The 72,089-nt window shown below is 34.2% G+C and overlaps 1 pseudogene; it reads right to left on the bottom strand.

Moving 5' to 3' along the window:
- Window positions 1-13,781: 13,781 nt before the first annotated feature.
- LOC100408713 (protein RUFY3 pseudogene) lies at window positions 13,782-44,948 on the bottom strand (annotated as a pseudogene).
- Window positions 44,949-72,089: the final 27,141 nt, after the last annotated feature.

The following is a 72,089-nucleotide window of genomic DNA, read 5'->3' as shown; positions in this document are numbered from 1 at the left end:
CAAGTTCACACCATCTTCTCTATCCGGTATTTTGTGACTTCTCAATCCTCCCATATGCCCAACCAACATCCTAAAATTCACTGATTTCTTTCTTCTATACTTCAGTAATAATGCCTGCATGCTCTTAAGCTTGTTGACTTAATTTTGGGGGGCCCTCAAAGATATTTGCTTAAATATCTCTCAATCTTTTGATAACTTTCTAAAAATTACTAGTCCCAGTTTCTTCATATATTATATAGAACTAATCTCATATAGTGATTGTGAGAGAAAATTAGACATGTACATTAGGTTCTCCATAAATTAGCTATCACTATTTTTTTTAACTTTTCTGTTACTACCACCCCACTGCATGAGGCTTCTTAGGGAGTTCACTTTATCTACCTTATTTCAAGATGGAAAAGTCTATAGCAGGAGCTTAAAATAATATTGATGAGGAAAAAGAAAGGAATTAAATGAAGGAGGAAGAAAAACCAAAGGAGAGCTAGGAAATGAATTGTAGTTCGAGGCAGAGTAGAGTAGAAATTTGCAGAGTAACTCAAACTTTCAGGTAAGCAGTACAATTTCTAGGCTTCATAATTTGTTTGTGTTTCTTGTCAAGAGGCCTGTTGTCAGTGATATAAAAGAGAAAAAACGTCCTTTCATGTTCCTGAGCATTCTAGTAGCAATAGTGTATTTTCTTCTTTTTAACGGTGTTTTCTCAAAGAGTCTGAGATTATGGAAGGTCATCTACCTTCCTGTGGGTCAGGTATTTTATACATCGTAAAACCAAAATTGAGATATGACCTTTGTAATTATTCGTTACTTCATCTATTGTCTTGATTTAGGTTCCTATTCTTTTATTTTATTACAAAGGTGTTTTTCTATCTATCTTCCCAACGTAAGACTGCTGTACAACGTTGTTTTATTTTAATGAATTTCTACTTTCATTTCCTTCAAGTCTCTTAAAAATGTTCATTTTATCAATTTTGTAATTCTTTTCTTCGGGAGGAAATAAGTAGAGGTTAAATCCCTTTTTTTTTTTTTTTTTTTTTTTTTTTTTTTTTTTTTTTTTTTTTGAGACGGAGTTTTGCTCTTGTTACCCAGGCTGGAGTGCAATGGCGCAATCTCGGCTCACGGCAACCTCCGCCTCCTGGATTCAGGCAATTCTCCTGCCTCAGCCTCCCGCATAGCTGGGACTACAGGCACACGCCACCGTGCTCAGCTAATTCTTTGTATTTTTAGTAGAGGCGGGGTTTCACCATATTGACCAGGATGATCTCTATCTCTTGACATCGTGATCCACCTACCTTGGCCTCCCAAAGTGCTGGGATTACAGGCGTAAGCCACCGTGCCCGGCCCCCATTTTCACTTTTTAATATGCCAATGCTAGGACAAAATATAGATCAATTGTTTGCTCACTTTTTGCCCCAATTCAATGCGTTCTTCTAAAACCACAACAGAAGATATCCAGCATAAATAAGTAATAATAATAATAATTTCCTGAGAAATCTTTTTTCTGTAGTCCAGGATTTTGTTTTATTTTGTTTGTAGTATGTGCTTTGTTCTTGAGTTCTTGGTGAGATCTGTCTTTAAAGGGTGCATTTGGTCCATGGCATCTTTAAGTAGCACAGAGAAAACAAAGTTATCCTACAAACCTGAGCATAGGGCACATACTGGTTTAAGTGGTTGAGTTGATAAACTCAGGTCACTTTTCCCCAAAGTCCTTATTATGTTTCAGCATGGTTATTGCTCACACCTTTCGTCTTTATTCACTATCTCAACCAAGAGAAAGTACTAATGCACAGCCTACTCGTTAACCTAAATTACTAGAGATTGAGGTTTGTCAGACAGCAGAAACCAGAAAATTTCTACGGAAAGCTTGAATACCTTTAATTAAATATATTTTATATATTTGCCGTCTTAACACATGTCCCCTATCCAAATCATTCTAGCATGATGATTGAGCCCATGGACTCAAGATAGACGTAAATGTAAGACTTGCCTGTGAGACTTTGAACAAGTCACTAACTTATTCTTTGCCTTGGTATCTTTGTTAATAATCTAGAGAGAACCCTAGTTTCTGCCTCATAAAATTATTGTATGGATTAAAATATGATAGTATATAACAAGTATTTTTTGGAGTCTGGGCATGCATGCACAACACTCAGTTCTTCCATGCCATTTTATTACCAGTTTAATGCTGACTTGTGTATATTAGAGTGAACACATGAGTTTCACATGTATGTTATATTATAAATACAAAACCAAAGTAGTTTCTGAATAAAAGTGTTTAATGATTAGCTTAATTTGAATGAAGACGAGGCTCCATTTGACTGGTGTGGTAGGCAGGTGTGCTGTCACAATGCGTGCCGTGTTCACATGCAGTACGTCAAGTCAGCAGTAGCAGGAGATGCAGGGAGGGGAGATTGTGCTGCACATCATTTCTTTCTCCTTTAATATCTGGTAATGGAAGATCTCATAGGCTCAAAAAAATCACTGAGTTGTTGCCATGCATATTGCCACATTACATTTTTAACAGTAACAGGCATAGCCACTGGAAGATCCCTTACTCATCATCTATAGATTTTTCATTAACACATATACTATTCCATTACATTCATCATTATATGTACAATATAATTAAGGAAAAGAAAAATCTTGTCACAGTTTAATTTTTATAAGGAAAGTTTTTTTCTTCCCCCATAAGAATCCAAGCCTTATGGAATTAGGGCCCCACCCTAAAACTTTATTTAACTTTAATTACCTCCTTAAACACGCTATCTCCAAGTATAGTCACATTGAGGTTAGGGCTTCCAACATGTGAATTTGGGGGAATACAATTTGGCCCATAATATCTTCACAAAAACGCCCTTGCTTATAATACCCAAATATTGTATTTCTTGCTCAGAACAATAATAACAATGTGCTTATTAGTGTGCTACTAATTCTACCAAGAGATTCTACTACAGTTATACATCATTGCTTCCTTGTTTGTATGTGTACTAGGTATACTTTAGGAATCATGAAGAAAGTAGTAGTATTTGCATCTCAGTATTTTCCAGAGTGTAGCCATGGTCAGATATTAAGTATGGACTATTATTTTCTCTGTCAAATTCTACTTTTAAGAAAGAGAAGATATGATCCTAAAGGAAAAAAAATGTATTTAGAATATGAAGACTATCCATCACTTGAAATGTTAAACACAGAAATCACTGTGAAGTTATTGATCTGTCTTCTGTGCCTTGTCCTCCTGCCTATTCATTTAGACTTTTAATTGACATTATTGTTTCTCCCATATAGTAAAATTGGTCTCTTAATCTTTTCATTTCCAAGACTGTATGTGTATTATTAATCTCAAACAGACTTAATAGAATGGACAAGAGAAATAGTTACACCTAAATATATATCCAGAATACTTATTGTATAAACCCAGAGGAGTATTTCCAAATTAACAAAACATGGTAAGCAGCACCAGTATAAACTATGTATTTATTAACTGGTTAAATGAAATAGTGATTAGTGTTTATGAACTTCTCCAAGGCTGCAGAGTTAGCAATGATGAAATAACTAGTGGGTTATTATGGAAGCATTTGTGGAAAAACAAGCCTTCAAATGGGATATGTGATGAATTCTTATTTATTGAAATTTTATTTCATGGAAGCCATAGAAGCAGTGAAACCTGCTACTGTGGATTTACTTCAAGTCCACAGAAAAGAAGAAATTAGGAGTTTCACAAGAAGTAGACAACTTAGAATTAGATAAAAATGGTTGAAAATATAACTTGAATACCAGTATTTGTACCTGAAAAGTTAGAAATATGATTCTCAATGTCATCAAAAAAGAGATTCTTTTATGAGACATAGTAAGATAATTATATCTCAAGACAGAAGAATGAATCTAGAAAACATGTTACTTAAGAGAGTCATTTATTCACTTGTTTTAACTTCCCTATTTCTAAAGATGTATACATTTTCACTTTGGAGAGACATCTAGAATGAAAACAATATGTCTCTGAAAAGATAATACTTGAAAACACTACACACAAAAGATTAAAAAGTATCCATCATGAAGGAAGAATAAAAAATAATATTGCCAACCAAAAGTAATAGTTGCAGAAAGCCTAGAGTTGAGAATGAGTGCATGCTTATCCAAAATGCTAGGGGGTAATGCAGCAGATTGCCTCTAAATGGTAAGAGTAGCTAGCACAATGCTGATGTTTAACAGGATATAAATGCCCTTCAAACTAAAGTGGGCGAAACGAATATATTAAAGTAATTGAAGTTTTAGTAATAACATCATAATGAGGAAATACCCATACAGTTTAATGATATTATGTGTTGTTTTAGGAAATTTTTATCTCGAGTATCCAAAGGAGTTTCATATCATTTCAAAGAAATGTTGTAGTAAGAATGATAATTAAGAGAAGGAAGCTTTTTATAATATTCCACAAAGACCTGTCTTCGGCCTCATTCTTGCCAAATTTTATTATTTCTTTAAATGGATGACTTGAATCAACCCCTAGAAGCCAAGCTTTAAAAGTTTAGGTTCACACTATACTATGCTTACCACTGCATTGCATAAGACAATTATAAAGTACAATTATATATCTCAGCAATAATCAACAAGGAAAATGTCAAGTGTTGCATTTGTGTTTAAAAAAACATTTGAACATAATATGTGTGTGTGTTAGGGTTTGGGAGTAGGAGGAGGCAATTCTGGTTGAATAACATTTTAGAATAAAATGAAATAAACTTTCATTTTGAGGTCTATTTTGAGGTCTGATCAAGCAAGACTATTTATATAATAATTAAAAATCATGGTTTTCAATGAAATAATAGTGTTCAAAAAGATTGAAAGCAAATAACTTGCCCTGAAGTCTACATTGGAAAAACCCAGTTAAGCTCTCAGGTTAAGTTTTAAGAGTGTTTAAACAATTAGCATGCATACAAAACATGGTGAGCAATCTACCTGAGGGTTGCTTGAGAATATGTTGAAAGTGCAAATATAGGATTAAAGGTAACAGAATGCTGAGATAAAGAGCACAGAAAAATAGTAGCAGCTATGATAGTCTTAGAGCTACAGAGGCTAGATACAGAACCAATATGAAGATATTAAAGAAATGAAGATTCTTAACCATAACAGAGAATAGAAAATTGATCTGTTCAACAGAGAAATGACCTGACTCAAAAAGCACTGAGTTTCTAGGCACTTGTAGTATTTGAAACATATGATTGATGACCACTTATCAGAGATACTGACATTGATAATTTCTACTTTAGGTGAGTGGTTAGGCAACTTTATGTCTTAGGTCATATCCAATTCAAAATTTCTATGATTATATCAAGTGGAGGTGAAAAATCTTTTAGATTTGATGAACTCACACTGACATGTGTAAGTGTAACTGATAATAAATGCCTGCTGGCCAGCCGGGGCCAAGAATGAACTGTTCATCCTTTTTATTACGTATGGTGACTGTTTGCAAACTTATTTGAGGATAAGAAAACACTTTATCCCTTCAAAGCAATAATTCCTGTGCCAATGTGATATTGCTAGAATGGCATATTATATATACATGTTATCTATATTATATATAGATAAATATGTGTGATATATATATATATATCCATTCTTCTAGGAGTAATGTAATAAACTATAGTATTTTTCTGTCATAAGAATTGGTGGTGCCAATAATAAGAACTTGCCCTTCCCAACTTGCCCTTCTCATGCTAATATAACAGCAGATATTCCTGTTTTATTTCAAATTCATATGGAACAAAATAATAGAAATTCACATGTACAGGCAGTTCTGAAATACGTCAAGCAATTCCATAAATCTAAGTCAGATTTTCTACATGACAAATAATCATTATCAATCTCCTGCTAAGTGGGTATTTAAATTTTCAGAAATCAAAACAATTGAAAAATAAAATCAATCATCATAAAAACCAGAGCTATAGTTCATCAGTCAGAAGATGTCAGAAGGTCCCATATTTCCCTAACTCCATTCAATCTGAAATAATCACAGACATTGAAAATAAGTTATAAAATACATAAATGTCACTTTTGCTTCCCTGGTGTTTTGAACCTGGAAAAATTTGGATTCACAGAGACTCTACTCAGACATTTTATCAAAAACAGTCAGACTACCCTGCATGACTAGTTTGATTGCAAAAGAGGAGAGAAAAAATTAGCTAAGGCAGACTACACAATCTGATCTATTTTGTAAGGATCCAATCAATCCAATGACTATGTCATGCTATGGCTTCTAGTAGCAAAATTAATACTTTTGTTTGAAATGATTCCTACATTGCATATGAATATGCCTAATCTTTTTCTTCTTTTTATTATTTGTATGTATATATATATATATGTATACCTTGAGAACAAATATATAATTTTCTTCTTTAAAATAATAGTTTTACAATTATTTACACCCACCTTAAAATTTCATTCTATGTACTATAACTCTTTCATCTACTTCTTGCCAACTCATGAATGAACAATTTTTACAGAGTTCAGGATCTCCCTGTGAAATTCCTCTTTCTGTGGCTTACATTTCTGCTGTTGGCAAATGAGTACCAGAGACAGCTCAATTTGATGCCAACTTTAGCAGCACTGAGCTTAAGCAGTTTTCCAACATATTTGACTCAGATCATCTCTTTTCCTCTGTTGATCTGTGTCCTGAGAGAACACAATTATAGGTAACAGCAGAAGGGGAATTTAAATTTCTCCTTTACTTGAGTCCTCATTTACCTTTGCAACAGCAAGGACTAATTACATCTCAAGCCATATTTCATAGCTCAATCTTTTTCCTTGGATTCCTTATTAAAATACTACAAAGTTATTGCTAGCGCACAGTGACCTTCTGCTTCAAGAGCTAGATCTGCAGGAAATGGGAATAGAACTGCTTTGGGTTGGCACCAAATGTACTATTTGAACCATTGCCCAATAACCAGAGACAGAGGTACTAAAGCAGATGATGTGTAAGCAGGTGCTTTTCAGGCCTCAGTGACAGCATTAGGAGCTCTGGTTGGAACCAATCTTTGTTCTGCCGGTTCCCCTACAGTGCACAGTAAAGTGTATTCTTTTGCTTTCCAACACCAATGTGCTGGTGGTTGCATATTTTATATTTTATGAATTGGAATAAGTTTGAGATTCCTTTCCCAGCTTTGTACAAAACTGCTGAACATTTGTTCTGGTGCCCAGTCTATGCCCATGTAGTTTGAGGAGTTAACTATAACAGCATACCTATTTTGCTTCTTGGAAAAATATAGCTCATAGTGGTCCTATTAGTTTTCTATTGCTGATGTAACAAATTGCTACAATTCAAGGTGCTTAAAACAAAACGAAGCTATTATTTTATAATAGTTCTGTTAGCAATCCAGCACATATTTGACTCGGCTAAAATCAAGGTGTCGGCAGGTCTGTGTTCCCTTCTGAATGCTCTAGAGAATCCCTTTTTTTTTTTTACTTTTCTAGCTTCAGCAGGCCACCCGCCTTTCTTGGCTCCTGGCCCCCTTTCTTTATCTTCAAAGCCAACAACTGCTGGGCTAGTCCTTCTCACATCACATCACATCATTCCAACATTCCTTTTGTTCTCAAATCTCTTTCCTCTCTGATCTCCTTCAACCTCCTATTTGCACTTTTTTTTTTTTTGAAACGGAGTCTCACACTGTCGCCCAAAGTTGTAGTGCAGTGGCCTGATCTCGGCTCACTGCAATCTCTGCCTCCTGGGTTCAAGCAATTCTCCTGCCTCAGCCTTCCGAGCAGCTGGGACTACAGGCCCCTGCCACCACACCCAGATAATTTTTTTTGTAATTTTAGTAGAGACAGGGTTTCACCATGTTGGCCAGGAAGGTCTCGATCTCATGACCTCGTGATCCTCCCACCTCGGCCTCCCAAAGTACTGGGATTACAGGCCTGAGCCACTGTACCCTGCCTTTTCTTTCTTTCTTTTTTTCTTTTCTTTTTAAGACAGAGTCTTGCTCTGTTGTCTGGGCTGGAGACATCAGAGACATGTAATGGTGCCATCTTGCTCACTGCAACCTTTGCCTCCCAGGTTCAAGTGATTCTACTGCCTCAGCCTCCCAAGTAGCTGGGATTACAGGGGCCTGCCACCATGCCTGGCTAATTTTTGTATTTTTTAGTAGAGACGGGATTTCACCATGTTGGTCAGGCTGGTCTCTGAACTCCTGACCACAGGTGATCCACCTGCCTCAGCCTCCCAAGATTCTGGGATTACAGGCGTGAGCCACCGCACCTGGCCCCTATTTGCACCTTTAAGGATGCCTGTGATTGTATGTTACACTACATGGCAAAGGAAAATTAAATTTTTGGATGAAACTAAAGTTGTCAATCACCAGTAAAATTGATTATTCTGGATTATCTAGGCTGATCCAATCACAGCATCCTTATCCTATTAAGGATTTTTTATCTACAGAAACTTATCCTTTCAAGAATGCTTTGATTGGATCAGCCTGGATAATCCAGAATAATCACTTTTTCTGGTGATTGACAACATTAGTTTCATCCAAAAACTTAATTTCCCTTTGCGATGTAGTGTAACATACTCATAAGTTTTTGTGGGCAGGACACAAACAGCTTTGAGGGCTATATATCTACCTACCACAGCCTTGGTTATTTATATGTTTCCCCTATCCTTGGAAGAATTGCTTCACTTCTGACTGTGATCCCAATTACTAAAAAGTCATAATAATGATAATAATGAAATATTAATATATCATCTATTTATTTCACATTTCTAGATAGAAATGCTATCAAGAAAATGTCCTATATTCTTCATTTGGCTAGCACAGCTTATAGGGATCAGGAAAAGAAAAAAAAAATGAGAGTTTATAAGACCATGGTACAGTCGCTTTCTGTAACCTGTATATTGTTGTATCTTTTAATTCTCAGCAATAGAATGGGGCTTTTCAAATTCATACATTTTAATTCCCAAAAACTGTCAGAGAATTGTTGGTGACAGTGAAGAGCCTTGGAAAACAAGAGTCCTATTGATTTTTAAAATAGTATTAAATTAAGAAACACAAAATACATGTAAATTATTTGGAAATTATGCTTGATTCATGGAAGCTCTCTTATGTCGTATTTATTTTGCTTTTTATCTACAAAAACTTATTTCTATGTAGCAAATGATATAGAAATGTTTTTGTAGATAAACTCCTCTTTCTCTCTCTCTACATATATATGATATGTACACCACGCACAAACATATATGTGTATATATATATATAGCAACTATTTTATTATGTTTAACATTAATACTTAAGGACCAAATTTTAAAATTGTAAATTAAATTGCATTTTTCCAAGAGAAAGAAATCTGAAGTTTTATTCTAAAAATAAAGTATGCAAATGTTATTAGAGAAAAATGGCTTTTTAAATGAGACTCATTGCCATGAAGATGAGATTGAAAAATACTTTAATTTTAGCGCTAGCAATTGAAGGGACAGTGTGCTATTTGCTTTGAACATTTCAGGCCAAAATTGTGGGGATTTTTGCTCACAACCAGTTAGATGAATATGAATTCTTAAATGAAGCATCAAAAAAATACAGCTCCATAATTTCAAAAAGTTTTAGCATCAATAGCAATCCTATAATATGAGGTTCATTTTTCTTTTCAATCTATAATCATAATGCTAATATACCTGTTCTTAAATCATATAGTATAAAGGGCTGAGGGACTGTGAATATACAAGTCTATCTATATCTATCTATATATGTATGTAGATATATAAATATATAGATACACACACAATCTGTATCTCTCTATATATAGATAGTTATAGCTGGTACAGTTAATTGACTATCTCCTATTGACAGTAGTACTAAAATATACAATATCCTAAGTCTGTTATGTTTTGCCACAGTTGAGGAAAATGTTCCACTGTATGTTTTATCTATGTAATTCAATTATATGGAAATATTTAATTAAATAAAACACTTAAAAATCATATACATATGTTAACAGTTTAAAAGCACACAGCTTAATGACTTCCAAGAATTGAACAGAGTTGTGTAAACAGCACACAGATCAAGAAACAAAGTCTTAACAGTATTCTGAACTCTTCTGAGTTGCCATAGGCCACTCTACATCCTTCAATTACAGCTTTAACATACATTCCTGATATTCTCAGATTACACATTTGTCTTTTTCACTTAACTAAAGAGAAATATGGAAGCAAAATGATTCTTACTCTGATTTCAAATTGCTAAGTTCAACCCTAGACCTGCCATTTATAATTTGCTGACTTGGGACATGTTATTAGCCTCACTTTTCTTATCTGTAAAAATGGAAAACTGTTATCTCTTATCTCATAGGCCTATTGTGACTATTAAGTAAATTAATGCAACTAAAGCCCTTATAATCATGTCTTAAGTAAGCTCAATAAATATTAGTTGTTTATTATCTTTGTTGTGTGTTAGAGCTCTGTCCAGGTTAGAATATGTTACCTTTACATCATATCATTATATGTGAGCAATAATTTTTATTTTATTCTACTATGAAACTGCTGGGGATTTTTTCTTTTGGTTTTTCTTTTCATAATAATCAAGGGCTTTATTACCTGTTTATATCCTATTACATTCCAGCTCAAATTCCAGAATCCTAAAAGTATTTTGTCCTTTTCTCTCTGTTTACATTTCCAAGTACACAGATAACGTTAGCTCATTTTTGTCGACTTCTTTTTGTTTCTTTAAATGTGATCTTTGGGAATCTCCTATGCCATTGAGAATGATGCACTTCAAAGAGTTGTCCTCTAGGCTTTCTGTTGTCAAAGTAATTGTTTTTGTTCATCAATCTGCTTCTCTAGTCAGGGGCTGATAACCTTGTTTGAATACTGAATGCACAGTTTATCAGTTATAAAGCAGAAATTTGCCTTAAAAGAGTATAAATCTTGATAGGGTAGGAGACAATGTTTAACTGAAATTTTAAGCAATACTCATCAGCTAGATTGCTGAGAGTCTTACCCGTGTCAGGAAGTCAAGAAAAGATGAACGTCAGGATAATCAGTATGAAATATGTCTAAAACCTGAAGTGAGAAACATAGATTTGATTTAGAAACTTGGATATGGAAATGATTTTCTTTAACAAATGTTATGTGTGCCAGCCTCATTTATATACATATTTCATTCAGAAAATACTGAAGACTTTTGGTTTTTAAAGATTTGAGGGTCTTATATCTGTTTTCTAGAAAAGTCTCACTGTTTAGTAGAATAGATAGATCTAGTTTAACCCCTTCAAACCAATAAGAAAATATGAATTTAATAACAAACAATTGTTTATGATTGTACCATGAAGACTTAGAGTAGACAGTGACCAGGCAGACTTTTAAAATGATCTTATAAGAGAGCTTTTTCAATTTCCATTTCTATTTCTTTATAACTTACATGTATATAGATTCCTTTTCAATGACAATTTTACAGATAATTCATTTATTCGCCTGAAAGCTACTCACTTGTTTCCTTTGAGAAGACTAATAATAAACCTCATTTTTTTAAGTCAAAGAATTGATTAAACATAATACAGCTGTTGATTTAAAAAATCCATTTGTGCAGAATCATTTAGCTGAAAATAAAAAAATCATATATCCTGTCATATTTCAGTGATCATAAGGACATATAACTAGACTAAGTAGCTCTCTCATTTAAAAAGAAAATGATTAGATATTCTTTCCCATAAGGAATTCTGTAATATTAAATGTGTTACTATAAAGAGCTGGTATAAAGCTGACAGGAAACTATTCCCGGTATCCTAACAATAGCAAAAAAGGAAACTATTACCTGTACCTTTTTGTATCAAATGTGGCTATATGTTAGTGAAGCTAACTTTCCAATTGGCACAACAAAAATGGTTATTTTATATTGCCCCCTTCAGAGCTGTCAACAATAGATGTATACTGACTTAATCAAGTTGACTAGGTTCAATATATTGGAAACTCCTCCTTTGAAAGTTAATAAGCAGTTTTATTTTTTTAGAATTATTTAGGTTTTAATTTTCTCTAGAACTCTTAAACTTCAGCTTCACCAAGTATCAGGCCAACTTTTGGAATCACCACTCTTTTCCAGGCTGTAACCCTGTCCAGGAGAGAGAATGTATGAAATAACATGGTTCTGGGATGTTTCCACCCCAGAATTCTAAACCAGTCACAAAATCATATCTCTTAGGTCTTGATTAGAATCAAAGAATCTTCAGACACATTAACAGAATCAAAATGACGTAACAGAATCAAACTGATGTTTCTTTCCTTTTCTTGCTCAATACACTTCCCTCTTTTCTTCTAGTGCTTGTTACTCAAAGATGTATGCATACAGTCAGCCCTCCATATCCATAGGTTCTGCATGCATGGATTCAACCAGTTGCTAGTCAAAAGTATTCATAAAAAGATTCCACAATATTCCAAAAAAGCAAAACTTATATTTGCTGACCAAGCAGTATGTTGAATGCATGCAAATGAAGTGATGTGAAGGTATTTTATTAGGTATAAGTAATCTTCAGATGATTTAAAGTACACAGGAGGATGTATGTAGGTTGTATGCAAATACCACATAACCCATCTCATATAATGGGACTTGAGCATTCGTGGATTTTGATATACAGTGGGGTTTCTGGAACTAATGCACCATGGATACCCAGTGATGACCGTATTGCCCTTTGCAAGAAAGCATCTATCAGCTCTGATTCATGACTCAGAATAAGGAATTCCTTATTCAAAAAACAATATAATAACTATTCTGAGCTAACTTTCTCAGCCATCAACAAATTAAACTTGGCCCAGGTATGGTGGCTCATCCCTGTAATCCCAGCACTTTGGAAGCCAAAGCTGGAGGACTGCTTGAGCCCAGGAGTTTGAGACCAGCCTGAGCAACCAATGAGACCCCACTGCTGAAAAAAAAGCCAATCCCATCTACTTGAGAGGCTACGGTGGGAGGATTGCTTGAGGCCGGGGAGGTTAGAGATTCAGTTAGCTATGATTGTACTACTGCACTCCAGACTCTGTCTCAAGAAAACAAAATAAACTTGTTTTACTCTATATTTGACTTTGCCTTAATATCTTCTACTTGAAAAAGCTAAATCACATTTTTAAAACTCCTTACATTTTCCATTATAACTTGGAAAGGATGGAGGGAATAAGGAAGAGTTGGCTTGTTTTGCAGAAGATTCTGAAAAGGGCAGTTATTTACTTTGAGGTCATTAAGTTGAGAAGCAAATGTCCTTTGTTTTGATAATGAAAACCCTTGTAGATAAAGCTCAGAAAGTTCTGGTCCTGAAATTATAGTATCTTCAATACATTCAGAATGTATATTACTCTTGAATTTCTTTTCTCTGAGATTGGGTTCACAGTTTGGTAGAGATATTTTAAAGAGGTAGTTAGTAGGGGTGAAGAGGAAACAATGTTTATGTTTTATAGCACCTGGGAAAATATGTAACATGTCATTTTGATTTCAGCATCTATCTCTCCCCCTTGAATCTGCAAATGTAATAGAAGGAGATGATTGTTTTCCTTTTTATTCTTACCTGCCTGGACTCTCTCTCCTATTACACTCACCCCAGCATTATTATCACTAATCATAAAAATGAATTGCCCTTCCAAGGATATGCTATAAAGCAAACGTTCAAAGTCAGGTTGTTTAGATTTAGAAGAGGAAGGCTCAAGTGAGTTATCTTTTACTCATAAAGTTATTAGGGAAAACGAGCAAAAGTTCCAGTACCCCAACCACTGCCTTTTCTCCCTGGACTTAGTTAATTCCTATCAACTCTTTAGTTGACTCTAAGGACTGGGCTCTAGGAGATCCTGACGCCTAAAACATAGGTACAAAAAGCCTGCATAAGCATTTTGGTCCAGGTCTTGGCCACCAGTCTTACAATGGGCTGGTGGATCAGATGCTTGTGACAGGGATTGCAAACTCACTCAGGCTTGATACTTGAAGGAAGAGGCAGTTCATTTGCTTAACCAGCACTACAGAAGGTTCCTCTGCAGTTCTTACACATATTCTTTGTTAGGCTGCCGTCTTTCTGGAATAGCTGACACACCTGTGGCTTCTCAGAGCGCAGCAGCTGACCCTGTTCATTCAGAGGGCGGGGTTGCAGTCTGTGTCTTTCTTCCAGGGGCTTTTTTAGTTTAAAATTTCCCTCTAGCATTTTGTGCTACCCATCCGTCTTAGATTCTGGCTTCTGGTAACCCTTTCCTGGGATGCTTCTGTCATTTTGTTATCTTTCTTTTTCCTGTTTTAGTTCTAATTCAAGCTGGTTCCACTGCCTGGTGAGATCCTCTACTTTCAGCTGCAGACTGTTGATCTTGTCTTCAAAGTCCTGTTTGAAGAGCTGCTTGTCCAACTCAGCAGACTTGCAGCTTCGCTCAGCCTGGTGCAATCTTTGTTCTAGTTGTTTAATGGTAGCAGCCATCAATTAATTTTCCAAGAGACTGTTTAGTTCACTTTTCTGTTTTACTCCTTAGTCTGAACTCTGCAGCTTAAAAGCAAGTTCGTGGTTGAGATCCCTGAGATCATGCAGCTGCTGCCGAAGAGATACCAGAGCATCCTGCTTCTCACAGACATCCTTCTCCAGCATCTTCTTAGCCAATTCCATCTCCTGCTTCATGCTGATCTGCGTCTCCAGTTCTTTTTCAACATCCAATTGTAATTGTGTCTCTTTTTTTTAAATGCTTTCTTGCTTCACTTAGTGCTTGCCCTTCTGAAGTTCTGTCTTGCTTGGGACCCTTCTGATTGGATTCCAGTATGTAGGAACTTTCCTCTTTAACTTGTTCCATTTCTTCTTATAAGGCAATAATCCTGTTGTTTGCAACTTCAAGCTCCTGTCAGTTTAGTGTTCGATTTTTCTAATGCATCTACTTTTGCCTGAAGGTTGTTTACAGTAGCATTCAAATATCTGTTCAGTTCTTCTAGGTAGTTCTTCTGGTCCGGATTGCAGTAATCTGACTGTCTCCTTCACTACCTTTACTGCTGTTCTGTCCTTGAGATACACTGAAAAATCTATAACTCCTACCTGAGATTCCAAGTCTTCTCCTTTCATACAGAAATTGGCATCAGTGTGATTCAGACCCTGATTATGGCTCCTTCTTCTTCCATCATGAGGGCATTGGGTTCGTAGAATTCATTAAGAAGTTCTTTGATCTAAGGTTTCATATATTCTAAAAGTTTCTTTTGCATTAATGCCCAACGAAGCCAGGCTCTTCCTCTATCTACCGCCGTCTTAAGTCTTGGAAGATCTTTAACACTTGCTGTTATCTTTGTGGCTTCTGGAATAAGCTTTTCTACCAGCTCTAGAGGCCCCCAGAAGGATTTATTTTGTCCACCAGAAGTTTGTTTTGTTTTGTTTTGTTTTTAGCTTTCAAGCCATGTTTCAGACAGTGTGCATCACCACCAAGAATTGCTGGAGAGGTACATAGAGTCAAGAGTTCTCTCCAGGTTCAGAGCTGATTCAGTCAAGCCCCTGATACTCTGGCTGTGTTCATGAGGTTCATACGTTCCTTAGCCTTGAGATAATTACTGTGGTGCTTGCAGCTGCCGCCGCCGCCGCCACTGCAACTAAGCAGCTCAGCAGCTCAGCAGCAGAAAGGGCAAGAGGGAGCCGGACTATGGCGGGGTCCTCCAGGATCGCTGCGGCTGCGGGCACGCTCCTAAGCCGGCGCCGCCATCGCGGGTTAGAGCAGGAAAAAGGTGGCGGCCACTGGCGAGGCTGGCTCTGACTGCCTGGCAGGAGAAGCCGGAGGTGGCCCCTCCTCGCGCTCTCCTACAAGCACTTTTATAAGCTTTCTGAAACTAGAAAAAAAAGTCTCATTATTTTATATGCAAACTTTTTTTTAACCAAAACCTCATTTTGAACAAAACAAAATACTCCAACACACCTCCAAATTATCTCTGCATCCTGCTTACAACCTCAGCACAAAGTTCAATAGAGGTTTATTGGATATGTTGGCTTCAATTATTGAGGGCTGTCATGATGAAATTTCGTCAGTTTTTGTAAACATACTTTGAGGCCAACTAAAAGTCAGGCTGTTCAGAGGGTTACACTAGTTTGAGAAGGCTTGCAATGAGGATCCCTTTTTTAGGTCTACCTCAGAAAAAATCCATAGGTTTAAAAGCCAGAGTTCTTTGTTAATGTCATGCATTTAAAACCCAGATACACAAAATAATTACTTTTTCGCTATCGTAATTAATACATAAATATTTTAGAATGTTAGGAAAATTCAGAAAGTTTTGCTAGTGTTGTTTGCCTTCATTAGGGAATGCTGAAACAATAAATTGATGAAAACTGTTAAAAAATTAATCTGTGACATTAAATTTTATTTCCAATTATGTTTAATGGTAATCGTTTTCTTTTTTTGTATTTTTAACCATAGTCTTTTATTATGACATATATAAACTCATATTTAATATCATATATATGTATGTCTTTGACATTTCAGAGATCCCTATTTTTATTAAATAATCAACCTTGTAAATATTTCTTATTCTATTTTAAATACTTGCTTCTACATTACATGAATTGCCAGTTTTAAATTTGGTTTTGTGGACAATTAGACAACCAAAAAGTCACTACCACAGAATTATTATTTAGTGAGAGGCCTTAAGCATAGAAATTGTTAAAGTAAACTTCTCTAACCACAGTAGTTGAATTACTTATTCACAGTGGTAATGGAACTATTGAGTCACTTTCAGAAAAAAAAAAATTACATAGTTATGTAACTGCAATTGTGATATGTCACTTTTTATTAAAAATGGGACTTATTTTTTTACTTGTTTATTTGCCTCACTTTGCCCACCCCCACCAAAACAAGGTCCTACTAATTCAGAAAGAAAGTTGACAAGTTACATATTAATCTGATACAAAAAAATTCAAAACACAAAGAATATGTGTGTCTTCCTCACTTTATGAGATTAAGACAGCATTAAAAATCATTAAATAATTTATATGTAAAGTGGCATATTTTTAAAAACAAATGTATTGAAATACTTTTAAAGCAATATTTTAAACATGTTTTGAATGTGTTGCCATACACTGTGATTTACATAAGCAAGTTTCACCAAAAACAATGATTAATGTACCTATCATATTCATTTTAGTGATGAAAAAATTTTGGATTCTTCCACATGTCCTCTAAGAGTACCGTCCAATTCAAAAGGGAATTTTTAATAACCATTCCCAAGTCTCCAAATGCTTGATGCATTGTAAATCCTTATGCTTACAGAATTTCAAAAAAGCAAGGAACTCTTATAAGTTAGTAGAAAAGAATTTAAGTTTTATGGTTACTAAAAATATTTGAGAGAGATGGATTGATATGCAGTATACATTTCCTGACAGGATTATTTAAAAACAATTTTTTAGGGGTATTAAATATGAAGGTGTTAAACAGTGGGAAAAGAAGTAGCTTTTCCAGGAAAAAAAAAATAATGCTTATGTTGGACAGGGTGGGCAGGGAGAAATGCAAATTCTTTTGAAAATGTAAGTACAGTATAAAAAGCACATATGCAAAAATTTAGTTTGGTCTTTGGATTTGTTTTCTTTTCTAGAGTTAGCAACCAAAGTCCAATGTTGTTTCAGTGACTGAGCATGATTGTACTTATCCACAATTTTCCCAAAAACGTATGCATAAATTTTCTATCTTCACACCACTTATATTTTATATCTATGTGATCATATTTGGCAGAAAATTATTATTCTCTACATAGGTGTTGTAGCATTTTACATAATTCTAATTAGGCATGTATCATGACGTATCTGGTGCACATCTGGTACTATTAGTAACAAAGTAAAACTTTGCTGAGAAAGTAAGATGAGAAACTTAGAAGCTCTGATTATCAGATGCTGAGTACAGCTGCGGTATTGAAAGCTAATAGTTTGAAAACAATAATTACTGAAAAAATGATGCTATGGAATGACCATGTGCATACTGTGAATAAAAGAAAACATATGCACACACACATACACACACACAAATGCACGTGCTCACACACACACGCAAACTATAGAAACAGAGACAGATTTATGTGATAACACCTCAGTTTTTCTTTAACATAGTTGCTTTTCCTTTTTTCCCCATAGTACTTCAGACAAGTTCAGTACATTGTATAGTTTCTAACCTTTAGAGTTCTTTAAAGTTTTGCTAAGATTAAGAAAGTGCTTTTTGTGCTAATATTACTTACACTAGAAAAAGCATGAAGGTGTTTTGAGAGATTGTCAAACTCAGCCACCCCTCAATAAACATAAAATTTAATCAAAATCAGTATACTTCCCAGGCAAACCCAGCTTTAAAGTGAGCTGCCTACTCTACTTTTACAAAAAGCAGAAATACAAACACACCTATACACCCCTACCCATTCCCACCATACAAATACTCTTGGACAAAAAAGTATTTCACTAAACTTTACCTATATAGAAGTTCTAGATGCAACCATGATATAAGGAAAATTAAATCTGAATTTTAAATTTAATTTTTCCTGAATGTGTACATGGAGTGTGTATGGGTGTGTGAAATAATTACGTTGCCATTCTCAATTGATTATAATGCTATTACATAATCAATTTTACATTGTGAAAATTAATTAATTTTATTTTTTTAATTGATGGACAAAATAATATCTATTCACTGTGTATAAGATGATGTTTTGGAGTATAAATATAGATTGTGGAATGATTAAATCTACATAATTAACATATGCATTACCTCACATAGTTACCATTTTTATGGTGGGAACACTTTACATCTACTCTTAGCATTTTTTTAAGAATATACTGTATTATTAACTATAGTTACTATGTTGTACAGTAGATTTCTTGAACTTTTTTTCTCTTATCTAACTGGAATTTTGTATCCATTGACCAACATTTCCCCAACATTCACCCCCAGGACCCAACTTCTGGAATCACTCTCCTGGTCTCTACTTTTGTGAGATTAACTTTTATAGATTCCACATATGAATCAGATAATGTGGTATTTTTCTGTGTCTGGTTTATTTCAGTTAGCCTAATGTCCTTCAGGTTTATCCAGACTACCCTTCTTTTGATAGCTGAATAGTATTCCAGTGTGTACATATAAATATTTTCTTTATTCTTTAATCTGTTGATAGACACTTAGTTGATTCTATATCTTAGTTATTGTGAATAATGCTACAATAAACATAGCAATGCAAATATTGCTTCAACAGACTGATTTCATTTCCTTTGGATATATATCCAGTGGTGGGAATGATGGATCATATGGTGGCCCTATTTTTAATTCTTTGAGAAAGCTCCATATTATTTCCATAATGGTTGTACTAGTATACATTCCTACCAACAATGGGCAAGGGTTTCCTTTTCTTTACTTTCTTGCTAATACTTGGCTTTTTTTGTCTTTTGACCATAACCATCCTAACCGGTGCTCGGTCTTATCTCACTGTGGTTTGGATTTGTATTTTCCTGATGATCAGTGATGTTGAACATGTTTTTTTTTTTTTTTCATGTACTTGATTTCTATTTGAATGTTGTCTTTTGAGAAATGCCTAGTTAAGTCCTTTGTCCAGTTTTTAATCAAGTTATTCATTCTTTTGCTATTGAGTTCATTATATATTTTGTATACTAACCCCTTATTAAATGTATAGTTTGCAGATATTTCTCCTATTCAGTAGGTTGTCTTTTTAATTCTCTTGATTGTTTTTCTCTGTTGTGAAAAAAGTTTTTAGTTTGATGTAATCCCATTTGTCTAATTTTGCTTGTGCTGCCTGTGCTTTTTGGGTTATATTCAAAGTTATTTCCCAGAACTATGTAACAGAGATTTTTCTCTATTTTTTTCTAGTAGTTTCATAATTTTTGGTCTCACTTTAAGTCTTTACTTCTTTTTGAATTGATTTTTGGTATATGATGTGAATTAGGGTCTAAGTTTTTGATTCTGCATGTGTATTTCTAGTTTTCCCAATAGCATTTATTAGAGAGCCTGTCCATTCCTCATTCTATATTATTGATGCCTTTAGTGAAAATTAGTTGACTGTAAATATGTAGATTTACTTCTGGGTTCTCTATTCTATTCTAATGTTCCACTTTTCTGTTTTTATTACAGTGCTATTTTATTTACTACACCTTTATGTCTCCAACTTTCTTTATGCTCAAAATTGCTTTTGCTATTCAGGATCTTTGTGGTTCCATAATAATTTTAAGATATACTTTTTCTATTTTTGTGAAGAAATCATTGACATTTTGATAGATATTGTGTTGAATTTATAGATTGCTTTGGATAGTAAGTTCATTTTATCAATACTAATAATTCAAATCTATGAACACATGAAATCTTCCCATATATTTGTGTCTTCTTCAATATAGTCCATCAGGGATTTTTGTTTTGTTTTGTTTTGTTTTGCTTTGTTTTGTTTTGAGACGGAGTTTCGCCCTTGTTACCCAGGCTGGAGTGCAGTGGCACGATCTCAACTCACCGCAGCCTCTGCCTCCTGGGTTCAGGCAATTCTCTTGCCTCAGCCTCCTGAGTAGCTGGGATTACAGGCATGTGCCACCATGCCCCACTAATTTTTTCTATTTTTAGTAGAGATGGGGTTTCACCATGTTGGCCAGGATGGTCTCTATCCCTTGACCTTGTGATCCACCTGCCTCGGCCTCCCACATTACTGGAATTACAGGCATGAGCCACCGCGCCCGGCCAGTCCATCAGTGTTTTATAGTTTTTAGTGGAGAGATTGTTCACCTTCTGGATTAAATTTATTCCTAAGTATTTCAATTTTTGTCACTATTGTAAATGGGTTAGTTATAAATTTTCTTTTTCAGATGATTTGCTGTTGGTATATAGAAACGCTGTTGATTTTTGCATGGTTACTTTTTATCCTGCAACTTTACCAAATTCTTTTATTAGTCTTAGTAGTTGTTTGGTGGGATCTTTAAGGTTTTCTATAAGATTATATTTGCAAACAGAGACAATTTAACTTATTCATTTCCAATTTGGATATCTTTTATTTCTTCCTCTTGCCTAATTACTCTGGTTAAAACCTGAAGTAGTATATTAAATAGAAGTAGCAAGAGTGGCATTCTTGTCTAATTCCAGATCTGTGAGGAAAAGCTTTCAACTGTTCACCATTGAATATGGTGATGTTAACTGTTGCTTTGTCTTATATAGTCTCTCCTGTGTTTGCGTACATTCTTGTCTTGTGTTTAGGTACATTCTTGTCTTGTGTTTAGGTACATTCTTGTTTAGGTTGCTTTGTCTTATATAGTCTCTCGTGTGTTTAGGTACATTCTTTCTATACCTGATTTGTTCAGAGTTTTTAATCATGAAATAAAGTTAAACTGTGTTCAATATGTTTTCTGCATCTATTAAAATGAGTGTATTAATTTTGTTCCTCATTCTATTAAAGTGATGTTTCACATTTGTTGATTTAGATATTGGTAGTGGCAAGAGGCAGACAGGTTTCTAGGTGGGAAGGGGTGGGTCTCTGTTGAAACACCACCTTCAAGCCAGGGATGGCCTGAAGCTTGAGGGTTAGGCTTCCAGTTCTGGGTGAAGTCCTCCACCAGGAGTATGAACTTCCTTGGTGTCTTCATCAATCAAGTGGTGCTTTCTCCAGGACCAATTAGTATGCACTTCCTCCTACCTATGGACCAATCATTATTCACTTCCTCCATTCTAAGCCCATAAAATACCCCAGACTCAGCCAGACTCAGACACTAGTTGGGACCACCTACTGCTGATAGGAGGTACCCACTTTAGGTCTCCTCTCTACAGAGAGCTGTTTGTTCACCCCAGTAAAGATCTTTTCCAACTTGTTCACCCTCTATTTGTCCATGTAACATCATTCTTCCTGGACATGGTACAAGAACTCAGGACCCACCAAACAGCAGGCATGAAGGGGCTCTAACACATTCCTGGCTGGCTCACCAGGCTGTATGATGACATGCTCCCAGACCACAAAAGTGAAAAGTGGGTCCCTTTTGGGGACCCAGACCTCAGGACTCCCTGAGCCAGAGCTGTAACACTATAGCCCTCTCACCCTCTGGTGATGCTGGGTGGCTGATCCACACAGCATGAAGCAGTGGTGAGGCTGGATCATCCCAGAAGCCACTGGCCAGACCAGAGTGATGAGACTGAAATAGCTGTAACACAAATGGGCTGAAACACATCCCCCAACAGACCTGCCCCCCAACTTGCCATGCTGCAGATGACAAAAAGATGAAAAAGAAAAGAACAGCAGCCCGTCTGAGAGCTCAGACCCCTGAGCCAGGGCTGTGACATGCCATAACAAACTCTTTGAGGCTCTGTGGTTCCTGGCATCTCTGAGCTTTCAGGCACCACCACATTTCCCTCATTCAGGTGCTGGTGCCTGCAGCAGAAGTTGCTTGTTGTATGTCTGGTCCAGCTGGAACCTCGCACAGAGCCAATGCCTGTGCTAGTGCCTGAAGCTGCCCGCCTCACTGCAGCAGCTGATGTGCATGACGTGCACAGTGGCCAAACCCCACATTCACTCACTCACATACCACTTGCTGCTGTGTACCTTGCTTGCCCTTGGCAGGTGTGGGATCCAGTAGCATGAGCAAAGTGTAACCTTGGGGCCAAATGGGTGGAATAAGCCCAGCAGGCCTGATCAAAACTCAAACAGTGGCACCACCAACCATAGAGGTTTCTGTCTGGCAAAGCGACACCCAGAGGATCTTGTGACAGTATGTCAAACCATTCTTGCAGCCCTGAATTTAATACCATTTGGTCATGTTAATTCTCTTTTTTATGTGCTGTTAAATTCAGTTTGCCAGCATTTTGCTGAGGATTTTTGCATCCATATTCATCAAGAGATATTGGCCTGTAGTTTTCTTTTTTTGTAATAACATTTGGTTTTGTATCAGGTTTAGCTAGCTTCATTAAATAACTTTGGAAGTATTTCTTCCTCTTTAATTTTTTTGGAAGAGTTTGAAGAGAATTGGTATTAGTTATTTAAATGACTGATAGAATTCAGCAGTGAAGTAATCAGGTTTTCAGCTTTTCTTTGATTTGAGGCATTTTATTACTAATTAAACATCCTTACTTGTTATTGGTATCTTGAGAGTTTCTATTTCCTTCATAATTCACTTCTGGTAGGATGTATGAATCACAGAATGTATCATTTTTTCTGTATTATCAAATTTATTGAAATATAGTTGTTCACAATAGCCTCATGATACTTTATATTTCTTTATAATAGTTACAATGTCTCCATTTCCTTTCTGATTTTATCTATTTGAGTCTTTTTTGTTTGTTTTTCTTAGTCTAGCCAAAGGTTTCTTAATGTGTTTACTTGTCAGATAACTCATAAATATGTTGATGATCTTTTATATTGTTTTTCTAGTCCCTACTTCATTTTTTTCTACTCTGAGTTTTAGTATTTTCTTTCTTCTACTAAATTTGTGCTTTGTTTATTCTTGTTTATCTAGTTCCCTGAGATGCAATATTAAGTGTTTTATTTGAATGTTTTTTTTTTGGTGTAGCCATATGTTGCTATAACTTCTCTCTTTGAACTGATATTGCTGTATACCATAGGTTTTGATATGTTGTGGTATTTTGTCTCAATAAATTTTACATTTTTCATTTCATTTCTTTATTGACCTATTGGTTGTTGAAGAGCATGTTGTTTAATTTCTATATATTTGTGAATTTCCTGAAGCTTCTCCCATTATTGATTTCTTGTTTTATATTATTGTGGTCAGAACAAATACTCAATATAATTTTTTTATTCTTACAGTATTCAAGAATTGTTTTGTAGCCAAAACATATGCTTTATCCTAGAGAATGTCTCATGTGCAGTTGAGAAGAATGCATATTCTTCAGCTGTTGGATGGAATGTTCTGTATATATCTGTTAGGTTCATTTGGTCTAAAATGTAGATTAACTCTGATGTTTATGTATTTTCTGTCCATATGACCTGTTCATTCCTAAAATTTTGGTGTTGAAATTCCATATTATTATTGTATTGATGTCTAGCTCTCTCTCCTTTCAGAAATATTTATATTTGCTTTATATAAGTGCTTTGAATATTTAGAAATGTTTATATTTGCTTTATTTGCTCCAATATTCAGTATTTATAAATATAATATCATCTAGATAAATATACCTGTTTGTTGTTATATGATGCCCTTCTTTGTGTATTTTTATACTTTTTAAATTTAAAATCTTCTTTATTTGCTATGAATATAACCACTCTTGCTCTTGTTTAATTTTCATTTGCATGAAACACCTTTTTTTTTTTCCTTTTAGTTTCTGTGTGTCCTTAATGGTGAACTAAGTCTCTTGTAGGCAGCATATAATTTGTTCTTTTTGGTAATACATTCAGACACTTTGTTTTTTGTTTGTAGAATATAATTCATTTAATTCAAAGTAATTACTATCTGATAAAAATCTTACTACTGTCTGTAGGGAATCCATGAGCCCCATATGTTGGTGCACCAGAATGTAGGGATCCATAAGCCTCACATGCTGGTGCACCCAAATGTAGGGAGCCAGCCCTACATCACCCATGGGTACCCTGAGTTCAGTGGCAACAAAGGAATGAGAAAAAGACAGATTAAGATAAAAAGTGGGACAAGGGGCCATCACTTTATTACTCTGGAGGTGACAGTGAAGGCCCCAAGCTCTGATCATCCATACTATTTATTGATTACAATCACTTTGATCTATAGGGTAGGGGTGGAGTGAATCAGTGAGCCAAAAGTTAATCAGTAAGCTGAAACTGGAGTGTAATCCTAAGGGGATTGATAACAGTGGTGGTTTGGGAGTTTCACAAAACAGGAACATGTAGTTATCTTTAGCTTATTATCTATGTACAGCTGATGGAACAGGGGCCTTAGGAGGAGCATACAAGTCTGGCTACATCATAGTGCTGTGAAGGGTTTTTACATCCTTGAGCACAACATTTATTGTAACAGAGCCTGCACTGGAACATGAGGCATGCAGAGGCCTTCCTCCTCAGAGGCCTCCTGCAGCCCTCTGCAGTTTGTTATTCCTTGTTTATATGTTACTCATAACCAATTTATGTAGGCACTCTGTAAGTCCTTTCTCCTCTGTGGCTTTTCCCAACAACTGTCATCTTATTAATTGTTGTCTAATTGTTTTGTAGATTGTTTTATTCTTTTCTTCTTCTCTTGCTGTCTTTTGATGCTAAGTAATTTCTACAGTGATTTTTTGGATTTCTTCCCTTTTGTTTTTACATATTTTTGTAGCTTTTGTTTGTTTATTATGAGGCTGCCAAAAAATTCTTATAGTTATAATAGGTTATATTTAGCAGAGAACAATTTATCTTTAATTTAAAAATGAAAAAAGAAACTGTACACCTCTACTCCACACAACATTTTGAGTTTTTGATGTCACTATAAATTTTTAAAATAAATTTTAATATTCAGTTTTTATAAATTTCATATTCTGTAAAAAATGATTATAGCTCTTATTAGTTTTGTTTTGTCATTTAGCCTTCATACTAAAAAATAATTGATTTACAGATCACTGTTGTAGTATTAGAGTATTCTGAATTTGACTGTATGCTTACTTTTCTAGTTTTGTTTTTTCACGTTTTCATGTTACTCATTTGTAGTGTGTTTTTCCAGCTTGAAGAACTCCTTTTAGCACTTCTTGTAAGACAGTTCTGATGGTAATGAACTCTCAGATTTTGTTGTCTAAGAATGTCTTTATTTCTTTTTCTTTCTAAAAGATAGCTTTGCTGGGTACTGCATTCTTGGTTAAAATGTTGTTGCTTTTTTTTTTTTCTTCCAGATTTTGGACATATAACCCAATTAAATCCTGGTCAATAAGGTTTCTTCAGAGAATTTTTCTACTCTAAGTTCTACTCTATGGTCTTGTTCTGCTCCTCTCCCCAATTTTAGTTTTTATTTGAAAATCACAAACAATTTTCTATGTGCCTGTTGTTTACAAAATGTCATTTATTACTTTCAACAAAAATTTTTTAATGCACTTGTCAATATTGTAAATATTCTTTATTATGGACAGAAATGTGTCCTTTCAAAATTGTATGTCGAAGTCCTTATCCCCAATTTGATGATACTTGAAAACAGGACCTTTAAATAAATAATTAAGCTTAAGTGAGATTACATGGGAGGGAACCTAATCCAATGGGAGGGTTGTCCTTGTTTGTCTAAAGAGAAAGAGAGAGTAAAAGAAATATAGGAGTATGCAGAGTGCAGAGACAGAGAAAAGGTCATGGGAAAATGTAGTGAGAAGGTAGCTGTCTGCAAGCCTGAGAGAGCCCTCATCAGAAAACAACCTTGAAAGCACCTTGATCTTGAGTTTTTAGCCTCTAGAGCTATTAGAAAATAAATTTCTGTTAAGTCACCTCTTCCGTAGTACTTTCTTATGGCATTTCCAGCAGATAATTATACCTTCTCTTGCTTTTATATATGGCATTCTCATTTAATCTGATATGATATTTGATATTCAGAGGCACAGAAAAAATTCAAATTTGAATATTGTGTTTTAAAAATTTTCTTTTTGTATCTTTCCAAAAATACTACAAAATGTAGAAATTAATTAAGTGTTCAAGATTAAAAGCTCTGAAAACTGATTAAGTATACTAAAACTGTCCAGTCTAAAAATATTTTTTGCATAAAATCAAGGTTTTAGAAGACACATTCTTTAAAACTTGGTTATTTTAAACACTTTGTAATACTGTTTTTTGAAAATATATTATTGACAGTTAGTTTAAACGGAAATAATTTCACTATTAAGCAAATAATTGGTGTCCTTTGCTTTGCAGAATTAATTAATTTTAAATGCAAAAGAAATGAATAGATAGGTAGCCTGAGAATATTCTGTATCAATTTAAAAATTATCTGGAAGTGCAAAATGCTGGTCAGGAAAACCTTGATGATTAACAGTTGATCAAGTCCATTATAAAGTAATATCTAGTTCCAGTCACTAAATTATAAATCTGTATCTCAGAATTTATCACAAAATAGAATCCCGATCCATACTCTTAGGTCAACATTTTCCTATTAACTTTATGGTCTAATTTTATATATGAATTGTAAATACATTGTGCACACATTATGTTAAGGATATAATATTATCTATAAATTTAAGCTTTTAATATGGTGTATGTGTATGAATCATTAATAGCTTGCCTCCCCCACAAGAGGCTCAGGCAGGAGAATCACTAGAACCCAGGAGATGGAGTTTTCAGTGAGCTGAGATCACGCCACTGCATTCCAGCCTCCTATGTAGCTGGGTACAAGGGCATGCCAGCCACACCTGGCTAATTTTTGTATTTTTGGTAAAGACAGGGTTTCATCAAGTTGACCAGGCTGGTCTCAAACTCCTGATCTTAAGTAATCTACCCACCTCAGCCTCTCAAAATGTTGGGATTACAGGTGTGAGTCATCGTGCCCAGCTCAAACAACAGGGTTTTAACAATAACATGGGGAGATTTTAGTAAGAGCTGGGTAGTCACGGAAGCCTTTTGAGAAAATGACAGTTAAGCTAAGAACAGAATAATACATAGAATTTAAAAAGAGAAAGAGGAAGAGATTTATCAAAAGGAAAAAAATTTGAGAGTATTTAAAAAACTTGGAGAAAATAAAAACACATTAAAGATAATAAAAAAAGAAAGTGAATGGCAAAAGAGATTAAATAAATATTGATCTAAGGGTCAGGTAATCATGTTCTTGCAGTCATGTTAAGAAATTTGGATTTATTTTCTAAAACCAAGAGGAAACAGTGAAATATTTTAGGAATGATAAAGTAAATTTATTTTAGTAACTCTATAAATTTTGCCATCGATATAGTTTACTGAGATAGAATAAAGATGTTTTAAATGGTTATTTTTCTTTTTATTTAAATTTGAAATTGAGGGTTCAATTACAGGCATGTTAATATTGGGATGACTCTAATAAATTCGTATTGAAACCTTATTTTTAAAGTGATCTATTAGAAAGGTCTGGATAATGTTTTAAATTACATTTTGTTAGTATTAAGAATTATATGTGGCCTAAAGCTGCCTTTGTACTTTAAATTCACACATAGCAAACTGCAGTATAACTTAGTATGTACATAAATTGTAACCTAACCTAGGAGTATATTCTTCTAACAAATAGCTGAATCTCAGCCAATCATAGCAGCTGAACTTCAACCATTCATGGGATGCCAATTGCTCCATGTCCAACAAGACCAATGCCGAGGTGTAACCAATCAAGCTGTTTCAGTAGTCATTTTCTTATTCTTTCTATAGAGTCAGCCTGCCCAGGTTGTTAGGTGGGCTCTTGGAATCTTTCCTGGTTCTGAAAAATGCTGCCTGATTCATGCATTGTTCTTTGCTCAATTAAACTCTGCTGAATGTAATTTGTCTAAAGTTTTTTTTTTTTTTTTTTTTTTTTTTAACACTGGTAAGCAGAAGAGGAAGAAATTAGTTGAATAAATAGTTTGGATATAAGAAAGAGGCCTTAAAGGATCTGCCAAAGAAAGCTGAAAATAAAATGGTTAGCTTGGTAAAAGCAAAACCAAGAGTGTTCAGAGTCATAAAAGAAAAGAAAAGAGAACTCTATGATAGCAGGTTCAGCTCTGTCAATATTGCTGATAGGTCAAGTAGGATGAGCACTAAAAAGATATTCTTGGTTTTGGTCACTGATAGTAACCATGGAAAAGGAGTATCAGCAAAGAATGAGGAAATAGCTATATCAAAATAGAGTCAATAAGTGTCTAAAAATCACATATAAATTTATAAAATTGTATAGAGAGACATTTATAAAAGCCTAAATAAATGGTTTGAAACCTAAAATTTTAATTTAATAGTTTACTTTAAAATATGTTTATTTTTAAATAACCTCAGTAAAATTTCACAGATTTTGTAAACTTTAGCAATTGGAATTTTGAAACCTAAAAATATTTAAATGCATAGACCAAAAATTCTTAAGGGAAGGATGTGTATCTGCGGGGAAATCGACTTACCTGATAATAACATGAATTATAAAGCTATAATAAATCAAAGAGCATTAAAATAATATATTGATAAATGTATAAGTCAACTAAGCAGAAAAGATAAACCTTTTAAAAAGTATACATGGACACTGGATGTATGACACAGGTAGAACCACACATTGGTGACCACATATTGGTGGGGAAAAAACAGAGTTCTTCAAAAAATTACTATGGTACAATCCAGTATCTGTATAGAAAAAAATGACCCCTCTTATGGTTATTCACAAAATGCATGAAAACATATTTTTTAGAAGAGAAAGTTACATGAATATATATATATGGTTCGATTACTTTAATACATTTTATTAACTGACAAAATAATTTTTGAGTGATTTAAAAATCAGTAAAAGAAGCAAAGCAAAGCAAGTAAATATTTATCATTAAGTTAGGAGAGTGATCTTTATGTAGGGCACTGAGAATGCTGTTATATTTTCTTACCAAGTTGGTGTTTGCTCAAGTGTTCATTTCATAATAATTTTTAAACTGTGCATTTATTCATATACAGTTATACACATTTTAATGTTGTTGCATGTTAATTGTAATAATAATAACATACACACAAAGCAGAATTACTGAAATGTTAATGGCTCTTTGAAAAAGCTTGGATATTAATAGGAGTGGAACCATAGAGTATTATATCACAGGAAACAGAATTGAGATTGATTCTGTTAACCTAGGTGATGTTCCAGCACCTTATTGATGCAAAATGCCAGCCTTAAAATGTTTTCAATTTTTCCAAACTTGCTTGTTAACACTTTTCTTTACTTAATTATTGGGTAACATCTCATCTTTTCTGTTTACTCTTTGTAAACATTTTTAAAATCTCATTTTACTTAGAATTTTTGTGGGTAATAGTACATAGTAGGTATATATATTTATGGGGATATGGGATATGTTGAACAGGCATACAATGTATAATAATTGCATCAGGGTAAATGGAACTCCATCACCTTAAGCATTAATCCTTCATGTTACAAGCAAATTATATCCTTTTAGTTAGTTTTAAATGTAGAAGTATATTATTATTGAATATGGTCATTTTGTTTTTCTATCAAATACTAGATCTTGTTCATCTGCATACTTTTAGAATAGTTTGCATTTTATTTTACTTATTTATTTTTGTTGTACAAAATTAGTTATTTTTTTTAAAAGAGAGACAGAAAGAAAAAAAGAAGTGAAGGAGGGGAAGAAAGAGGAAGAAAAAGAGGGAGAGAGAACAGGAATGTTGCTTTATTCTAAAAATGGGTATTGAAAACCTCTTTTATACCAATAATTGTGCTTAATAATGGCCAATCAATATTTCATTTAAACCTGTGGGTAGGTGTGATGTGGTACTGATAAGAGTGTATATTTTATGTATTTAAAGTGGAGAACTCTATAAATGTTCACTAAGTTTACTTGTCCTGGATCTGAGTTCCAGTCCTGGACAGAATAGTTTGCATTTTAAATGCTACTGTCTTCTAAATTTATATTGTATTTAAAAATATTCTTGATAATAGGCAAGCACTTATTGAAGCGGAAAGTTGTTGCTTTCAGAATTTAGAGCAAAAATAATTACCAGTTAACTATATATAATTTTATATAATTGTATATATGTTTTAAATGCAATAGGAAGGGAATAATACTGTATAAGAGATTTTGCAGATGATGCCCACATTCTACACTAATAACTAAATAAAAATGTCATTTCTTGCTGTAATTTATTTATGTCAATAAATATTATTTGACAAAGACTACTCATTAGGTGAGGAAAGAAAAAATATATTAATAATAACCAGGCACATTGTGTCCTAACATCAACAGTCCTTCCTTTAAGCCACTTTGGATTACCAGTTATTTTATATCCTTAGGAAGAGGAGAGAACTGGACAAAATGTATGATGTATGATGTATCATTTAGATAGATAATACAACCACAGAAAGAAAATAGAAATATATGCTTTATTCCTGTGTGTTTATTTCAGATATGCTAAATTTTAGATGTATTGAGTCCACTGTTGTTGATCTTCATGATTGCTTTATTATCCAAAACTTAAAACACTTAGTAATCTCGATTAACTAAATCTATCAATAAAGAAAATATTTGTCAGTATATGTGTGTCTGTGTTTATATGTATGTGTCTGTATTAGTGGACACTCTTACAATAGAAAAACACTATTATCAGATTCCAACATCTTGTGTCAGAGTCAGATCTCTTTGCTTCTTTTAATTTCTGTTCCAGGGTTATGGCATTTTTGTCTTGTGATTATTTTGCCTTTTGTATTTATCTCTTCTTCCATGGATAGTAGAAATTCTCATGGGAAGGGATAAAATGTGTCAGGTCAATATCTTTACTCTGTGCTCACACTCTACTGCTAAATCACTGCTGATCCTGCCAAAATAAGAAACTAGTTCATTGATTTACAATATGAATGGCCTCTGTCTATTGGTATAAACACACAAGGTAGAGAATCTTGTAGGACTTCATAATAAAAAGTCTTTGATGTAAGATGAATGACCTACAAAATATGAGGAAATCTACTCCTTTCTTCACCTCAGTGATGTCTGTTTTGTGAGTAGATAGATGATTTCTGCTCAGGGAATATAAAACTACCCAACTTTGGTTCCACCAAAAATTTTTAACAGTATCAGGAGCTCCAGAAGAATTAAATTTTAGTGGATATTCCTAATGAGAGGACGTTTCTTTACAAATGCCCCAAGTTTAATAAAAGGGTGTTTATGTGTGTATAAAGGTACCTAGTTAAACTGTTTTCTTTCCCTATGACTTTTTCTTAAACAAATTGTCTTGTCACAACTTTATAGGAAAGATCATAAAAGTCATTCTGATTTTCATTTCTAAATATTATTAGAGTTATTTCAATAGTGAGCTTTGATCTCTAAAATTTACTCTTCTGCTGCTTTTCAATATTACAACCTAATTTAGCCTAAACTGTCCTTTAACTCACTAAACATTTAAAAAAGAATTTTTGATCTGCATTTATCTGACAAGGTAATGCATCCTTTTGAAGTTTTGTCTTCCATCACATCATGATGGCCTGTCACTCATGAGCCAAGGGGTTTAAGAAGAATGGAGTTAAGGAGAAAGGTCAAATAAAATGCACTGCCAGACTCTGGCATGACACAATCCATCAAATAAAAGAGCAAAACCCCTTTAGCCTGTAAGCATTCAATTACAAATCGTCAAATGTTCATGATAATCTAAACTTCTGAGATAAACTTAAAGCGAATATTGACTTCAAACCGAAAAATGGCAGTAAGTTAGTTGAAATCAAATTGAACCACAAACGTGTCACTTCCAAGCATTTCTCTTTTTAGATGGACACAATGCTAAATTCCAGCTTCAGAATTTGGTTTTATTTCAGTACTTGATTTTACTTAGATTTATAATTGTATGTTTCTGTGTTAGGAAAATGCTTTAGGTGGCTTATAATATAGCATCAAATTAAACTCATTGATTTAGCAGATATGCAGTAAACTAACACATCCAGATGTTAACATGTGTAGTTTTATATTTTGCTATATTAGAGTTGGAGAGTTGGTGAAAAGAGCAGAGAAAACATAAATCCATATATTCTCAGGGGAGAAGCAGTTGTATTCTAGTGAGAAAAAAATGGTGTGAATGACCACAAGGGCAAGTGTGATTTTAATTAGATGAATAGGTTGATTTACTACCAAAGTTGAGGTTACTAAATCACATGTCAAAATTGATTTTAAGTTTTGTGTTATTCATTTTTTACCTCTTAACTACTCCTTTTACACAATTGAATTTGAAGTTAACATTCACACAGACCTCACAAAAAAGATCTATTATTATCAGAGCTCAAAGGTATTTAGTTTCTGTATGTAACTAAAACCCAACTCTGGGGCTTGAGGTAGTATCTTTTATATGAAACATATTATATGTGAAGTCATGTGAAGGCTATAAAATAATACATATAAATAATATAGATACATAGATTTCTTAATTTGTGTTTATATAAATATGGCTAAGTGTGAAATTTAATATAGCACAAGGAAAGCAATTGAAAATATGTATTAAGTCATGTTTAGCATGAATTTTGAATTATTTTATAGTATGAATAATCACTCTTTAAAAACTAGCCTTATTTATGGTGTTAGTTAACTAATATAAATTAAAATATAAATATATTTCAATATAAAAACAAACATTTATATTTTAATATAAAATATATGTATAATATATTTTAATATAAAAATGAATATAATGTACATTATTTTGTATATTATAATATTTAATATTAAAATATAAATATGTTGTATTTATTTTATATTAAAATATATTTATATAGAATATATTATATATAAATATGTATAAATTTATAAATATATTTGAATAGGAGTTCTATCAAGCCCAGTATGAATGCATTGAAATGAAAGTGTAAATTCTATATTTGAGGAAAGCAAAATTGTAAATTCAGACATGAGAAATTTTATTAAGCAGAATATAATGTTAAAATACTAGTGTTTTTAACTTGCAAATTATAAGTTAATTAGGAAATTTGAATGAATTTCTTTGGAATCATTGAGACAATACCTCCCCCAAGGAAAAAATAAAGGAAGTTTTCCATGTGCAATGGATCCTATATTTCCAAAGGATTACTTGTGTTTTGCTGATTGACCTTTTTCCTTGGGAGCTGTTATTGGAATTAATTAATTAAAAAAATTATAAAAGATACTACCCCAGGCTCCACAATTAGGTTTTAGTTGCATACAGTGATTTTAACATTTTTTTTTCAGTTAAACTCATTTTGACTTTAAGAGATGTTACAATTGTATCATACTCAAGAATTGAGATATTTTGATAAACTTACTGTCCCAATTTTTTAAAACAATTTATTTATATACTTTAAGTTCTGGGGTACATGTGCAGATCGTGAAGGTTTGTTATATAGGTATCTACATGCCATGGTGGTGGTTTGCTGCATCCATCACCCAACAACTTTTATGACAACTTTTAAGACATAATCTTTTTTTGAGAGGAAAGCAATTATTTAAGGAATGAATTAGGAGCCTGCTACTAGTGAAGCAGCTAGACTACTACTTTCTAAATAAAAAAATGTCAAAAAATTATTTCAAACTTGTGTATTGTGTGTGTGTGTGTGTGTGTGTGTGTGTGTGGTTTTTTTCCAAAGAGGACTTCCCAGGTGACATTTTATCATTTTGGGGGTATAGTTTAGAACAGATAGTTTTAAGATACCAAATAATGAGACCTCAAGTGAAATTTCCAATAACATTGCGCTATTGAGGAGCTGATAACACAGCATAAAAAAAGGTTATAAGATAAAATTTGAAGAAAATTGGATAGTTTTCTTTTCTCTTTTTGCCTTGCAACCTCACTACCCTCATGCATTATTGAGAAGCTCTTGTAAAATCTAACCAAAGCAGAAATTTTCAAGTATAGTATGGTTATTAACGAATTGACCAGAAAATGTTTAAGAAACATTCAATAGCAAAGAACTACTCATTCTTATGAAGCCATTTCTGCAGCTCATTTGGGTATGCTGGCATCGTTGAGTGATGAGAATCAAACTGCTCAAGTGCATAGCAGCAGCAATGAGCTGCTCTACTTGTAACTGAAAACATGCTGCATTGGAGTCAATAAACCAGGTAACTATTATCTCTCTAAAATGATTGTCATTTAAGAATTTTATATTTCATATGCACAACCAACATATATGAGAGGTGATGAACCAACAAGCACCTCAGTGACATTTATATAAAATCAGGTGGAACATGGGAAGGCAGTGCAGCCCGTGTGTCACATTATAACAAATCTGAAAATACTGGCAAAGGAAGAAGGCCTCAAATCCAAAGAATAAAAATAAAAATAGAAATAAGCATATATGATGATGATTCAAAGTACTCTACTCCAAGATTGGGCTGTTTAGGTTGTACCAAAAGTTTGTAAGAGTTGCATATGTGATTTTTTTAAATAAAACTATATGGCAGATTGTACAAGATTAACTCTATAGAGACAGCAGAGCTTTAAATCATAATCATTTTGCTGTAAGACAATCAGTATTTCCAGTTCACAAAACAATCTGAAAGCTGTTAAAGTAGGAGACTACTCGCTATTGAGCAGAGTATACAATCATCATTTTGATTTATAAATGATCTTCAAATTCAGTAATAGTTTATGTTAACCCCAGACATGAAATCCAAATGTACTAATCTTTATAGAGTCAGTGATCAATGAGTATATCAGCAATTGATTTATATGAGAATATCTATTAGTAGCCATTTTTCAAAAGTTGTTTTTATGGACAAAGACAGAGCTAATAATTTGTATGATGTAGTTTATAAATATTACTTAGCTTTGTGCAAGGAGCAGTCTATTTTGTGGTCTGGCCAGACCTGGGTCTTCTAGTAGTCAGGAAGAAAGACTTAGAGCTAAATTTCCTGTCAATTGTGACAAATAACCACAATTTTTGGGATAAATTTAGTGACCTATGACAAATCCTATGAGATTATGACAAAACATGCATATTCCTTTGGTAATCAAATTTAAGCATAAAACTTCTAAGCATAGCTAAGTAGCTGAAATGTGGCACTTTCAGAACATTCAAGGCAAAATTGAAGAGTATAGAAATTGGCTTGGAAAGTGTTTAGAATGAAATATTCAGCAGACAACATTATGTTTCAGCCAATATAATAAAATACCTTCGCTGGGAAGAAAGCTTAAATGCCTTTTGAGTCCATCTGGATAAGAAAGCATTGCTGAAGTCAGCTCATTTAAGATATGTCCTCTACTATCATGTTGGCATTCTAGATACATTATCCAAACATATGAAAGAAATTGATGGCTTAAGCTTTAGGTGAAACCATAGTCAATGTTAAAAGCAAATAATGGATATGGTCTCGCCAGTGGGTGTGATAATTATTAGCTAACTCATTTGGTATGACTTTGTGCTCTCGTGTGTCATGTCTTCTATTAGTGACTTGTGAGAACTTACCCCTTTAAGTTTTCATAAGAAGACAAAATGACATTATGATCTCATAATGAAGATGTTATGTTTAATTAGGAAATGCCTCAAGCAAGAGGAAGTATGTATGGAAGGATGCTTCTAAAGAGCTACATGAACTTTGCTTGAGACTAGAGGAAAATATTCATGATTACAATATGTCTACTATACAGTGGACATCTGAAAAAAATATCTTGTACCCAGCATACAGTGAACGATTTTACATTCTGAGATGTCTTAGTTTTGATTTAATAGATTTAAGAGTCTATTTAAACATCTGGGGAAGTTGCATTATAATTCTAAACAGACACAAAATATTTGAGACTGTTTATTAGTAAAGATAAAAGTGGTCATTAAATGAAGTTTTATATAATATTTAAAATAATGACATCATATTTTTCAACTGTTCCTCATTTTAGGACATGTTTTCAATAAATATCTAAGCAAATAATGCCAACATCTGAGAGCTGTTGAAAAATTTTGCAATTCAAAATTCAACTAAATTAAAAATAGTCAAAGAAACAAGTTACGTGTTAAAAAATGTGTTGCTGTGAAGCTAAAATCAAATATTTTCATATAGGAAAATGAAAGAAAATTTCTCACTAGTATACTTACCTGCACTATAAAAAATGGTCAAGCATGGAAACTTGAATATCCAAGAAAAGATATAATATCAGTAAAAGCAAATATGTAAGAAATAGAAAGATTATTTTTCTCTTAATTTCCTTAAAACTATTTAAAGCAAAAATATTTAGGATGTATTTAATATAAAATACATGACAATGGTAGGAAAATAGACAGGGAGAATGGAAATTTGAGAAACATGAACCACTTTTACAAAACTGATGTTAACATAATATTATACCCCATAGCTGCAGAATGCACAAATGAAACAGATGGGATTTTTACAATGGTAGACCATAGCTGCACTATAAATCTCAGTGAATTTCAATATAATTAAATACTACAGAATCTTTCTGACTACACTGTATATAAATTAGGTATTAGCAATCAGAAAATATTTTTAAATGCCCAATACTTGGAAATTAGGTAATTTATTTCTTTAGAAATCCTGTAAGTTGAAGAAAAAAACTCAGAAGATAATTTAAAAAATAACATTTCAGCTTGAATTAACAACATAAAACTAACAGTTTGTAGAATACTGCAGAAGCTAGGTTTGAAGCAATTGTGGATCTTAAATGCTTATATTAGAATAGAAGAAACATTTGAAAATTGATAAACAAATAGTCTTCCTTAAGAAGCTGGAAAAAAATAAACTTAAAACAATGAAAAAAGAAAGAAGGAAATAAAGATAAGTACAAAAATCAATGACTTAGAAAACAGACAAATAATACAGAAAATTAGCAAAGCCAATGTTGATTCTTTGATGAGATTAATGAAACTGATTAACTCTTATAAAGGCTAAATAAGAAAACACAAAGAAAATGTAAAAATTACTGATATCAAAAGAGGACACATTATTACAAATTCTACTAACATAAAAATATATTAATGCAATATTAAAATAACTTTATGCCAATTATTACAATCTAGAATAAATGGAAAAATTATTGAAGAAAACAAATTACAGAAGCTTGAAAGAGTAGAAATAGAGAATTTGTGCAGAAACATAGAAATCTAAAACACTGGGTTACAATCCAAAATTTTCTCCAGAAGTAAATTTCAGCAAATTGTTTCATTGAGTGAATTCTATTAACCATGCAATGGAGGAAAAATACTGCTGTTATCCAAATTCTTTCAGAAAGTTGAAGAGAAGAGAACTCTGCAAATCTGTTTTACAAGGCAGTCTAAATTTTTGAACCAGACAAATGTAATAAAAGAGAAAAAAATTACTAATCAATATTCCTCATGAATGCAGACCCAAAAATTCTTAAGAAAATATGATCAAATTGTGTTCAGCAATATATAAAAAATTATAAGCATGTGACCAAGTGGAGCATATTCAAATAATGCAGTTAGAATAACAACTATTCATTAATTAATGTAAATCATTGTATTGGCAGGATAAAGGAAAAAGAGGCAATATGATAAATTCAACAGATGTCTAAATAGCAATTTGTCAAAATCAATGCTCATTCATGATTAAATAAAACCTTTCAAGTATCTCAGAATAGCATAGAATTTTCTCAATCTGTCAAAATTCATTATGAAAAACTTATAGTTGATATACTTAGTGGTGAAATATTGTATACTTTGCCTCTAAAATCACAAAATGGAAGGCATTCTCACTCTTACTATTTTTACTCAACATTTGCAAGAACTCTATTTGATATAATAAAGCAAGAAATATAAATAAATAAATTATTAGAAAGGAAAAAGTATAGCTGCCATTATAGTCAGACAATATTACTGTGTACCTGAAAAATCCTATGAAATATGCAAAGTCAAAAAAAGAACCAAAAGTGTGTGCAGCAAGATTCAGGACACAAGGGAAGGTTGAGAAAAATAAACAACAACAACAACAAAAATCAATTGCATTTTACAAACTAGTAAAAATCTGGAAAAAATGCATTTTAAAATTCTATTAAACGAGCAGTAAATAAACATAGAAATAAATGCAATAACAGCAGAATTTCTACACTGAAAACAACAAATCTTTTTCAGAGAGACTAAAGGAGTTTAATTAGAGGGATAAAACTTCATACCACCAAAGATCCAATAGTGTAGTGTATTAGTAGTCCATGAGCAGGTATCTAGATTTACCTCAATCTTAATAAAAATTCTAGCAGACATTTTTGTTTTGGTAAAAATTTTCAGGTTGACACTAAAGTTTACATGGAAATGTCATATGTGAATAAACTAAGAAATTTTGAAAATGGGGAGAAAGTTGTGATTTGGGTGTAGGTAAATCTTTGTCTCATATAGAACACAAATAGTATTAACCATAAAAAATTTGATAAATTACATTTCAAGAAAATCTATTGCTCCTCAAAAATAGCATTAAATGAATAAGCAGGCTAGCTATGTGGAATAAAGTATCAGTAATGTGTCTGGTAAAGAATTTGTATTCAAAATATATAAATAATTTTCAAAATTTAATATAAAAATTATAAATAAAATACCACAACTGATATTTTAATAGTAAAATAATGGAGAAAAGACTTGAACAGGCACTTGACATAAAAATATGTTCAAGATCATTCATCAGGTTAATGAAAATCATACTTACAAGGTATATTAATGAGGTATACTCATGAGATATACAAATACCTCATCATTCCCAATAGAATATCTAATACTACTAAGTTTGATAACAGTATTAATGAGGATGTGGAGTAGTTGGAATTTTAATCAATTGCTGATGATAATATAAAACACTCAACTACCTTTGGAGAAGTGTTTGACATTTTTAAATATAGTTAAACATGTACCTACTCTATGACCTAGCAATTTTACTCTTTGTTATTTATCCAGGAGAAATGCAAACATATGTATACAAAATAAATGTGTATAGGCATAGCTGTTTTATTTATAATAGCCAATCACTTAAAAGAACCGAAAGGTCTTTCAATAGGGAATGGATTAATTCATTCACGCAATGGAATATTATTCAGCAACAAAAGAATGAACTAGTGATTTGCACAACAGCATAGATGAGTCTCTAAAAAGTTTGTACACACGATAAGGAAAAAAAATAGCAAAAAAGGCTAACCCCGGAAAGGAAGTATTTGATGATTTCATTTACATAAACATCAAAACCACAGAAAACTAATTCGTGTTGTTCAATGTCACAACAGTGGCTGCCTATAGGAGTAGGAGTTGACAGGAAGTTGGTATAAGGGAGCTTTTAGTATAAATGAAAGATCCTCAACTTGATTGAAGTGGTAGTTACACAAGTATATTAATTTGTCAAAATTCATTGTATATGTATGAAGATTTAACATTTAATACTTTTTTCCTCAACAAAAAAAATAAAACCCTGGACATACAACCTTGAGCGTTAAATACTTAAAAAACATAAGCAGACACTAGTTAAATTCAAGGCTTACACACCTTATAGTAATGTTTGCAAACCTTTAAAAGTTATGGAACTTATTTATTTTCTTTGAGTATTTCTGACTGCTGTGCTTTGATTGTGTCCGCTCCAAAATTCATGTTTTGAAATTTGATAACCATTGTGATGGTATTAAAAAGAGCAGCCTTTAAAAGGTGATTAGATCATGAAGGATTCTCCCCTAATGAATGGAATTAAGGCTCTCATAAAGAGGGTTTCATGTAACCTTTTGTTCTTGCCCTCTGCCTTTTACCATATGAAGACATACCATTTCTTCTCCTCCCTCTGGAGGACACAGCTCTCACCAGACAACCCAGCCCATTAGCGTCTTCATCTTGGACTTCTGAGCCTCTATAATTACAAGAAAACATATTTCTGTTTCTCATAAATTATCCAGTCTATAACATTCTGTTATAGGTGCACAAAATATACTAAAGGACACTGACTTTCCAATCTGATGACTGAAAGAAGAAAAAAAGGAATTATAACAGCTTCGTTCATTAGAAATGAAGAAAAGACTTATGGGTAATATTGTTACTCTTTCCTAAATGAATTATAAGAAAGATAACAATAACCACATTTTCCTCAAAATGTGTAAGAAAAAAATTAACCTAAAGAGAGAAGATTTACATGAGACCAAAAATATTTTCTTGTATTTGTGAAACAAGTAAATTTCTAAAATAACTTGGAGATTCTTTTTTTCTGAAAATCTAAGAAAGAAAAGACTATTTCATACATTGAAGATGTCATTCTCCATATAAATTCTGCAATTTCTTGATATCCCTTACAGTCCTGTGAATGTGGCTGCCTAGGGATAAATAAATGTAGAAACAGAAAGCATTAAAGCACTTTGTGACTCCACAAGCTCTTAAGCATAATTCATGCAGTAGAAAAAAAGACAACTGAATTTTATGCCTGTGAAAAGGTAGGTTATGTGTCCCTTAAGCCCAAAGTGACATAGTATAAATGAATTGCTCCATTTTTAGAAATATATCAACTAAAACACTGCTATGGGTTACGGTATGGAAAGGAATATTCTTCCTAAGTGTCAAAATATATAAATAGTCACAGCACAAACATCGCAGCCTACATTTTAACTCACTGCCTACTTATACCATTGAAGTGAGAAACATGAAAATAGTCTTTCGTGTGACCATAATATTCATATAGTAATGCAGAGAAAACTTTTTAAAATAAAAATGGACACAAGCATAAATACTTCTAGGGAAAGCCTATACTTTTAAGTTTTTTTTTTTTTTCGCTTAAAGTTCATGAAACTTGCTTGACATTTTTTAAAGCATATTATCTCATAAAATGAAAAAATAAAATCCATATAAGGCACATTTATTGCCTTGGAAAATGCTATTTTATAGAAAAAGATCGTATATTTGGTGAAAAGAGAAACAAAAATATCCTATTACAAAAGAGTGAATGGCATTTTGTAGAAATAAGTTTTCTGAAAATTGGAGATTAGGTAATACTGGTACAGTAGAATTACTGCAATTTTTCGGAATCATTTCAAATACATCCAGGTATTTACAACACTGCCAAAAGCAACATGGGTGTGTGTGCATGTATCAGGCCCACACACCACAAATGCCCTCCCAAGCTTCAATCTTTACATCATTACTAAAAATTATATATCCTTAAGATAATAAAATAGTCTAATATTGGTAAAATAAGTATCAATATATTTAATATTAACACACATCCATCATTGAGAAGATGAAAGATAAATGTAAAACTGAAGAGAAATTTTGGAGAGACTATAAAGAGATATTATCTATGAAAATATTTTAGCCTGATTTTTTTTAAAGTCTCTGGGTTTTATGTTAAGTAATATGTTGAGGTTACAAAAAGTTAAGTATTAGCATATGCCATACATGTTTTCTCTAATTACCTATTAAAATATTATCAGTTTACATTTAATTTCTTAAAATTCTTTGATTAATGATATTTTAATTAAAGGTCTATAGGGGAAATAATCCATACATTGTCCCATATATTCTAGGTTAACATCTATATGGGGCTATTTTCAAAACTAAATATCATTGGATTTTTAGGTAGCACCTTACCAATAAAATACATACTTAATGTTTTTGTTAGATTCATAAAATCAAAAAGGAGTTTATGCACAGACATATACTGTTAGGACATATACTACTAGGGCATATACCTGATCTATGCATTCTCTCTTAACAGTCAGGTGTTCCACAGCTTCCCCTTGCGTATATTCACTGAATGAACAATGAATGCTAGTTTTCTTAATCTTTTTCATTGAAAATTTTGTTTTAAAAAACACATGCTCTAATATCAGAATAAATATCTGTCAAAGAGATAGCATTATACATTTTAGCTTCAACTTTATGTTTTATTGAGGTTAAAATTACCATCATTTGGGAAAGAGGCATTGAGTTAATATGTAAGTACTTTCACAAATATACATATTTTATTGTGTTTGGATTTTCACCTTTGCTTTTTTTAAGATAGGGTCTTGATGTTTTGCCCAGCTGAACTGAAGTGAGTGGCATAATCATGGCACACTACAGCCTCCCCAGGCCCAACTAACAGTCCTCCACCTCAGCCTTCTGAGGAGCTGAGACTACAGACACATGCCACCACAACCAACTTTTTGTGTGTGTGTGGACATGGGGTTTTGCCATATTGCCCAGGCTGGGTTTGAACTCCTGAGCTCAAGCAATCCAGCCACCTCAGCCTTCCAAAGTATTGTGACTACAGGTATGAGCTACCATGTCCAGCCCTGTTTTCCACTTCTATTGAATTATTTTTTGTTGTTTATAAACTTTTAACTTTATGCAGCCAAATTCACAGCTACTATAAAACAAAAAAACTTTTTTTTGTGTGTTAATATTTGTGTCATATAAGATACACATAATATAAATATTTTGAGGCAGAATGTTGCTCTTGTTGCCCAGGCTGGAGTGCAATGGCACAACCTCGGCTCACTGTGACCCTACCTTCTGGGTTCAAGCGATTCTCCTGCCTCAGCCTCCTGAGTAGATAAGATTACAGGTGCATACTATGATACCTGGCTAATTTTTTGTATTTTTAATACAGACAAGGTTTCACCATGTTGACTAGGCTAGTCTTGAACTCCTGACCTCAAGTGATCAGCCCACTTTGGCCTTCCAAAGTGCTGGGATTATAAGCTTGAGCTACTGTACCCAGCTGATAAACGTAACTTTAAAATTCAAAATTCTTTCCTCCTGTGGATCAATATTGTATAAGTAATCTTAATAAAGTCACATTTATTTCACCCTGCTAAAGATGAACATTTGATATGGAACTATCATGATTGTCCAATAAGTTGGACTGGTATTGATCATTTTATTTTGTTTAAAACATATTTTATTTCAAACTGTCATACAACAATAAAAATGACATTTCCACAAATTACACTGCATAAGAGATGGCCTTAAAGTCCATACACTAGACTTTGTTGGAAGACAATTCTACATGTGTTTATCTGGCTTCTGTATGACTTTTGTAAACAGAAGCAATGACTGCTCCTTGATCTGTACTATCTTTTCAAGGATATTTATACAGTAAACAGCCTTGGAACACGGAGATAGAGTCTCCCTCTGGAGCAAAGGGCAGGCATGCTTACTCCCCATTATGAAAGATTGAGAATCCTGAGCTATGGTTTCTTTCTTGGAATGCAAACCACTGATCATGCAGGCATCAGTGCAAACTCATTCCCATCACCCCACAGGGAAAATGCACTAATGCTCATTGTGCTTGCTGTGATGTGAGTAATAAAGTTCTGTGTCTCTGCCAAGCAGCCTCTGTCAGCATCCCTGCAACTGTTAGCTTGCAGGTGGGGTGTGATCTCAGCCCTTTCACAGTTCTGGATGGTTTGGCAATGAGACTGCGATGTTGTAGGAGATAATCTTTCTAAAGGAGAAAGAACAAGGGCCTCTTGGGCTAGGATAGGGAATACAAGATGACTCCCTAGGATCTGATATTGAACGTTTTTACCTGTGTAGAGGGAACACAGAAGGGAATATGTTCCCTGTCCTACCTGTTAATGAACAGAAAAAAAGTTAGTGTTTAGAGGTTGAACAATGAAATACAGCTTTAAATCAAGCTGTCCAAATGGTATCTTGATTGTTGTTCACTCTTCTCTAAGGAGTAAAAGTGTTGAGGCAGGGGAATTATTATGGCAATGGGACAGAAATCTCCATAGGCCTAGCCGAAAAGCCATGGGCCATGGCAGCTAAACTAAGATGTCCCAAAGTGGAAACAAATGTTGTCTACAATGAGAACTTTACAACTCAATTTATAGTTTTGGAAGGACAGAAAATATGAGAAAAAAATCTCATTGTGCCATGAAAAATGGTGGATTGAAAATGAGAGCAAATGAAAATTGAGAATGAAGTTACTTCATAACTCAGAATCTCTCTCTCCTTCTATACCCTTTGTTTCTTTCTACCTCCCACTCTGACTCCTGTTGAAGATTAAACTGGCAGATTTGGGGTCACAAATTGTACAAATAAATTTTAACTTCTCATTGAACTATGTGTCACTGCAGAGTGTTGAATAGTAGCACTAACAAGATATGTCCAAGTACTAACCCCTGATAACTGTGGACGTGATTGTATTTGGAAATAGGGCTTTGCAGACGCATTTAAGTTAAAGATGAGATGAGATCATTCTGGATTTAGAGTAGGCCCTAAATTTCACAACTCGTGTCCCTGTAAGAGAAAGGAGAGGACAATTTTAAACTTCCCTTTTTCTCCAGAAGGAACCAATCCTGTTGACATTTTAACATTAGACTTCTGGCTTCTAGATCTGTGAGAGAACAAATTTCTGCTGGTTTAAGCCATCACGTTTGTAGTAATTTGTTATGAAAGCCCCTGAAAACTAACCAGTTGCTATTCCTTGCCCACAATAAGGATCTGTCCTCTGATGAGACTGACAGAAATCCAACTGCTGATTGAGCTTGCACTAACACAATTGCAGTAGTCGTTGCTGCTCGGATCATCATCATTACAGAGGTAGCAATATGTCCCTCATCTTAGGCTGGAACTCTGTCCACAGATTTCCAGGTTACAATTCCACAATTCCAATCCAATCATCTGATGCTATCCGCATCACTATAAACTTTAAAATTAATCTGCATACACGTTTTTTTACTTTCCATATCATTTTCTGACAATAGTGCACAATTTATTGAAAAAGCCATTCAATCCTGAGCTGACAGTCCTTTGACAGGCCTTCCATGATTGCTAAAATACACTGGCATCTGGTATTGTTGAATATTGGAATGGTCTCAGTGTCACTCAAAAATATTTCTAACTCTACATCCATTATCATATTGGTCTAAACACCACAGTAATATGGTTTTGTCAGTGGATGTCCCTGTACCCAGGAAGGGTTCATCTCTACTCCTCCCTGGTAATGATCAGACAGCAATTAAAGTGGTAGTGGGTTAAGTACATTGCTTGCTGGGTATCCCACAATGACCTATGTATGGCACATAATAAGCCTCTTAGTTTTATGGAAGTTTTTTTGTCTTGCTTGCTTCTGATCCTTCTGGATGAAAGGCCCGTGTGCAAGGAGATATGGCTGGAGGAAAACAAATGTTGTACTTACAGCTTCAGACATGAGAAACTACAATTTTATGGCAGCAAAGGGAAATCAACCACCCCCCACCCTTACAGGGAATAAATTTGGCCCTTGAAGGTATGGGACAGAACAACATAAATTGCCTTTTGGTTTTCAGAGTCAATACTAGAGCTCTCCTCCCCAAATAAAATACACTGGTGCAGTTCCCCAAACTAATGCAAGTACCTTAAATTTAACTTGCTGCTGGATTTGCTATCCCCTACCAGATGGTTCTAAATACAATTTGTTCACCATTTCCCTTAACCTTACTGAGAAGGCTATATAATATAGAAGGAGATGGTTATCAGCTCTTAAACCTTCACCACAAAAAACTTGCCATCACCTCTGAACTTTTTTCTGCCCTCATTCCAGCAGCCCTCTTTAACAAGCAGAATTTTAAATTGGCCTCTATCAACTCCCACCACTTGGTGCTATTGTAGACTTCCTCTCTCCTTGAATGGGATGAGATCTGTGACTAGCTTCTAAACAATAGGACATGGCAAAGCAATGGGCTGCCTCTCCCTTGATTCGTTTACTTCATGTGGCAGTGTTAGTGGTCTATCACTCCTATGATTATGTTACTGGATAGAGAAATGTTAATGCACTGTTTTGCTAGAGTGGATAATCCCTTTGAAAATTCCTTTGCTGACTAAGAACTAAGCTGAAATGGTATGAAAGCTAAGAGAGAGGGCCCTGTGGCAAGAAATATCAGGGACAGCAAATAGCCATCAAGAAAACAAGAACCTCTGTTGTACAACCTCAAGGAAATGTATTCTGCCAACAGAAATGAACTTGAAGGTGGATATTTCCCTGGTCAAGCCTCTAATTTGACCCCAGACCTGAACAGCACCTAAATTGCAGCTGATCAAGACCCTAAAGCAGAGAAACCAGATAAAGCTGTGTCCAGACTTCTGACATACAGAAACTATGAGATAATAAATGTGTGTTGTTTTAAGAGGCTAAGTTTGTGGTGATTTGTTATGCTGCAATATAAAACGAATACACTATGGCTTAGTCATCACGTTGGATGTCATCTCATCTCATCACAAGTACTACCTGGCTGTTGGAATGGACAAAGGATAGTCATCAAGAATGAAGAAAAGACTCAATTACTCATACTAAATCAGGAACTCTAAGACATACTAGCAGGGAGGAACACAGTATTAGACGCTTTGTTCATCTGAAACCTCCACTTAACATAGGTCTCCTTTGGGGGACTCTACCAATGACAGATAACACTTTTATTCAGGGGTCATTGATTACTTTGCTAGGTTTGGGTCATAACAGACCTGCAATTGCTTAAGAAAGCACTACCTCTGAATTGTGTACCCCTCAGACAACTGAGGAGAACTCCTAAATTAGGCCACTGTTGGTTACTTAGGGGAGCTTCTCTGGGTGGGGGTAAAGGAATGACTTGTTGTCTCTGAATACTTTGCAGGTAATTGTTTCTACAATGAGAGTTATACAACTAGAAACGTTGTTATAAAATATGTCCATAATTCTAGATGAAGAGATTAATGATATCATTTGAACTTTGAGAGGCATTCATCTCAGACTCAGCTCACTAACTAGGGCACACTAACTTGTTAGGTTGAAAATGAAGTAAAATCTTAAACCTTTTCATGGTAACACATTTTCAAGTACTTGGCCACAACATTTATGAAAACATGTTCAGGGAATAATTTTTATATCTAATTTTAAAAATCAGTTAACTTTACTAAAGCAGTAGAGAAAGTAGCATTGTTTGCATTTGTATTACATTATAATTAAAATCACATCTTCCAGCTATGTACTTATTTACTCTCATTTAAGATTCTTTTTTCTCAAGTGATACAATTTATTCAACTGTGTAATTTCAGCAACTAACAATTAATTGTCCATTAATTTCTCTAATTTTTTATTGAAAAATAAATTCAAAATATCTGATCAACAGAAAAAAAGAAATAAAAATAGGTTATAGTGTATCAATCAAAGGGTAAAATCTCTCTTTTGATCCTATTGTTTAGGAGGTGATTAAGATTAATAATCTGTGCCTGGTGCAGTGGCTCACCCCTGTAATCCCAGCACTTTGAGAGGTGGAGGCCAGTGGATCACTTCAGGCCAGGAGTTCAAGACCAGCCTGACAAACGCAATGAAATCCTGTCTCTACTAAAAATTAGCAGGGTGTGGTGGCAGGTGCCTCTAGTCCCAGCTACTCAGGAGGCTGAGGCAGAGAATCCCTAAAACCTGGGAGGGGTAGGTTGCAGTGGGCCAAAATCATGCAACTGCACTCCCACCTGGGCAGCAGAATGAGATTCTGTCTAAAAAAAGAGAGAGAGAGATAAGTAATATGTCAGGTAGGTACAGATGTAAACCTATAGCTTTTACAAAATCATAAAATCCATACCATTTTGCAACTTACATTTTCCCTACAATATAATCTCTCAGTACATTCACATATATATCATTCACTTTATCAGCTCCTTAATGTTTGCCATATAGTTGTATTGTAATATATCTAATCATTATCTTCTGTTTAATAATTAAGTAGTCTTTAAGTATTTGTATTTTACTACTCTAAGTAATAATAAAATTAATATTGGAAAAGTAATATTAACAGATTTTAATTTATCTACAAATCCTTTTGTGTTCACATAGTTTGCATCTAAATAATTCACATTTTGAAAAATCATAATATAACTAATATTTAATTAAATATAGTAATTAATAATATATAATTAATTATAATAATTCTAATTAGGCATACTAATATGTCTCTCATAAAGAAATCATTGAGTCATGCAAATACACCAAAACTTACAGAAATGCACCAAAACTTGAACTCAAGTAGTGAAGTTTATCTTTAGAATTATAACAATAAGTTAATTTTAATGAAGTGAACAAAATAAACAGATATACCATAATCATGAATGAAATGGCATAATCTATTCTTCCCCAAATTCATCTATAAATGTAACGGAATCCCAATCAAGAGAAACTTTCTGCCAAATCAAAGTAAAATTTACTAATTCACAGAGTCTCATTTTATAAAGTTTATCAAATAGCCTAAGAAAACAATATGGGAGAACACACCAAGTTATTGCTGTCCTCATAATCTTATTATGAAATAATACTATTATAATAAAACAATCTTATAAAATCTTTTTGTACCTTTTTATAGAAAAGAAATCTATGATTCACAATAGCAGTTGACATAGTTCTGCTCTACTTTGTCTCCTAAATGTACAAGATAAAGAAACCACTTTTTACTGATAATCTGTACTGGACCATGCCCTTTGTTGGAAGCCACATAAAGGTTAATATAGAACCATAAATTAGATCCAATGAATCTCCTGAGCTAACTACATCCAAGGTTCTAATTACTCTTTATTCCAAGTCTGCAAAGAGTCAAAAGAATAAGGAATTACACTTTGTTATTTAAAAAACTTCTGTTTTTTCTGAAACCATCTTATATCAATTCCTTTTCTTATACCAAATGTTGATTTAATGTCTGAGTCACTATTCATATTTCGAAATACCAAATCAATGCTTTAACTACTGGTTATTTTACAGAACTAGTTACTGTCATTTTTATAAGCAATCCATTTAATTTATTCTTTAATTCTTTTAAATTTTGAAATATTTTAAACCCACAGTGAAGTTTCAAGAATAGTACAATGAATACTTACATACCTTTCACAAATTATTAACATCATACCTCTCATATATATATAATTTTTATTTATTTATTCTCTGAAATTTTTCAGAGTAAGATAAAAAATGTCATGTCAGTTGACCCTAAACATGGCAGCATGTTCCTTTTTTTTTTTTCTTCAATCTTCTAGTATTTGTGGTTATTCTTTCAGCCAGGTTTTTATATTTCATGTTACCTTACTTAGCTATGTTCCAGTCCAAGAGATAAATGAAATAATTTGGTATACTTCCAAGTAAGGTAATGTTTGTTTAATGAGTCAAAAATATAAACATAGGTAGACTTTGTGGTCTGATGAGATTTACTTTAGACCACATCTAAAATTTTTCCAAATGATTTCATAGCTACACTGATGCATAGGTCATTAAGCATGTAAATGCTGAAATCTGAGTGTTAGAGAAATCCTATACTGACATAAGTATTAGATGACTTGCTTGAAATAGTGGATGAAAATAATTTTTGAAATACTATATTTTATATATGTGTTTTAAACTTATAGCTAACAAGAAAATTCATTGACATGTGTAGTTATATCTCTTCTAGATGATAAACAAAAACAGAAATGAAAGCCACTTCCTTTGAAAGCAACTTGTATAGATTTTCATTTCACATCTAGCATTTATAAACCTTGGTATCTAATTGCCTTCTGTCACATTTCATTAGCTACGTCAGTTCATCTCAACGCCATACATCACATGTCACAAGGATGTAATGCATCAGTAAGAAAAGAAAAGAGGATCCTATTTATATTGGCATCATATATCCCCTTTGAATTGAGATACTTTCAGGTCAAGATCCAAGAAAAACATGCAGAGGAAAATGGAGCAGGTCCTTGTCAATATTTTCTTTTGAAATCATTCAAAAATGTGCTAGTACTTAAAATGAGTGGGTTTTAGTCACATTAAAACACAAATATTTCTGGCACCTCCTTCTCTATAGCAATCCTCATACTCATATGCAAATACATTTAAAGTTGTGTTAGACTTATTTCCTCCCTGTTGACCAAACTTTTGTTTCTTAATTAAGTTACAGACTACCTAGGTGTACACAAATAGGTGAAATGAAAATAAAATAAATGTCAATTTTATTTATCCATCAGTATCTTAAAGATTCAGATCAGCTCATTTTATATCAAATGAAGCATATTTGAGATAAAAAGATATTTTTTAAAGAATAAAATAAAGATTTGTGATAGTTTGAATATAAAAATACCATAAAATGATACAACTTTAGAGCAATAGAAATGTTGGCACATTCAAGTACTGTGTAATAGTTATGTTTGGTCAAAACCAATTAAAAACTAAGTTATCTAGGTTATGTGCTCCCAAATTATACTTTATATAAAAAGTATTTATTTATTTGATATAATATATGTTTAGATAAGTTTCTTTTCTTTTGTTTGTTTTTGATTTTCTATTCAGGAAGGATCATAGCTTCTTTCAGGAGACAAGGAAACTGTGTCACAGTGTAACAAGAAGTGTAGGGAACAAAAATGGATTCTTTTATCAATACTCTACATAAACCCATAACCTATACATCCTTCCATATTATCTTTGCGAAGAGAAGATAAAAAGTTTCTTCAATTAAATTGATGATTCAAATAAAAACTTTTGATATTTTAATAAACAACTCATAAGATACTAGAAAATCCTCCTTTGGATCTATTTTGAGAAATGACTAGGGACAGTGTTGAAAATATGCTTGAATAAATTCCAAAATATGTTGACTGTCCTACTGAACTATAACTTGCAATGGAAGTGATGCCCTTTTTATTTAAGAGAATACAAGACAATACCAGAATCACTGTGCATAGATAATGGAATCAATAGAAATGCATTATGAAGATTCAAATATTTAGAGACCAGCCTGGCTAATATGGTGAAGCCCTATATCTACTAAAAACACAAAAATTAGCCTGGTGTAGTGGCATGCACCTGCAGTCACAGCTACTCAGGAGGCTGAGGCAGGACAATTGGTGTAACTCTGGAGGCCTAGGTTACAGTGAGCCAAGAATGTGACAGAGTGACACTCTGTCTTGAAAAAAGAAAGAAAGAGAATTAAAATATTTAACTTTCTGGATTATCTTTAGAAAATGAAAGTCAAATAGAACATTTAAATACGGAACATTTGAAATATAAGGGATAATATTCTTTGCAAACTAAATGAGTATTTCTTAACTATCAAGCTGAATTTGCTGTTTTTTCATAGGAAAAAAGAAATTTTATTTTATTTTTAATTAGAGGAAATAAGCACAATAATCTATTCTGGGAAATTTTGTAATAGTTGAGTAGCAAAATTTTAGATTTGTTTTGCAATTTTTTACAAAAAAACTTAGTTTTGATTTTTCTGGGTACCTAGTAGGAGGAGGTTGATGCAAAATCCACAATGTTTTAATAGCAAATTTTTTAAATAGCAAAACCCACAATTACTTTAGCACCAAACTAAAATATATATTTATGAGGTACATGAGATATTTGAGACAAACATGTATTGCATAATAATCACATCATGAAAAATGGGGTATCTGTCTCCTCAAGCATTTATCCTTTGTGTTACAGTTGAATGATACTGTTTTATTGTTTGTAAATGTACAATTAAATTATTTTGACCATAGTCACCCTATTATGCTATCAGATCCTAGTATTATTCATTCTTTCTGTCTTTTCTGTTTTGCAATTATCTTTTAAATGTTCTGCCTTTATGCATTTAAAATTTTAATAAGCCTCTGAATTTAGGTATTTAATGAGAAAATAGTTACTCTTTTTCAAAATGATACTAGTAAATGATTTCCCTATTGTTTATAATCATATTTTAGTATCATTTACATAATGCCAACTTTAACTGACATCATCTTTAAGGTTATGAAATTTTAACATTAATCTAGGCATTAACATTTAAGTCAGATTTTGTAATTATTGGAATTTGAGAGTTTACCTGTAATCACATTTAGAGTTTTATTTTAATATTAAATTTAAGTGATTTGAGATCATGACAAAGGATAAGTTTAAGAGAAATGTAGATGAAATTAGGAAAGCTGCCTTTTAAAAATCCATACAGTGTACAACCCTGACACAATATGTCCTTGTTTATACATCTTAATATTTGGTACAAATACACAAAGAACTACAGAAGCAATTCTGGAAAATGGGTGTAAACATGTGATATAATTTATCGATTAAAATATATCATAAGATTTTGAGATGGTGACAGAAACATTTAATTATGTTTGTATCAGAATTAAAGTTCTTTAGTATATGTGGTGCTAGAATATAAGTATTTTCTTTTAAATTTAAAAAATAATTGACATGCATATTGAAAGATAGGGAAAATGATACATATGTTTCAAAAATAGGAATAAAGGAGTCACTGTACAATATAGAATGTCTATGCAGTTAGCAAATGTAAACAGAGATAGAACATATGAGAGACAGTAGAGAATAAGATAGAACAAATCATTGAGAAAGCAAAACTGTTGTAAAACATCTCAAGGAATTGAGAGAGATAAATTCATGTAATGGAAATATTTATAGAATATTCTTATTTTTATAAGTATCTTCTCTAATGTATATGTGGAACTATATTGATGTGACACCAAAATAAACAATAAGATAACCAATATATTTTTTCATAATCGTTTGGTTGATGTAAACTAAATCTAGTTATCAGTAGAGATTAAAATGGAATAAACAAACTATATGCAATTAGTATCTTTAAGTAGGGAGAATCAACAAACATAACCATTGAAATATTTCACAAAAAATCACAAAGAGAAGCATTTAAGAGGTTAAAGGTTAGTATAAAAAATGGCAAAATAACCACTGGGTCACATCTGTAGATTTGAACAAGATTGGTATACAATCCAATCTAAAAGCCTTCAAGAAGATAGACTTTGCACCCTCAAGTTAGAGTAAGTCACATTACCTGGATTGTTAAAATTCTCATGTACCATGAGCACACCCTAATAACATCCACATTAAAACCTAGGGAAAGTAGCTTTTCAAAAGTCCTATCATTTTCAAAATTTTACTACATTAAGCCTGCTACACAAGCTGTTGCACAAAAGGAAGATCATCTGCCCTTGTGAATTGTTTCACAAAGATTTAAATTTAATATATGTGACCAATAAAAGATATCACATTCATCCGAAACTTAAAATTTGAAGCACAGAAAAATACTTAATTCTATTGTCATGCATTGTGTCAATCATTTAGTTTCTTCACTTTTTAATTCTGGCTTATAAGCAGATATTCAGTTAAAATCTTTCAGAAATATAGGATTATTTTTGAGAAATATATTGTTATTATTTTTTATTGCATTTTAGGTTTTGGGGTACATGTGCGGAACATGCAAGACATTTGCGTAGGTACACACATGGCAGTGTGTTTTGCTGCCTTCCTCCCCTTCACCCACATTTGGCATTTCTCCCCCAGGCTATCCTTCCCCAGCTCCTCGCCCCCCAGTGTCCCTCCTCTCTTCCCCCCAACAGACCCCAGTGTTTGGTACTCCCTTCCCTGTGTCCATGTGTTCTCATTTTTCATCACCCACCTCTGAGTGAGCATATGCGGTATTTCATTTTCTGTTCTTGTGTCAGTTTGCGGAGGATGATGTTCTCCAGATTCATCCATGTCCCTACAAGCGACACGAACTCATCATTTCTGATTGCTCCATAATATTCCATGGTGTATATGTGCCACATTTTCCCAATCCAGTCTATCATCGATAGGCATTTGGGTTGGTTCCAGGTCTTTGCTATTGTAAGCAGTGCTGCAATGAACATTCGTGTGCATGTGTCCTTATAGTAGAATGATTTATAGTCCTTTCGATATATACCCAGTAATGGGATTGCTGGGTCAATTGGAATATCTATTTCTAAGGCCTTGAGAAATCACCACACTGTCTTCCCCAATGGCTGAACTAATTTACACTCCCACCAACAGTGTAAAAGTGTTCCTATTTCTCCACATCCTCTCCATCATCTGTTGTCTCCAGATTTTTTAATGATCGCCATTCTAACTGGCGTGAGATGGTATCTCAACGTGGTTTTGATTTGCATCTCTCTAATGACCAGTGATGATGAGCATTTTTTCATATGTTTGCTGGCCTCATGTATGTCTTCTTTTTCTGTTCATATCCTTTGCCTATTTTTGAATGGGCTTATTTGTTTTTTTCCTGTAAATCTGTTTGAGTTCTTTGTAAATTCTGGATATCAGCCCTTTGTCAGATGGTAGACTGCAAAAATTCTTTCCCATTCTGTTGGTTGCTGATTCACTCTAGTGGCTGTTTCTTTTGCTGTGCAGAAGCTGTGGAGTTTGATTAGGTCCCAATTATCTATTTTGGCTTTTGTTGACAATGCTTTTGGTGTTTTGGTCATGAAGTCCTTGCCTACTCCTATGTCCTGAATGGTTTTGCCTAGATTATCTTCTAGGGTTTTTATGGTGCCAGGTCTTATGTTTAAGTCTTTAATCCATCTGGAGTTAATTTTAGTGTAAGGTGTCAGGAAGGGGTCCAGTTTCTGCTTTCTGCACATGGCTAGCCAGTTTTCCCAAAACCATTTATTAAACAGGGAATCCTTTCCCCATTGCTTGTTTTTGTCAGGTTTATCAAAGATTTTATGGTTGTAGATATGTTGTGTTGCCTCCGATGCCTCTGTTCTGTTCCATTGGTCTATATCTCTGTTTTGGTACCAGTACCATGTTGTTTTGATTACTGTAGCCTTGTAGTATAGTTCGAAATCCCGTAGTGTGATGCCCCCCGCTGTGTTCTTCTTGCTTAGAATTGACTTGGCTATGCGGGCTCTCTTTTGGTTCCATATGAAGTTCATGGTGGTTTTTTCCAGTTCTGTGAAGAAAGTCAATGGTAGCTTGATGGGGATAGTGTTGATTCTGTAAATTACTTTGGGCAGTATAACCATTTTCATGATATTAATTCTTCCTAACCATGAACATGGAATGCTTCTCCATCTGTTTGTGTCCTCTCTGATTTCGTTGAGCAGTGGTTGGTAGTTTTCCTTGAAGAGGTCCCTCACGTTCCTTGTGAGTTGTGTTTCTAGGTATTTTATTCTTTTTGTAGCAATTGTGAATGGCAGTTCGTTCTTCATTTGGCTCTCTTTAAGCCTGTTATTGGTGTATAAAAATGCTTGTGATTTTTGCACATTGATTTTATATCCTGAGACTTTGCTGAAGTTGCTTATCAGTTTCAGGAGTTTTTGGGCTGAGGCGATGGGGTCTTCTAGGTATACTATCATGTCGTCTGCAAATAGTGACAATTTGGCTTCCACCTTTCCTATTTGAATACCCTTTATTTCTTTTTCTTGCCTGATTGCTCTGGCTAGAACTTCCAGAACTATATTGAATAGGAGTGGTGACAGAGGGCATCCTTGTCTAGTGCCAGATTTCAAAGGGAATGCTTCCAGTTTTTGCCCATTCAGTATGATATTGGCTGTTGGTTTTTTGTAAATAGCTTTTATTACTTTGACATACGTTCCATTGATACCGAGTTTATTGAGGGTTTTTAGCATAAAGGGCTGTTATATTTTGTCAAATGCCTTCTCTGCATCAATTGAGATAATCATGTGGTTTTTGTTTTTGGTTCTGTTTATGTGGCGAATTACGTTTATAGACTTCTGTATGTTGAACCAGTCTTGCACCCCCGGGATGAATCCTACTTGATCATGATGGATAAGTTTTTTGATGTGCTGTTGCAATCGGCTTGCCAGTATTTTATTGAAAATTTTTGCATCTATGTTCATCATGGATATTGACCTGAAGTTTTCTTTTCTTGTTGGGTCTGTGCCAGGTTTTGGTAACAGGATGATGTTGGTCTCATAAAATGATTTGGGAAGGATTCCCTCTTTTTGTTTTATTTGGAATAGTTTCAGAAGAAATGGTACCAGCTCATCTTTGTGTGTCTGGTAGAATTTGGCTGTGAACCCATCTGGACCTGGGCTTTTTTTGTGTGGTAGTCTCTTAATTGTTGCCTCGACTTCAGACCTTGTTATTGGTCTATTCATAGTTTCAGCTTCCTCCTGGTTTAGGCTTGGGAGGACACAGGTGTCCAGGAATTTATCCATTCATTCCACGTTTACTAGTTTATGTACATAGAGTTGTTTGTAATATTCTCTGATGATGGTTGGAATTTCTGTGGAGTCTCTGGTGATTTCCCCTTTATCGTTTTTTATTGCATCTATTTGGTTGTTCTCTTTTTTCTTTTTTATCAGTCTGTCTAGTGGTCTATTTTGTTGATCTTTTCAAAAAACCAGCTCTTGGATTTATTGATTTTTTGAAGGGTTTTTTGTGTCTCTATCTCCTTCAGTTCTGCTCTGATCTTAGTTATTTCTTGTCTTCTGTTAGGTGTTGAGTTTTTTTGATCTTGCTCCTCTAGCTCTTTCAATTTTGACGATAGGATGTCAATTTTAGATTTCTCCACTCTTCTCATATGGGCCCTTATTGCTATATACTTTCCTCTAGAGACTGCTTTAAACGTGTCCCAGAGATTCTGGTATGTTTTGTCTTCGTTCTCGTTGGTTTTGAAGAACTTCTTTATTTCTGCCTTCATTTCATTGTTTATCCAGTCAACATTCAAGAGCCAGTTGTTCAGTTTCCATGAAGCTGTGCGATTCTGGGTTAGTTTCTGAATTCTGAATTCTAACTTGATTGCACTATGGTCTAAGAGACTGTTTGTTATGATTTCAGTTGTTTTGCATTTGCTGAGGAGTGATTTACTTCCAATTATGTGGTCAATTTTAGAGAGGTGTGATGTGGTGCTGAGAAGAATGTATACTCTGTGGATTTGGGGTGGAGAGTTCTGTAAATGTCTATCAGGTTTGCTTGATCCAGGTCTGAGTTCAAGCCCTGGATATGTTTGTTAATTTTCTGTCTAGTTGGTCTGTCTAATATTGACAGTGGAGTGTTAAAGTCTCCCACTATTATTGTGTGGAAGTCTTAGTTTCTTTGTAAGTCATTAAGAACTTGCCTTATATATCTGGGTGCTCCTGTATTGAATTCATGTGTATTTAGGATTGTTAGCTCTTCATGTTGTATCGATCCTTTTACCATTATGTAATGACCTTCTTTGTCTCTTTTGATCTTTGTTGCTTTAAAGTCTATTTTATCAGAGATGAGAATTGCAACTCCTGCTTTTTTTTGCTCTCCATTTGCTTGGTAAATCTTCCTCCATCCCTTTATTTTGAGCCTTTGTGTATCCTTGCATGTGAAATGGGTTTCCTGGATACAGCACACTGATGGGTTTTGATTTTTTATCCAATTTGCCAGTCTGTGTCTTTTGATTGGTGCATTTAGCCCATTTACATTTAGGGTTAATATTGTTATGTGTGAATTTGATACTGCCATTTTGATGCTAGCTGGCTGTTTGTTAGTTGATGAAGATTCTTCATTTTGTTGATTCTCTTTAGCATTTAGTGTGTTTTTGGAATGGCTGGTACTGGTTGTTCCTTTCTTTGTGTAGTGCCTCTTTCAGGAGCTCTTGTAAAGCAGGCCTGGTGGTGACAAAATCTCTGAGTACTTGCTTGTTTGCAAAGGATTTTATTTTTCCTTCACTTACGAAGCTCAGTTTGGCTGGATATGTAATTCTGGGTTGAAAGTTCTTTTCTTTAAGGATGTTGAATATTGGCCCCCACTCTCTTCTTGCTTGTAGAGTTTCTGCCAAGAGATCTGCTGTGAGTCTGATGGGCTTCCCTTTGTGGGTGACCCGACCTTTCTCTCTGGCTGCCCTTAGTATTTCATCCTTCATTTCAACCTTGCTGAATCTGATGATTATGTGCCTTGGGGTTGCTCTTTTTGCGGAGTATCTTTGTGGTGTTCTCTGTATTTCCTGGATTTGATTGTTGGCCTGCCTTGCTAGATTGGAGAGATTTTCCTGGATAATATCCTGAAGAGTATTTTCCAGCTTGAATTTGTTCTCTTCGTCCCCTTCTGGTACACCTATCAAACGTAGGTTAGGTGTCTTCACATAGTCCCACATTTCCTGGAGACTTTGTTCATTCCTTTTTGTGTTTTTTTCTCTAATCTTGGTTTCTCATTTTATTTCATTGAGTTGATCTTCAACTTCTGATATTCTTTCTTCTGCTTGGTCAATTCGGACGCTGAAACTTGTGCATGCTTCGTGAAGTTCTCGTGTTGTGTTTTTCAGCTCCTTCAATTCATTCATATTCCTCTCTGAGTTATCCTTTCTTTTTATCATTTCCTCGAATATTTTTTCAAATCTTTTTTCAAGGTTCTTAGTTTCTTTGCGTTGATTTAGAACATGTTCTTTTAGCTCACAGAAGTTTCTCATTACCCACTTTCTGAAGTCTGATTTCATTATTTCATCACAGTCATTCTCCGTCCAGCTTTGTTCCCTTGCTGGTGAGGAGTTTTGTAGGAGGTGAGCTGTTCTTTTTTTGGGTGTTTTCCTCCTTTTTGCACTGGTTTCTTCCTATCTTTGTGGATTTATCCACCTGTCGTCTGAGTAGTTGCTGACTTTTTGATTCGGTCTCTGAGTGGACGCCCAGATTGTTGATGATGAGGTATTTCTGTTACTTGGTTTTCCTTCTACCAGTCTAGCCCCTCTGCTGTACGACTGCTGAGGTCCACTCCAGGCCCTGCTTGTCTGGGGTACACCTGTAGCAGCTGCAGAACTGTGAGGGATGCTACCAGTTTGTTCTTCTGCTATCTTTGTCCCAGAATGAGGCCTGCCTAATGTCAGTCTGATGAGTCCTTTTTGAGGTGACTCTGGATATACAGGGGTCAGGGAGCTGCTTGAGGAGATGGTCTGTACTTTATAGGAGCTCAAGTGCTGAGCTGTGAGCTCCATTGTTCATTCAGGGCTGTTAGGCAGGTGAGTTTAAGTCTGCTGCAGCAGAACTCTTAAAACCCCTTTTTTTCCTCAGATGCTCTGTCTCGGAGGGTTGGGGCTTTCTTTATGAGTGTCCATTGCACTATCCTGCCCAGCTAGGAGGCAGTCTATTTACTATTTGCCTGCCTAGACTCTGCCCTGCTGATGTGGTGTCCACCCTGTTGCTGTGGGCTCTGCCCTGCAGCCGCAGGCTCCGCCGCAGGCTCTGCCCTGCTGCCACCGGCTTTGCCCTGCAGCAGAGTCTTTCTGTTATGGCGGGTTGCCTCGGCAATGGCAGGCTGCGTCAGCAATGGGAGTGTACCTCAGTAGGGGCGGATTGCCTCGGTAATGGTGAACGCCCCTTCCCCACTGAGCTGCACCATCCTGGGTTCAGCTGTACCTGCAGTGAACCTCTCCACCTGGAGTGTTTCGAATTGCCGTTTTGTTTGTCCCTGTGGGGGTGAAACCCACCGAGCCAACTTGCCTGGCTCCGTGCCTCGGAGCACCTTTCTTTTTTTTTTTTTTTTAAGTTGAACGGATGGCTCTCTCCCAGGTGTTTTGGTTGCCCACTGTTAGAGCACTGGGATCTGTGTGATTTCTCCTGCAGCTAGCCACTGCGCTGGCTCAAACACCACTTCCCAGGAATCTCCTGGTCTGGCTCACTGTCCAAGTCCCGTTTAATCAGATGGATATGCTAATCTGCCCTCCCAAATCTCAGATTGCCAGTTTAGCAGGGTACCCGGGCCAGTGTGTTTTGTGCAGATTGTTGCAGAGTGCCGCTGTGCTGCAGTGCTGGCCGAAGCGGTCACAACAGCCGAAATGGCTGCGCTTGCATCCCATGTCTTTCCTACTCCTGGGAATTTCGTCGTTCTGTAGGCAACAAAGATCCATCTGGAAATGCGGCTTTGACTCAGCCTCTGAGCATTCACTGAGAGCTGCAATCCTGAGTTGTTCTTACTGTGGCATCTTGAATCCTCTCCCAAAACTCTTCCTCCTTTTTGAGAAATTTATAAAGCTAATGTCAAAATAAAATATAAATCTTTGTCTATTGATATAAATATATCTCCTGGTTTTAAAGGAATTTGAATCAGGAGATAAAATTATTTTTCCAGAAGGGAAAAACCTACTATGATTCAGCTAATTTGTTTTCCCTTTGATTATTCAAGCCTTATTTTTCTCTTACTGACAAGCTGCATCGCATGTTTTGTACTGTGGATATAGGTTAATAACTATAATATAATGTTCGTACAATCTCATTATGAATAACTTGCATCCTCTGAAAGAGTAATTAATTGATCAGTAAAAACCCGCAATATAGTATTTATAAACTGATATGTGTCAAATTTGTAATTTATTAATATAAGAAACCCTCTAAAACCACCAAGACAATTGAAACCATTCTAACAAATTATTACCAAATAGTCTGAAATACCAAAAACACTTTTACTGATGTGCAGGTTTTCTACTTACGTTGTCCTGAGTCCACATAGTCTCTCATGACATGATTACCTTGCACACATTGCTTTCTTCTAGCTCTCCTTTTCATATTTATTTTGGTAAATCTTTAACATTATTCAAGACATCTGTGAAATTGTCTAAAATATCCTTACTTGCAGCCTCATTGTCTTCGAACTTCCTGCAGGTTTTCTTTTATTATATTGTGCAATCACTTCACTCTATGTATTCACCTCTATTTTTATTGCATTCTCTTTTAATTTTTTCCCCATTTGTAAACAATAATCACTCCTTAAAAGCTTTGTGCTAGTTTCTAAAATCTCCTTTATACAGGGTAGAGTGTAATATATTACCTTAAAAATATTTGATACATGAATTAATTAGTAGACACACTATTTAAAAAGCCAACCAGTAAAAAGTGGTCCAAAATTTAAAATGTGTCTTTTGGTTTTAAGGATGACACCATAGGCAAGAATTTTCACTGATATTGGTATAGCTGAGAAGACTTAGGCCAATCTCTCTATCTCTATTTCTTGCTCATTCTCTCTCTCCTTTCCCAACCCCACTGAGAAACATGTTCCGAATTTTCTGAACATGACCATTTGCTTTTAGTCTGATACCATTAGGTTTTGAGAATGCTATATCACACCTTGTTCTTAAATGGTACCTTTCTTTCTGGAGTTATTTTCTAATGGTTTACAGCTGCATGGTTATATGACATATTTATCTGATTTATTTGTCAACCACAGTTTACTTTATAAAAATATGTCATTTCTTTCCTCCTTCTGCCATTCATAAGTTCCTTGGATAATGCATAAATTTCTGCAATATTTGTCACTTGGTTAATTTTGAAGAATAACCACAAATAAAAGTATTAGGGTTTGCCAGAGAAGGGGGGAGAGAGAGAGAGAGAGAGAGAGAGAGAGAGAGAGAGAGAGAGAGAGATTTAGGAGGCTGAGATGTCCCATGATCTGCCAGTGTTATAGTTCTAATGCAAACCTAAAATCCATGACCAGGGTAGCCAATGGTGTTAATCCACATCATAGTCTTAATGCCAGAGAACCAGGAGTGCTGATGTCTAAGGGCAGGAGAAGATGAATATCCCAGCTCAAGCACAGAGAGAGCGAATTTGCCATCATTTTATTTTATTTAGTCCTTCAATGGATTGAATGATGCTCATCCTCATCAGTCAGGGCTATCATTTTTATTCAGTCTACCAATTTTAGATGCTAATCTCTTCTAGAAGCACCCTCACAAACACACTCAGAAATAATGTTTCACCAGCTATTTTGGCATTCTTTAGCCTAATCAACTTAACACATACATTTAACCATTGCAAATAGTAACAAAACTTTAATGAAGTGAATGGTAAGCCTGTATTAGATTCTGATCTCAAGAATGTGTAAATATTTAATTCCATAAAGTTTCTGTTTGGTTAGGAAATTGACACCACTATGGTATCTCATGCAAACTGCCTGACTCTGAACATAACTACTGAAAACAATAAAAGCCTACCAACAGAGAAGCATTGGCATAGAATATTGGTGTTCTAAAAGGACACCCCAAGATGCATGTGCTTTCTCTCATCTTTGAACCCCCACAGCATTCTGTTTCTCATAACGCATAGCTTTCTTCATTTTATTATAGTTACTTGCAATGTGTGTTACCTCGTTTAGTAAACTGCAAGGTTCTTAAAGGAAGAGTAAATAGTGTATTTGTTAATCTTACATTTTTGAGTTGCTTCCATAGCATGAGGGAGAGGGTAATCCATTTTATTTTGAGAGGGAAGGGCTCTGTTTGTGAGTTTTTATACAATCCTATCTGATTTGAAGAAAAGGCAATGGAAGAATTGAGTTTGCTTGGCATCAAAGTTGCTTAAAATCAAGTGTGTAAAAATGCAAAGTTTTAGGTTGTAGATGATTCAGTTTTAAATAGGAAGCATATGAAAATTGGGGACAATATCTAGCCTAACATTTCTCAACTGTAGTTTTAAAATCACCTCAGCAAATTCTTCTAGGAAAGGTAAAATGTGTGAATTTGCATTTTCAACAAGCTCCCCTAGGCAATATTCATGCAAACCAAATGTTGAGAATCAGAAGTCTGGCCTCTGGAGAGAATGGGCACTTAAGAGTAATACTGGTGCTCCGAGATCAGCCACATAGATCAAACAAGTACTCTCCTTTCTCAGTGCTGACCTGAAACGTGATCATATACAACTACCAATAGCCTACAGAGTTCAGTGAGTTTACCCAAGGTTGCTCATATTGATGCCCTTGGCTATTCATGGACACTATGGATATTGGACTTATGACAATAAGACTAATTTTACACTTTTCTTTGAAAGCAGATGAGTGTTCTTAAATATTTTGCACCTCAGCTCAGAGACCGTGTAGGAGTTAGCCTACAGATAGGTCTTCCTTAAGTCCAAATGAAAGAAGGTGGGGAAGGCAAGGCCTTATCACAAGGATATTGGTGACCAAATTCTTTGACTCTCATTTGAAGTTATAAAATAATGTAAATTTATTAGTCGATTTCACCACTTATCATGTTGATCTAAGCTTGATCCAAAGTTCAAGCATAAAACTGGACCAAATTTTCTCTCACTACATTTTTTTATCAAAAAAAATAAAAAACCATGTACAGAGGACAATGAATTTATGGAATAATTTTATAGTTCTCATTTTATTGCTTGCCCCTCCACACAACACCATAAATTACCAAAGAAAATGACATGAGCTTTTATTTAGTCATATGTAGTAAGGGAGGTATTCTATAATAGTGACAAATACAGTTACTGACGAAATATAAATAATGTAATCCTCTATATTTTGACAGTCTCATTTACAAAGCAAGAAGGTAATATATGGAAGGGGAGTATTTCTTAACATGGAATAGGAGTATTTCTACTATAAGTAAAAGAAACTTCTACTTATTCAGACTATTTAAAATAAAGGGAATTTCTATGTCATTTCACTATGCAATGTATTGATGTTCTAGTTACAAGAAAGGCTTGGTTCTAGAAATATAACCAGTACTTTTTTCTTTCCCTTGCTTCCATTCCCTGTTGAGCTCTCCTTTCATATTCCATACATGGCTGCTAGCAGATCTACTAAGTGCTTCCATGTTCATATTCAGCAAGATGGAGTCAGCTTCGCCCACACCAAATAAAAGCCATGTAATCAAGATTCTTGGGCTTTGATTCCTCTGACTTTTTCAAATGTACTTTCCAGGAATAATTATCTTGGCCAGAAAGAGAGTTATGCCAATAAGCTTTAGCCAATCTTGGTGTACCTCCTGGAAACAGAGATGCAATAACCCATCTCACACACACACACATTATAGATGGGAAATTGTAGATATTGCTAAGAAAAGGTAGAGAAGGTATAAATGATTCATAGCCAACTAACAAATGTTGACTATACTAATCCCTGCAAATAAATGTCTTTTTAATTCATTACTTTTTAAGTTTTTGAGTCCAAACTTCCATTCTTTCCCCCAAACTGAGCCATAGAAAATGGTCTCTTATTTACATTAATTTCTTTCATGGTTAGCGATTATGTTTTCATTATTTAATGAACCATATTAGCAGTACCACTCATCCATAGTTTATAGTTATCTTATATTTTATTTAAAATTAATTTCAATGGCAGAAAACCAATGACAATCTTAAGAAAATGTTTTTATTTATTTAAGTATTTTACAAAACTTGTAGTCTGAATACAGGCAGCGAAGAGGCTGGTCAGTTTTTCATGGAATCAGAGCTAGGATATCTGTGATTCCCTGTTCTTTTCTCTGTCAACTGTCGGTAGGCACTATAGCTCCAGCCACCTTTCCAGCATTCAGACCAGGAAGAAGAGAAAGGTAGAATGGACTGCAGCATCAGAGTGTCTTACATCTCATTAACCATCCTACCTTCAAAGAAAGCCAGAAAAAATTAAGACTTGCTTTTCTGCTAGAGGAAAAAACAGCAAAGGTAAAAGAACAAAGAATAGGTGATAAGTAAGCCATCCATCACACCTGCCCCAGATAATATTCTCTATTTTTTTATGTACATATCTATTTTTCAACAAAAGAAGAGATTAGAAGAGGAGACAACACTGAAAGCCCACACTTTATTAAGCATAAGCCTAAGATGAACATCTAGTGAGGAAACAGATCTACCCAAGAACACTTAAGTTTCTTAGCCGATGCTAGTCAAGGATTTATTTCAAAATAAAATAAAGCTCAGTGGTAGTGCTTAGCACTTAACAATAGTGTGAATGCCTTCAAAAATAAAATATTTATTGCTCTGACTCCATCAAATTTCCTAGAACTGATCAACAAATTCAGTAAAGTTCCAGGATACCAAATCAACATGCAAAAATCAGTAGTGTTTCCATACACTAACCAAACAACCTGAAAAGAAATCAAGAAAGCAATCCCACTTATAATAGCTACAAAAATCCTAGCAATAAATTTAAACAAAGAAGTAAAATATCTTTACAAGGAAAACTATAAAAAAGTTATGAAAGAAACTGAAGAGGACACAAAAATGAAGATATCCCATTGGCTATCTCATAAGTTGAAAGAAACAATATTATTAAATATCTGTACTGCCCAAAGCAAACTACAGATTCAATAAAATTCCCATGAAAATGCTAACAACATTCTTAACAGAAATAGAAAAAAACAACTCTAAATTTTGTTTGGAATCACACATACGAAAAAAAAAAAAAGAAAGAAAGAAAGAAAAAATAGCTAAAGCAATCCTGAGCAAAAATACTAAAGCTGGAGGCATCACACCACCTCTTTTCAAATTCTACTCTAAAGCTGTACTAAAACAGCATGGTCCTGGCATAAAAACTGGTACATAGGCCAATGAAACAGAATAGAGAACCCAGAAATAAATCCACATGCTAACTCCCAATTTATTTTTAACATAGTTGTCAAGAACATACATTGCAGAAGAGTCTCTTCAATAAATGGTGCTAGAAAAACTGGATACTCTAATGCAGAAGAATGAAACTAGATCCCTTTTGCCATATACAGAAATCAACTCAAAATGAATGAAAGGTGTAAATATAAGACCTGGAACTATAAAATCACAACAAGAAAACATTGGGGAAACACTACAGGACATTAATCTGGGAAGAGGTTTATTTTGGGTAAGACCTCAAAAGAACAGGCAACAAAAGCTAAAATAGACAAATGGTATTACATCAAGCTAAAAAGCTTCTGCACAGCAAAGAAAACAATTAACAAAGTGAAGAGACAACACAGAAATGAGAAAAGATATTTGAAAATTATTCATCCAGCAAAGGTTTAATAACCAGAATATATAAGGAACTCAAACAACTCAACAGGAAATAATAATAATCTGATGTAAAAATGGGCAAAAGACCTTGATAGACATTTTGCAAAAGAAGACATACAGATGGCCAGTGGGTTTAGGGAAAAACTGCTCACCATCACTAATGAAGAAAATGCAATTCAAAACCATGATGGTTTTATTATCTCACCGCAGTTATTATAAATTATCTCACCCCAGTTAAAGTGTCTGTCATTTTAGAAAGACAAAATAACAAATGCTGGAGAGTACAAACCCTCAGACACTGTTGGTGGTAATGTAAAGTAGTACAACCATTATGGAAAACATTATGGAGGTTCCTCCCAAACTAAGTATTAAACTGTCAGTCCCATTGTTATCTATACATCCAAAATAAAGGAAAATCAGTTTACCTAAGAGATATCTGCACTCTTAAGTTTATATCAGCACTATTCTCAATAGCCAAGATATGAAATCAACCTAGGTGTCCAAACAGATAACCAAAATATGGTACATATGCACAGTGGAATACAGTTCAGCCATGAAAAGAATAAAACCCTGTCATTTGCAGCAACATGGGTGGAACTGGAGGTCATTGTATTGAGTGATAAAAGCCAGGCACAGAAAAACACGTATCATATGTTCTCACTGATATGTGAGAGATAAAACTGTGAATTTCCTGGAGGTATAGAGTAGAATGGTGGTTACCAGAGTCTGAGAGGGAAGCAGGGAGGATGAACAGAAGTGGGTAATGGGTACAAAAATACAATTAGATAGATGGAATAAGAAGGCAAATTATAGTAAACAATAATTTATTATATATTTCAAAGTAGCTAGAAGAATTGAAATGTTCCCCAAAGATAAATGAAGTGATAAATATCCTGATTACCCTGATATGATCATTACACATTGTATACATGTATCAAAATATCACCTGTACCTCAGAAATACACTATGATGTCACTAAAAAATAAACAATCAATTGGTCATTGGCCATATTGTTTTAGAGTACAAATAAACAACAACAAAAAACCACTATATGTATGTATGTATGTATGTATATGTATATTTCCCAATTATAAGTATAAATGGCCACATGATATGGGAAAACTTGGTTACCTGTCAGACTATGGTGTTTATCATATAGCCTGCTGAGTTCTTTGAAATTTATGTGAATAACAAAGACTGAACAGTTCAAGTACAATAAAAACATAAAAATTGGCTTTAACATCTTTCTTGTATGCAAAAGAGTCTGAGCAAGAGGCTCTGCCTCCTCTTCTCAAAGAGAGTGTATAGGAGTAAGGATAGGGCAAGCCTGATGAAAGGATGTGTTTAGTGGATGGTCACATTTTACCAGAATTTAATGTAAATTTGTGTGAGTGTGTGCCTTTACAATAAAAGTATATCTGAAGATACATCCTACTATATTATTTAGTGTCCTTTATACAAAGACAAAACCTCCCTCCAACTTTAAAGTTAGGGGAAAATTCTCTTCTCTCTTCCTAAATAACCAATATGCTTTTAAATTAGAAAACCAGGTCGAGGCCAGGCATGGTGGCTCATGCCTGTAATCCCAGCACTTTAGGAAGCCATGGCAGGTGGATCACCTGAAGTCAGGAGTTCAAAACCAGCCTGGCCAACATGGCAAAACCCTGTCTCTACTAAAAATACAAAATTTAGTCAGGCATGGTGGTGGGCACCTATAATCCCAGCTTCTCAGGAGGCTGAAGCAGGAGAATTGCTTGAACCCGGGAGGCAGAGGTTGCAGTGAACCAAGATCACGCCATTGCACTCCAGCCTGGGCAGCAGAGTAATACTACATCTCAAAACAAAAACAAAACAAACAGAAAAGAAAACCAGATCTATAAGCCTTCCTATAGGCAGTGTATATAGATATAGGACCAAAAAAAAAAAAACAACCACAATAAACAAACAAACAAAAACAAAAATAAATCTGTTCTAATCTCACCCTCATCTTCAGGTCTGAGAATCGCTACAACTAAATGCTACCTGACTCACGTAGATCTTCATAATTCTATTATGCAGGACATTAAAGCTGGACCCAAACGCTATCCCTAAAGTGGAATTACTTCCCCGAATGAAATGCCAAATTTCGTACTTAATATGTAACTGACAAGCCACTGTGCCAACAGTGAGTGGCAGGTTCCTTGTCAGCACACTCTGGGGTACCAAAAAGACCTCCTAACTAGTTCTTTCACTTTGGTCTACTCAATTAATTTTAAAAACCATTTCAGTTGAAGTCTGAGAATTTGAAAGAAATATGAAAACAAAAGTATCAAAAACCAAATAGATCAGACAAATCCAGAGTTCCTCTCCTCTCTATCTACATTTCTGAATTTCTAATCTGTAATTGAAAAAGGGGATACTGGTTTGTTGTTTTGTGGATATTTAGAGCACTTGTTGAGCTTTAGACATATAATTCCTTCAGCCTCTAGAATTAATATCTAGTTCATGAGTCAGCTTTGACCTAGGCAGCTTTGATACACCAGCTAATTGATAATGTCCTCAATACATTTAATATGATTTGAGTAATAATTAATTTCTATATAATGTCTGTCTTGATCATTTATTAAGACCATATTACTGACTTGCCCTCTGGGTTTCTGTGAGATTTAATCAGAGACATGTCTTGACCTTATAGCCGACGACCGGAGCTTTGAACTAGCCTAAGTTTACTAATCTCTTCCTGTGGCAGGGGCACTAATACCTCTCTTAGGTTCAATGATTTGCTACAAGGACTCACAGGACTCACAATCATCATACAGTTATACTACCAGCTATCAATTATTATAATACAAAGCAATGTCAGCATTGGATACAATGTATCCAATATATTATGTTAAGATACAAGACAATGTAAGCAAAGGAAAAAGGTGCCTGTATTGTTCTGCCAATCATAGCTAATCCTCAATAAGCATCTGGAACAGGTGTCAGTTATTAGTCATGGTACACTTCCATTTCAGGCAGCATTTTACAACTATTTCATTATAGTATTCTACCACGAACTACCCAGATGGTCTGCAAGAAGAGGTCTGTTTACCATCTCTGATGTGGAAAACACCTAGCATAAATTCCATTTATTTGATAGAAGCATGGAATGTAGAAAGTGCCCTCATCTGAGCCTTGGTTCATTAGGCTTATACGTGACTCCCTTTGTTTTCTGAGTCCTGTTGACTCTTCCTCTATCTTTTGCCGTAAACCTACACCTGAGTCCTCACCATGTCTTGCAGTTTAATCCACTGAAAAATTTGAAAAAGTAATCAAAATTGACCCAATTCCCATGTTGGATATATCATAACAAAAAAAGAGGGAAATATATTCTGGAAAATATCAGAGAGAAGCAAAACAGTAAGCAAAAGGTGTCAATACAATGTTGCAGGCTTATGTCCTAAAAATATTAAAATGTAGTTATGAATGTACAAAGAATGTTGTGGCAAAGAGTTTTGTTTTGAAACAACAAATCTGTCTGAGGTATTTATTAGTATTGAGGCCATAAACAGATTGCCTAACCCCTCTGTGGCCAATTTCCTCCTCTGTTAACTGGGAATAACCATTTCTTGCTTACAGTGTGGTTGTGAGGAATAAGTGGGATCATATCTGCAAAACATCAAGTCCAGTGTCTAGTGGTTAATAAAAAGGAATGAGTATCCAATGTGGCATCATCATTTAATCTTACATAGACAAGAAAAAATATAGCAGAAATATGCAACACCTGAAATGAAATAAATGTGAGTATATAACAAGATAAGGTCAACTATCATTTTCAAGTTTAACAATGTAAAATATGAAAGCATTGGTATAAAGTTTGGAAAATTACATATTTTATAAGATTTTATGTATCATCATTAAAAGGAAAGGAGCTAGAAAAAAATGCATTATGTGCATATGGCTTTGTATATGAAACCAAGACTATGGGAGAAGCTGTGTAAAGGAAAACATTGATTCTTTAATAAACAAAAGAAAGCCAAGAGAAATAAAGAAGTGCACTAGGTTTGCAAGAGGTTCCTTTGGAATATTTAGATGTGAGATGTGCCAAAAAAGTGTCATAGATCCTGCTTTGACAATGATAAGGGGAGGATGGAAAAGATAGATCCCTAGGGTATAGTCCAAAGCATTACAAATATAACATGTAATTTCAATGAAATGTCACCATTATCTACTCACTTATGCTTCATAGGGTGGGTGTCTTTATAAAGAGAAAACAGCATGTGCTCTTTGAGAAGAGGCAAAAAAAAAAAAAAAAAAAAAAAAACCTGGCATTTTTTTTTAGTAATTGCAAGAAATCAGGGATGGAATACAGAGAATGAAATTATATATGTGCAGTGTAAGCCATAATGCAGTTTTGGATTTTATTTCAAGTGGTCTACAAAATATTCTCCAAAATACTTCAGTATACATTGATTAATAAGACAGAGGTATTAGTGATTAATTGCTGCAAACAGCTAGTGTTTAATGGACTTTAGATTCTAAATAACTTTTGCAATCAGTTTCAGATTGATATAACTTCTAACTTACGAATATGCAGGATTTTGCTATTTGGTTGAAAAGTAAAAGATCCACTTCCATCTGCATTATAGTCTTGGAGTGAAAGGGATTATAGAAGAAGAATTTGTGGTAGGCTAAGTAGATTATGGACACTCTGAAGTCCCTTAAAGCAAACAATCTCTTGGTATTTTAGTTATTAGCTTTCTTTATATTTACCAGTTTTATTTTATTTATTTATTATATTAATGTATTTCAAAGTAAAACTAAATTTCTCTTCTAAATTACACTATAAGAATTAGGTCCTTTAATGATTTACAACTCCTAGAACAATACCAAAGGTTGGCTAGGATGTCAAGTAAAGAGGACAATCATATACTACTCTAGGAAGTATGCATTTGTGCATCCATTTTGAAAAACAATTTAGTGTTATAACACTATGAAAATACCACAGAGATGATAAACATAAAATGCAGGTTATTAGTTACCTCTCAGGTGATGATTCATTACCTTATAGCAGGGGTCCCCAACCCCCAGGCTGCAGGCCAGTACATTTCATGGCCTGCTAGGAACTAAGCTGCACAACAGGAAGTGAACAGAGGGCTAACAAGCATTACTGCCAGAGCTCCGTCTCCTGTCAGATCAGCTGCAGCATTAGATTCTCATAGGAGTGCCAACCCTATTGTAATCTGCACATTCAAGGGATTTGGGTTGTATGCTACTGATGAGAATCTAATGACTGATGATCTGAGGTAGAACAGTTTCATCCTGAAAGCTTCCCACCCCATACCCTGTCAGTTGGAAAATTGTCTTCTGTGAAATCAGTTCCTGGTGCCAAAAAGGACTGCTGCCCTATAGACTTCAAAAGCAAAGTCCATTTCTTAAATTGATTAGTGCTCAGGAGTTTGCTTTATTATTACTCTTTATATACTGTGTGTGCATCTCTGTTTTTCATTTAATAAAAACCAAAAAAATACTTTTCATAAACCAGAAAAAATGTGGAATGAAAATAATCCCCATTAGCTAAAATTGTTTATATGTGTGTTATTAAAAGGAAGTGCTTTTCTGTGATTTCTGGCCAATTTTTAAATTTTAAAGAAAAAAAGTAACAGTCAAAACATTGCTATAAAGGTAAATCTATCTTCTATATAAACATAAGAAAATGTTATTATTTAAATAAAAGAAAACATATTATTGGTATGTTACAATGTTCCAAAAGTATATTATTTAAATAAGAGAAACACATCATTGGTATGGTGCAATGTCCCAAAAGTTTAAAAGGTAAGCTGAACCACAATAAAAATTTTTAAAGTTTATTTGAGCAAACAATTCAGAAATCGAGCAGCTCCAAACCAGAAGTTGTCTGAGTTCCACTAAGGAAATACAAGGGAAAGACTTTAACAGGATGAACACAGAAGTAAAGAAAAGAAAACATTTGATTGGTTACAAACATATAGTTGCTTTATGTGGTCTATCCCATTGGAAAGTTCCTGGTTATATAGTTATAAGCTTGTTGGCTGTTTCTGATTGGTTGAGGTAAATTTCTAGTTCTAGTTTTCTTTAATATTGGCATTTACAAGAAATAAAGTTAAGTTTCACTTATGTTTTCAAATCAAGTAATGTTGAGGTCATTCATGAAATCTGACTGGTTTTGTCAGTTCAGGGATTCTTCAGAAGGGACTTCATTTAACCATTCCTCCCTTTTGATTATGCTGAGAGCATGACCAAACAGTGTG

This window comes from Callithrix jacchus, chromosome 2 (genome assembly GCF_049354715.1).
Source record: "Callithrix jacchus isolate 240 chromosome 2, calJac240_pri, whole genome shotgun sequence".
Lineage (NCBI taxonomy): Eukaryota > Metazoa > Chordata > Mammalia > Primates > Cebidae > Callithrix > Callithrix jacchus.
The sequence above is the reverse complement of the archived record's forward strand: the minus strand, read 5'-3'. Positions and strand labels throughout refer to the sequence as shown.